The sequence below is a fragment of the Microcaecilia unicolor genome, chromosome 1 (genome assembly GCF_901765095.1).
Source record: "Microcaecilia unicolor chromosome 1, aMicUni1.1, whole genome shotgun sequence".
Taxonomy (NCBI): Eukaryota; Metazoa; Chordata; class Amphibia; order Gymnophiona; family Siphonopidae; genus Microcaecilia; species Microcaecilia unicolor.
In genome coordinates, this window is record NC_044031.1 from 229780993 (window position 1) to 229853081 (window position 72089).

Genomic DNA, 72089 nt, shown 5'->3' on the forward strand with positions numbered 1-72089 from the left:
GAATACAATTCCTGTATTTAATCTGATTTTTAAAGTATAAAATATGGAGAATGCTACATAATGTAGTTTGCTATTTCCTCTCTTCAATAAACCCTCTGTAAACAGTCATGAACTTGCATGTCAGTAATCACCACAAAATGGATAATCTTTAGTCCAAGAAGCATAATATATTGGCTCTAGTGTTTCAAAACATGTCCAGAACCAAGTAAATGTAGCAATTTGAATACAACATACAACAGAACAAGATGCAGTAATTAGGGACCAAACTAGCTTCTACAGACCTCAGAACAAACAGACAAGAACTACACATGCCCAGAAACAGTACAGGCAGAGCTTGAAAACAAAGTTAACTGAAAAGTAGTCCATTCAGGTACAAACAAGAACCCCCACACACAGGGAAACAAAACAGGGCTTTGCTAAAGAGCATAGCTGACTGGAAAGAATTCATTCAGGTTCAAACCAGAAGCACACACACACAGGGAAACAGACCAGGGCTTTGCTTGAGAGCAAAGCTAACAGGAATGTAATCCATTCAGGTTCAAACCAGAACCACACATAGAGCTCAAGGCTGTGCCCTGAGGAACAGCTAACAAAACGACCAGTTCCCTCAGAATCAAACACAGTTACAACTATAACAAGAAAAGGGAAAATAGACCTGTTGCAAAAGCAACCCAGGAAAGTTTCCCTGGTCCTTATAAAGGGGATGGCTGATGATGTCACACTTGGCAATGAGGCTTGGAAGCAGAGAGACCAAAGCAAGGCTTGGCTTCAGAGACACCAAAGCGACGCTTGGCTAGCAGGAACATCAACAGCAGGGAAAGAGTCTGGAGGGGTCACAAAGCCAGATACAGAGAATCAGAAGTCTGGACATAAAGGCACGGCCACAGCTGTGACACTGGCAAGATCTCAAAACAGTACAATATATTTTATACTGCTTATCCTAGAAATAAGAAGTGGATTTTCCCAAGTCAATTTTAATAATGTATGTGCTCAACATAAGCTGCCCCACTTTCATCCACAGGGAATCCTTTGATCCCTTCCAGTACCAAAGGCTCCTTGGATCCATATTGCCATGGATTTCGTTACTGATTACCACTATCTGTGATCTGTGTGGTGGTGAATCATTTTTCTAAAATGGCCCACTTCATTCCCCTATCAGGATTACCGTCTGTGCACGCGTTGGCTCAACATTTCTTCAAGGAGATCTTCCACCTGCATGGGTTACCTGAAATGATTGTCTTGGATCGTGGAGTCCAATTCACCTGCAGGTTCTGGCAGAGTCTGTGCAAGTCACTATGGGTTAAATTGGAGTATTCCTCAGGTTATCACCAGCAGAATGATGGGCAAATGGAAAGAGTCAACTAAATTTTAAAAACATTTTTATGAAGTCATGTATCCATTCAACAAGATGATTGATCTCAATTACTACCTTGGGCAGAGGTCAGCTACAATAATCATGTAAGCGAAGCCTCGAGTATTTCACCTTTCCAGAATGAGTTTGGGCAACACACTTGGGTACCACTACCCATGTCACCATCCACTGATGTTCCTGCAGTTGAGACCACAACTGCTTCCCTGTATAACTTATGGAAGAGTACCAAAGCAGCAGAGAAGTATAAATGACAAGCAGCCAAGAAATGTCATCCAGCTCCTCAACTCCAACCTGGAGATCTAGTCAGGTTATCTACCCAGAACCTTCATCTGAAGACCCCATCTACAAAGTTTGTCCCACAATACATTGGGCCTTACCGAGTTATCCGCTGAAATGGGCCTGTCTTCTACCGAATAAAATTACTCTCCATCGTGCAGATCCATCCTACATTTCATGTATCCCTTTTGAAACCTGTAATCCTGAAGTAGAAAGGAAACTGTACTCCCATACCTTCCACTGCAGCCACAGATTCAGACTCCGAATATGAGGTCCAAGACATCCTGGACTCTAGATGGACACGAGGCCGACGCCAATACCTTATTGCTTGTAAAGGTTACAGTCCAGAAGAGAACTCCCCTGTCTGTTTCCCCATAAACCCAAACTTGGACTGAGAGGAAAACGGCCTTTGGGGAGGAGGTACTGTCACAAACATGGGCGTGTCCTGCTCCCCGACTCACCTTCAGGCATTAGGAGGAGGCATCAGGGAAGGTTTGCGGCCCTTTCTGAGGTTTTAGGGTGCCTTGGGGATGTCACTGACCCCTCTTATGCTGTACAGTGCACAGGGACCCCCTTCAGGAGGGCCACACCACTCCTGTATCAGGCCACTGGCGTTCCAGCTGTAAGGTTAGGAGGAGATCACTTCTTGCCCTGCTATATTTCATGGAATTCATACTGACTATTCAGTGCCTTAGCAACAGGTCTCCTGCCATGTTTTGCTTCAGCCTCATCCTCTTCTCCAGCTTCAGCATCCTCACCTCTCGCCTTGTTCCAGTTCTGAGTCTTTAGCTCCTGCCTTGTTTCAGTTCACACCTTGTTCCAATTCAGTGTCTTTAGTTTCTGCCTTGTTCCAGTCTCAGTGTCTTCAGCCCCGGCCTTTTTCCAGCCTCAGCGACTTCAGTTCCTGACTTATTCTAGTCTGCAGTTCTGTTCCTGCTCCAGTTTCTGCATTCCAGCAGTTCATGTCTTCCCGATGCTCCAGTGCCTCTCTCAGTTGGCCTTCTTCCTAGTCTGTTCTGGCTCTCCCACCACCAGCTGGGGCCTGGCCAGACTCCGGGTTGGCCAGGCAATATCAATCCAGCTGTGGCCTAAGGACTCACCTCCTACTGGTAGTGTTTCTAGTGACAGAAGTGACACTGGGTTGATGTTCTATTGTGACTATACAATTTGTATTTCAAATTTCATGTTTATTGAGCATTGTATTGTTACCTTTTTTGGATATTATGAGGTGAATCATATTTTCTACTATATAACTTTGGTGAGTTCAGCTTGTTTCCAATGCCACATGCCTGAGCCTCTGGTTAGTCATATATTTTTTTGCTTAGTCCTTTGGGAGTTTATTTGCTTTTATGTTCAGCAATGTGTGCTCTGTTTGCATTTTTCAACTTCTATTCTTTTCACAAATGATTTATTGTGTTTAATCATTGCATCCTTGCTATGTAATTTGTATTGCAGCTTTTTGCTCTCATACAATATTATGTCTCAGTTTTTTCTCTTTAAACATATATGCCTATGTTGCATCCTGGAATGATAACGGTCTCAACCACCCAATTAAGACACATAAAATATTAAACTATGCTCAGATGGAAAACATATGCTCTTCCTTCAGAAGACTCATTTGAATATTGAAGATTGCAACAAAACCATTTTTTCTTGGGTTGCTACTCACACTCTCCTGCAAACTCTAAGGATAGAGGTGTTTCAATTTTTATTAAGAAATCACTAAACACCAGTGTTGTGCAGCAAACTATGGATTTAGAAGGGAGATGGGTCATTGTTAAAGTAGAACAATGACAGTTGTAAATATTTATGCCCCTAATGTTGACTCTGTCTCTTTTATAACATCTGCAAAGGACATTCTTAGGAAATATAGTTCATCCCTAATAAAATTTGGTTTTGATTTTAATTTACCATTGGATGGCTCTTTAGATCGTCAATCAACATGTTCCTTCCAACCTTCAAAGATATGGCATGATTTACACCTTATTATCAAAGACTTTGGTTTGTGTGATCCATGGAGAATTTATTACCCTATACAAAAAGAATTTACATTCAATTTTTCTCCACACATATACTCCTGTATTGACTTTTTTCTTATTTCCAAATCTCTACTTCTCATGTCTTTAGCTGCTCATTATTATATCAGATCACACTATGATATCTATTCAATTGGACTTGCGCATACATAAATCATTTGCTTGCTGGAGATATGTATTTAATACATCTCTACTATCTGAACAGACTTTTATTGACAGAGTTAACCTTTTTATCAAGGACTTTTTTCAGATCAATACCGCATCAGTTTCGTCCTCTAATACTGTAAGGGAAGCCTTCAAAGCAAGCCTAAGAGGAGAAATTCTCAGCTTCTCTGCATGGAAAAAAAAACAAGACCAAACATGGATTGATTCACTAGAGGCTGAAATCACCTCAATTGAGAAAGTGCATATCACATCTGGTCTTAATGCTACACCAGCAAAGCTAATATCACTTAAATATGAATATAATAAGCTTCTGAGTCATAAAGCTCAAACAGACATTTTAATACAACGCTCTGGTCAATATATGGCAGCCAACAAGGCTGGTCATTATCTAGCCAGATGCTAAGCTAATCAAAAGGAGAGATCCAGAATTGTGAATATCATTTCTATGGATGGCCTTTCTCTTATTGAAGATGAGGTGATCATTACAAAATTTGAAAAAATGTATCAACAATTGTATTCATTTTCACTCCAAAATCTTCCACAACTACAATTGCTGAATCTTTTCTTCAACATCTCTCTCATCCAACCTTATCATCTGCACAAAATGCCACATTGGATGCTCCTATATCTATGGAAGAAATTAAATCAGCTATTAAATCTCTTGCAGCTCATAATAATCCAGGCCCCAATGGCTATCCTGTGGAATATTATAAAGTATTTTCTTCCAGTATATAACCTCTACTTGGTAAACTTTATGCTTATCTTCAGGTACATCATATGGACCAGGGTAATTTTGCTGAAGCACAAATTTCAGTTCTACCCAAACCTGGTAGGGACATTACTAAAGTTTCAAACTATAGACCCATCCTCTCCTGAACCTGGACTGTAAGATACTGGCTAAGGTCCTTTCTTCTCATTTAGAGAAGATACATGGTCATCTCATCCATCCAGACCAAGTGGTCTTTATGAAAGGTCACTTCATGGGAGATAATGCCTGTACTTTTCATCCCATCATTGACTTGGATCAAAAACTCATCTATCTGCCATTGCTATTTCATCAGATGCAGAGAAGGCTTTTGATACGGTGGAATGGCCTCATCTTGTTAATACTCTTAAATGGTTTGTGTACAATGAGAGTTTTAGTCACTGGGTACAATTACTTTATACTAACCAATACTCTAGATTAAAAATTAATGATTCTTTGTCTAATCCTATCAAGTTCTACAGAGGTATGAGTAGGGCTGCCCTCTTTCGTCCCCCTTGTTTAATATTGTGTTAAAACCCCTGCTTATTGCCATTAGATCCTCTCCTGATATTTATAGACTTACTTCGGGTACTAGACAATTTAAAACTTTAGCCTATGCTGATGACCTTCTCCTTTTCCTTTCCCGACTCTCTTACTCCATTCCAAAGTTACTACAAATAACATCACAATTCTCTGATTTTGCAAGTTACGGCATCAACTGGGACAAATCTGAAACTATGCCCCTCAATGATGTCACTACTCAAACAGATATTGGTTCTATTAATCTAAGATGGTCTGCATCCTGTTTGAAATACCTTGGGGTTTTATTTTATGAAGACCAAGACCGTCTTATTTATTTGTTACATTTGTATCCCACATTTTCCCACCTATTTGCAGGCTCAATGTGGCTTACATAGTACCGTTACGGCGTTCACCAATTCCGGTAAGAACAAATACAGTAATGTTGTGGTACAATAAGGTTCGTGTGTACAGACACATTAGGGAATCATAGAGAGGAAGGGAATACTATTAACCTCCAGGCCATCTCATCAAAAGTTGAGAAAATCATTAATCAGTGGACACTGATGTCTCTTTCCTAGTGGGGTTGTATGGAGGGAATAAAAAATGTCTACTATGTCTATGGTTAACTACTGTCTTAGTATGCTACCTAAACTAGCTTCACTCTTTTTATAAAAGTACTGAGAGTAAGATCTCTAAGTAGCTTTGGGCTCATAAGCCAGCTCGAATCGCTCGAAATACTTTAAAAGTTGCTAAATGTGATGGAGGTGTGGGATTTCATGAACCTGGTCTTCTATTACTCCTGATAGTCCTGCTTGGTTGTCCATTGAGTCTAACTTGGCCCAACCTGTACCCCTACAATGACTCCCTTATGCCTCTAAATCCATTAATCGTTCTCTTCCTGATGTTATTTCTTCTATCTTTCAGGTGATCCATCTATTAGATCTGACCTTCCCCAAAAGTAGATGGTTCTTTCTTGACTCTCCTTTATGGTACAACTCAGAAATACTGATTGGTAATAAATCTATTCACTGGCCTTCCTGGATTTCTCAAGGAATTAAGACACTTGAAAATGTTGTTGAAGATAATTTGCTTCTCTCTTTTTCTCAACTGATGGGTAAGTATCATCCGCCTTGCTCTGAATTCTTTCATTGGTTACAGCTTTGGCACTGCCTTTTATCAGAATATAAGTCCTTTTTAACTTGTGTGCCAAGATCAGAATTAAATTCATTCACATTGGTAATTTTCAAGGTCACACCACTTCTTTATTTTATAAAACATTACAATCTAAGAAGTTTGCTCTTAAAAATAGTATCAAAACAATATGGTCTAATGAAACCTCTCGGATGGGTGTTGACAATGATTGGGGCAACTTTTTTCAATTTGTTCTGACGCTCACTGCCTCTACTAATCTGAAGCAACCCCTCTTTTCTTTTTCATAAAGCTGTATGGACGCCTAGCAAACTTTATCATGTTTTGATAATACGGGGTTCCCCGCCCCTTTGCCGTAACGTTCTTAGAGATGGACGCCCTTAGAGATGGTCGTCCCTGTTCGATTATGCTCCTCCACATGTTTTTGCCTCCAACACAATCTTCTTTTCGACCTCCCTCTTTGCCTTCCTTATCAGCGCTTTGCATTTGACTTGCCATTCCTTATGCTGCTTCTTATTATTTTCAGTTGGTTTCTTCCATTTTCTGAAGGATTTTCTTTTAGCTCTAATAGCTTCCTTCACCTCACTTTTTAACCATGCCGGCTCTCATCTGGACTTGCTCCCTCCTTTTTTCATACATGGAATATATTTGGCCCGGGCTGCCAGTATTTTTAAACAGCATCCACGCCTGATGTAAATTTTTGACCCTGACAGTTCTTCTCATTTTATTTTAGTCTCCTTTTTGAAAGTTAAACGCTAACGTATTGGATTTCCTGTTTATACTTACTCCAAAGCTAATATCAAATCTGATCATATTATGATCACCGTTATCAAGCAGCCCCATCACCATTATGTCCTGCACCAGATCATGTGCTTTGCAAAGGACTTGGTCTAGAATTTTTCCTTCTCTTGTCGGCTCCTGTACCAGCTGCTCCATAAAGCAGTCCTTGAGTTTGTCAAGGAATTTTACCTCCCTAGCATGCCCTGATATTACATTTAGCCAGTCAATATCGGAGTAATTGAAATCACCCATTATCATGTTGCCCAGTTTGTTAGCCTCCCTAATTTCCAATAACATTTCTACATCCGTCTGTTCATCCTGGCCAAATGGACGGTAGTACACTCCTATCACTATCCTTTTCCCCTTTACACATGGAATTTCAATCCATAGTGATTCCAAGATGTGTTTTGTTTCCTACAGAATTTTCAATCTATTTGATTCAATGCCCTCCTTAACATACAATGTTACCCCTCCACCAATTCGATCCACCCTATCACTACGATATAATGTATACCCCGGTATGACAGTGTCCCACTGATTATCCTCCTTCCACCAGGTCTCAGAGATGCCTGTTATATCTGCTTTTTCATTTAGTGCAATATATTCTAACTCTCCCATCTTATTTCTTAGTCTTCTGGCATTCGCATATAGACATTTCAAACTATGTTTGTTGTTTATATTTGCATCATGCTCAGTACTTGAAGGTATTAATTTGCAATCTTTTGTCTGATTTTTATTTTTATTTAAGGACACCTGATCTATGGTCTCTTTTGCAACCTCACTATCGGGATACCCTATCTTCCCTGTTTTGGTGATATCTTTAAAAGATACCTTATTCCGAACCATTAGGAGCATAAATTTAGGAGCAATACCTTTATAGAATAAGGCTCGTGGTGTTTTCTTGTCCATGCCTCACATCTTTTTGGAATGCGGTGTGGGATATCCCAAATGTATTCTACCGATTTCCTCTCCTTTGTCATCTGATATTATTATATTTCGCTCCTTGACAATTATTGATCCTGTAGATAAATGGCAAACTAAGGGCCCTTTTAACACAGCTGGGGTAAACCCAACGCGAGCTTACCATTCACTTAAAAGGAAGTATCGCTGGGCTACTGCAGCAGCCCGACTGTACTTCCCACCCCCAGCACACCATCATATCCAGCGCTACAAAAATTAAAATATATTTATTTTTGTAGCGGTGTGTACCTGGCGGTGATCCAGCAGTGCCATGCACTGCCCGGTTAGCACCGGGTCAGCGCGGGAGCACTTACCACCACCTCAATGGGTGGTGGTAAGGGCTTCCCCCTGAAATGGTTGCGTAGCAAGTGCTTTACTTGCCGCACAGCCATTTCCTGCAGAACAGCAAGACCTACCTTTTACCTGCTGCGGTAAAATGGGGCCTTGGTGTACATCAAAAACATGTGCCAACACCAGAGCAGGCCCCCTTTTGCCGCAACTTGGTAAAAGGGGCCCTAAATTATTAAATATCTTGATAGCTGTTACTTTATAGATGTTTATACATAATTGGAAATCCTCCTCATTTTTTAATATTTCCTTTTGGTGGTGAACTATCCTTATGGTGCATAAATGTGAGTGTAAAGCTGCTGAGGTTTCCAATAGACATAGATTCATTGAAAAAAATGTGGTCCCCCATTGCTGCCTATGACAATGGATAAATTATGCACTCTTGGGAACTGTCTTGACTTTCTTTACTACTGGTTTCATTTACTCTTTGCTAGTAAACACCATGGATGCTTCTTTTTATCTCATATTTTTATATTGTTTATTTTTATGATTCCTTATTTGTTTGTATATTGCTGAATACTTATTTGTATTATGCTGTACTCCCTGGATTGTATTTTACCTAATTTTGACAGTATTGGTTTTATACTGTTCTCCATATTGTTCTGGTTTTATTTTAAAATAAAAATAACATTTTTGTGAACTTAAGTTTTGTTCTACAGCTTATTGGTAGCCAGTGCAGTGTTTGCAAGCATGACATCGTGGAGATAATCCCATAAGTGAGTGGCTCCTTTTAGGCATCCCAATGGCAAGCAGTGAGGTGCAGATGATCAAAAACCCTGCGCTGTTCCAAACAGCGCTCTAAAATTAGTGCCAGAACAGCGCGGGGCAATAATGCCCCAATGATCAAAGCTAATAGCATGCAAAGTCATGCACGCTATTACCTCTGATTATAGGGGTACTTCTGCCGAAGGATTGTGCCTGGGAATGCTAGTCCCTCTCTCCTCCAGCTTCAAAGTAGGCCACAGAAGGAGGGGGTGAGGGTGAGGAGGGCTAGTGGTCCCACTAGACCACCAGGGTCTTTTTAGTGTTTGGGGGTGGGGAGCCTGGAGGTCCACCGGACTTCCAGGCCTTGTGTATGGTGGGGGCAGGCTTAGGTTTGATAGGTCCAGGAGAAAATCCCGGACCTGTCAAACCTCTTCTGCTGGTCTCCCCCATTCCTCCCTTGCTCATCAAACCCTAACGCCAGTTCCGAGCTGACTTAGGCACAGATTCACTAAACTTTAACGACCCATTAATGACCCTTTAACGAAGACATTTTCAACCGTAGCATGCATTAAAGGCCATTTTCCGATGATGCTAGCAGCTAACGAAAACGGAATGCAAACGAGTCACTTACAATTGCAATGTGGACAATTCGGGATGCACTAACCATACCGACGATTGCACCGAATCATTTACCATGAAATATTTAACGTGAGGTCAGAGCTGTCGTTAAGGCCTGAGCTGTCATACAGACACTGCTCCCCGCTTCTCCCTGCAGCATAAAAATCCAAGCTGGCACGTTTGAAAATATAAATAACCCACACAAACACGTGGCTCCCCGCTTCCCCCTGCATAAAAAAGAAAATCAAACCAAAAAGCAAAAAAGGATCGGGAAGGGGCAAAGGCGGTCGTCAGGAGCGTCCTGTATGGACAGCCTTGCCCCCCCTCCCGAGGTCGCCGCTGCTCCCCACTTCCCCCTGTATTAAATGAAAAATCAAAACAAAAATCAAAAGTTTAGCAGCCCCGGCCCCCCTCCCTTCCTCCCTCTCTCTCTCTCTCTCCTTCTCCCACAACTCCACCTCCCACCATCCTCCGCCCCCGTGCCCCGCCCCCCTGAGGTCGTCACCGCCGCTCCCCCCTCCACCTACTTACGTAGACGGGGGCGGGCCCAGGTCAGGGAAGGAGAGACGTCCTGAAGACTCGCGGCGATCAGATGTTCTTCTTGCCCGTGCAGCACCTTCACACAGAGGTGAGAGGTGCTGCCCGGGCCCGGTAAGGCGGAGGGGGGTCCGGTGGAGAGGGGGAGCAGCAGCGACAACCTCAGGGAAGCGGAGCACGGGGGCAGAGGATGGCGGGAGGCGGAGCTGTGGGAGGAGAAAGAGAGAGAGTAAGGGAGGGGGGCCGGGGCTGCTTAACTTTTGATTTTTGTTTTGATTTTTTATTTAATACAGGGGGAAGCGGGGAGCAGCAGCGACCTCGGGCTGGGGGGGGGGGCATCCATACAGGATGCTCCTGACGAACGCCTTTGCCCCTTTTATTTTCAACATGTTTGTGGTTTTTTTTTGTTTGTTTGTTTTGATGTTTGTGGCATGCGCAGAGCAGCCAGCATAATGCTTGGCTGCTCTGCGCATGCTTTAGGGGCTGCTTAATGACGGGGATTACACCAGTTTTATGCATTGTACTTTACAATACCGCACCAAACATTTGCGGCTTGTTTTTTTAGAGCATTCTTCGTTTTTAAAATTCGTTAAGGACTTTTACGTTTAAGATTTTTTTACGTTTGGTTGATGCATCTGGGCCTTAGGGTTTACAGCGGGAGTAGTGCCCTTGTTTAGCATGCTGCCTACTGATCATAAGGGAGGAATGTGGGAGAGCCTTGTTTGCATGAATTTGCATGCAATTAGCAGTCAGAGCCGGTGAGCGTATTGTTACACTCGCTCGCCAGCGCTGATCATCATGTAGGAGCAAACGCAGGCACTAGTACGGCGCGATCGGTCATCTGCCTACAAGAACCTATTCTATATTGGCACCTGAGTGCCCAGATACCATTATAGAATACTAGTGTATTACAGAATTAGGTTGCCTAAAATCTGCCTGTGGTTACTCCACCCATGATGTAACCTTGGGTGCCTAAATGCGGCAAGGGTGCATATAACAGTATTCTATAAGCTGCATGTATACGGGGCAGCACTGCCCATGCCCCTCCCATTCTCCACCCATGTGAATGCTCCTTTGCATTTACACGCTATGCCACTTATGCATGCCCTTACGGAATAAAGTTTAATGGGTTTGCTGCCATTTAGATGCATAAGAATGCGCTTACCTGTCAATGTGCTCGTATTCTGTACATTCACATACACAAGTGGTGCTGAAAAATGGATGCTCAGTTACAGAATTACCTCTAGTATCTCTAAATAGAGGAACAACTAATAACAGCTGTGCAGCTGAGTTTTATACCAAGCAAGGTGATTCTGTCCTGCTTTTGCCTCACTGTGTGTCTGGATTTGTAGTTCAGATTATCAAAGGGAATGCAAAAGGCAGTGCTTTTTTTGTGCCAGTATGGCGTACTGGCACCTTTTTTCTGAGGGCCGGCTCACCTGCCCGCCTTCAGCTCTCCAACTTTCCATTCATGCCCCCTGTGTTGAAATCTTCTATTTACCCGCATTCCTCTGATGTAATTTCCTTTCCGCGAGGGTGGGACACTGAGAGGGAAGGAACGCGACAAGGAGGCGAGCCTGCCTCCATGCGGCTTTCACTGCCAGTTCACCGCTGCCACTTCAGGTAAATAGAAGATTTCAACGCAGGGGGCTCGAATGGAAAGTCAGGGAGCTGAAGGCGGGCAGGTGGAGGCTGGGGCGAGTCACTGGACATGGAAGGGAGCGGGAGGGCAGGGGAGAGAGGAGAGTTGCTGGACATGGATGGATGGAGGAGAGGGCAGGAGAAATGCTGGACATGGATGAAGGAGGGGGAAGATAGGAAGGAGATGTACATGGATGGAGAGGAGGGGAGAGAGGAGGAATGCTGAACATGGATGGAGTGGAGGGCAGGGAAGAGAAATGGAGGGAAGGAAAGAGGAAGGAGATGCACACGGATGGAGGGGAAGGGAGAGAGGAGAAATTCTGGAAATGGAGAGAGGAGAGGGAAGACAGAGGAAGGAGATGCACATGGAGGGGAGGGGAGAGAGTTGAAATGCTGGACATGGATGGAGAGGAGGAAAGAGAGAGGAAGTGAGATGAACATGGATGGAGGGGAGGGGGAGAGGAGAAATGCTGTACATGGATGGAGGGGAGGGAAGACAGTGGAGGAGATGCATATGGATTTAGGGGAGACAAGACATTCTGGACATGGATGGAGGGAGGGGAGAGAGTTGAAATGCTGGACATGGATGGAGGGGAGGAAAGAGAGAGGAAGTGAGATGAACATGGATGGAGGGGAGGAGAGAGGAGAAATGCTGGACATGGATGGATGAGAGGGAAGAGGGAGGAAGGAGATGCATACTGACAGAGATGAGGGAAAGGGAAAAGAGGAGAAAAACTGCACATGGATGTAAAAAATAGGCAAAAACTGGATCCACTCTATACCTCCTCCAGTCAAGTTTGCAGAGGACCTAGCTTTTACCTATGGATGTAGAGCAAGAAATGAAGAAGAAAGGAGGAAAGTAAAGAAATAAATGGAAAGGAAGCCCTCAAAACAGAGTTAAGGGAACAGATAGAGAGGAGGAGCAGAATCAGAGACTGGGACCATCATAATCAGAAAAACAAAGTCACCAGACAACAAAGGTAGAAAAATCATTTTCATTTTAGTGTTTGGAATATGTCCAATTTGAGAATTTAAATCTGGCTTTTTTTTTTTTTTTGCACTGGGTATACTGGAGCTGTAATAGCTTACAGAAATTATTTATAATGAAAAAAAATCACAAGTTATTTTTTTCTCCTATATTGGTATAGTATTTTCAATGATACCTGTTTATATGCGCCATGGATGGTATAAGGGGTGTGGCTACTGTGGGTATGGCTACCATATGGGCGGAGCTATTGATAGTGAACCCACCCACAATGAGTACCGGTACCTTTTTTCCTACAAAAAAAGCACTGGCAAAAGGGCAATCAGAACTTCAATTCCATGCATGCAATGGGATTGAACCAGTACTGGATCATCCTGTTAGGCAGATCTAAGGCAGAGGTTCTCAACCCAGTCCTCGGGACACACTGAGCCAGTCTGGTTTTCAAGACACCCACAATGAATAAGCATGATAGAGATTTGCATACAATGCAGAGAGAGCATGCAAATCTCATCATATTCATTGTGGGTATCTTGAAAACCTGACTAGTTAGGTGTGCCTGAGGACTGAGTTGAGAACCCCTGATCTAAGGTAAGCTGGCAACCCTAGCTTATGATATTGTGCAGATGTGAAATAATTAGACACTGGAACTGGAACTCTTCTCGACAGTGAAACAGTGAATGTGATTTGCACTTTTATGTGCAAATTGGTGTTTGCTTTAGGTATTCTACTGTATCCATCATAATTCATGTTGTGTATCTTTTAGATTATTCATTACTTTTCAAAATGACAGGGAATGCATTTGTGAGTGCCAGTGTGATTACAGTTAATGAGCTACAAGGCAGGTGGAGAGTTTGTGCTGAACATCTGAGTTCAAGGAGGAATAAGAATAATTAAGCTCTGTAAGGAAGGAAAATATCAAATTATGAAATGTAAAAAAAAAAAGCACAGCTGGCTAAAGAGAGGAGAGGAGAAACCCAGTTAGAACATAGAAGCTGTCTTACTCATACTTTTAGTATTCACTTTCTACACTGTGATGAGCCAGTGTAGCCTAAGGTTAAGCAATTTCTATTAATTTATTATTGGTGGCCTTGGAACACCCTGGCCCTTTAAGAGGCCTACAAAAGCCATCTCCTGTCTGGCAGTAATCAGTTGTTTGGCTCAACAAGAGAAGATGGGCCAATCAGGCTCACAGGGGACATCTATTAGGGTAAAGGAGAAAGGGCAGTGCAGTGCGATCACTGAGTAATGGTCAGAGGAAAAGAAGGAGCCAATGCTGTGAGGATCCCTAGGGCCAAGAGTGGGAGTGAACCTGGAAGCGGTGGCTGTGTCGTAGTGCTATGGCCAGTGATGGCATCAGCAGTTCCTGCTATAAGTTCTGCCAGAGAGATAAACGAAACATTAAGTTTTGCCAGAGAGATAAAGGAAACATTAAAGTAAAAAACAAAACAAAACATCTTTTAGACTCAGGTGTCCTGTGGTTTCCCTTTAATGACTCCCTTGTCTCTGTGGTAAACCTCAGAGTAGTATGCTTTGACATGATGGTGTGTGTACTTTGCTGGTAGTTATGCACATGGGTGGAGTTTGGGATAAACATGGATGGAGCATGCAAGTACATGCGTAAATGATAAAACATTCTAATTTTCACATGTATTGTAAAATTATAGGTGCGTATATGTACACCACCTCCAACAAGTGGAGGAGTAGTCTATCCTCAGGAACTGGGTTCAATTCCCACTGCAGCTCCTTGTAACTCTGGGCAAGTCACTTAAACCTCCATTGCCCCAGGTGCAAATAAGTACCTGTATATACAATCCTGCTTATAATCGAAAGAGAAAAACGCCTATATTGCGACCCAAATCGGGAGATGGGCGTCTTTCTCCTGTGGGCGCCCAATTCGGTATAATCAAAAGCCGATTTTGGGCGTTTCCAACTGCAATCCGTTGCAGAAATGGGTAAAGTTGACGGGGGCGTGTTGGAGGCATGGTGTAGGTGGAACTGGGGCATGGTTATCGGCCAAGGAGAGATGGGTGTCTTTAGCTGATAATCGAAAAAAAAGGCGTTTTTACCGCGATTTTGGGTCACTTTTTTTGGACCCTTGTTTTCACGAACAGGTCCCAAAAAAGTGCCCCAACTGACCAGATGACCAATGGAGGGAATCGGGGATTACCTCCCTGGACTCCCCCAGTGGTCACTAACCCCCTCCCACCAAAAAAAAAAACACTTTAAAAACTTTTTTTCCAGCCTCTATGCCAGCCTCAAATGCCGTACCCACCTCCATGACAGCAGAATGTGTTCTATCCTGTGACAGCCTTTCCCTGGTTCTGATGTGGCTCTCCGGTGAGTGTGACACCTTTTCTGTTATGCGCACTGCAGAGTCACATCAGCAATGCATTGTGGTGGGTGTAGGGTATTGGGCTCCGTGATTCCACTAGCTTGTGGCAAATGCTCACGATGTTGGTAGTTGGTAGGCTCTACTCCCATGGTGCTTTTCCCCCTGCTTACTGGGTCAGAGTGTGCCCTGTTTTGTTTCCGGTAGTCCATGAGGTAGTGGCCATTTTTAGATCCCTTTCACGTGTTAGCCACGTTACAGAACTTAGTTCTTCCCTTGAATGTGGCTGAAAGAGGGCATTGTACAGCATTCTGCCAGCTCGGACCTACTGCTAATCTCAGTACCAGGGAGACTCTTTGCCAGTGGGGCACAACCTCTGATCTGCAGTTAACTGTAAGCGCGCTTATTCCAATAAAGGACGTTTTCGGAGAGATTAGTCTTCAGGTGTCAACTGGTGTGCCAATGTTATATAGCAGCAGCAAGTCCTAGAGGCCTGTGTGTATGCAGGTCCCTGGAGCACTTTTAGTGGGTACCGCAGTGCACTTCAGCCAGGTGGACCCAGGCCCATCCCCCCTACCTGTAACACTTGTGCTGGTAAATGGGAGGTCTCCAAAACCCACTGTACCCACATGTAGGTGCCCCCTTCACCCCTAAGAGCTATGGTAGTGTTGTACATTTGTGGGCAGTGGGTTTTGGGGGAGGGGGATTGGGTGCTCAGAACCCGTGGTAAGGGAGCTATGCATGTGGGAGCGTTGTCTGAAGTCCACCGCACTTACCTCTAGGGTGCCCAGTTGGTGTCCTGGCATGTCAGGGGGGGCGAGTGTAATATGAATCGTGGCCCCTCCCACGACCAAATGGCTCGGATTAGGACGTTTTTGAGCTGGGCGTTTTTAGTTTCCATTATCGCTAAAAAAAACAAACGTCCAGCTGAAAAACGTCCAGTTTTTCGAAAATACGGTCTGTCCCGCCTCTTCACGTACCTGTTTTCGGAGATAGGCGTTCGTGTTCGATTATGCCCCTCTATGTAAACCACTTTGAATGTAGTTGCATAAACCACAGATAGGCAGTATATCAAGTCTCATTTACCTTTCCCTAGTTGTTGTGCCTATATACCAGCTGATATTTAAAACCATTTAACAGGCCAGAAATGGCACCTGGCCAGTTAAATGGTACTTAACCAGCAATATTCAGCGTGAGATCTCCTGCTGAATATTGCCAGTTAATGTTTAGCGGATAGTCCCGTATATCACACGATATAACTGGCTATCTGCTGATATGTGATTTGGACATTCTGCAGATGAAATGCATAGAAAGACGTCTGCAAAACAGGTTTCGAAAATACCGATTTGGACGTTCTGAGAAGAAATCCGTCTAAACGGTACTTTATGACTGTTTTTGGACATTTTTCTGTTTTGAAAATGAGCTTTTATAAAATTGCACCTAAATAGGCATCTACATTCTTGCTTAAAGTACACACCCTCTTACAAAATTTCCCTCACGGGAGGGGGGGGGGGGGTCATTTACTAACACTGTTATCAGGCTTTATCAGCCAAGAGTAAACACAAAATAATGACATTAATGTTGGAATGTAATTGTATTTTACATGCATTGCCTGTCACCTATTATTTCTCTGTGATTACTCTGTGACCTCTGATGTGAATTACTTAGAGAGGTCACACAGCTATGCAACTTCCTGTGGGGGTTAGACACAGCAGATGCAGCACATGGAGCACATGGAGCTCATGATCTCTCCTAACCTGAGAGGATCTATGGTGGTGTGAGCATCCATTACCATCTAAGCACATGGAAGGAGCTGATAATACAAATGTATAGTAATATGTATATATAAGCCTGTCTGATTATAATCTAACTACAAACTGTGAGTAAACAGATGTTTTGTTACTTCAACTTTAAAGTGACTCAGCAGTGAATTATTCAGGGGTGAATGAGAGAGAGATGAAGAAAGAAATTAACATTTCTAAAGCTGAAGCTGTGTGTACTAAAATCTGCTAATTATTTACTACAAATAATCCAACAAAAGGGTTATGGGCCCAGGGCTAAGGAATTGAAAAAGAAGAGAAATATTACCAGGCAGAAAAAAAGGCCACATTTTTCTCTTAAGTTTTAAAGGAAAGATTCAGTCTGTCTCTCTCTCCCCCCACACAGCAGACAGAAGGCTAAGAAAATGGCTGAGGGAAGAAATTCACCATTTTTCTATTCTCTCAAGGTGCCTAAATTAACTGAGTTTAATTATCGGCAGTGGGAACTAAGATTCATATGTCTCCTTCGAGCAAAAGGATTAAATATATGCTTAGACCAAGACAGAACAGCTGAAAATATGGCTGAATGGGACAATGCAAACTATTATGTGAAGTGCATGCTTTTGGAAGCTCTCTCAGAGAAACAAGCCATATTAGTGGAGGGAAAAGATACACCAAAGGACATTTTATATAAACTGAGAACTATGTATGCAACTACATATGCAAAGCAGCAACCAATTTGGCTGGCAGAGTTGAATGAAACCAAATTAAGGGATAAAAGTAAATGTAATGATCACATTATGCATCTTATGTCTTCATTTCAAAAGTTAGAACTTTCTGGAATTCCCATGTGTGATGCATTGAAAAGAGCATTTCTTTTTACCTCACTATCAAAGAAGTTTGATGTTTTTAGGTCTGTAAATGAGGCCATTGAAGGGCAATCTTTTGAACAGACAACATCAAAACTAAGGCAGGAATGCATAATAAATGATTCTGAGGAGATGTGTTCTCAAAGCAAGTCAGAGAGAAATGAAACAAATTTCTTGGCAAAGAACAGAGGAAGGTGGAGCTATGGGAAAACTCCACCCAAGGGCAAGCTGATTTGCTACTCATGTGGAAAGGAGGGACATGTATCTAAATGGTGTAAGGAAACACAAAACACTCCCTCTAGCTCACCTAAGCCAATGGAACTAAAGAATTTTCAAACCAGGAAATGTACGAAGGACAAAGATAAACACAAGGGCTTTCTAATGGCAGAAAAATCTTTGACTATGGTAAATAATAATTCAAATGAAAGTACTTGGATTTTGGATTCAGGGAGCACATGCCATTTAACCAATTGTAAGGATTTCTTTCAGGAAATGTGTCCAGAGGAAGGTATTCTTAAAACTGCAAACGCAGGGACTGCTAAGATCCAAGCAAAAGGGATTGGATTCTTAAAATGCAAAGTGTCTAATGAAGTTAAAGAAATTCCTGTAAGTGATGTCTTGTATATTCCCCAAGCAGTTTGCAATATGCTTAGTGTATCTACATTAGATAAGAAGGGATTTGTGATTCATTTTGAAAACAGTAAGTGCACAATCTCTAAAAATGATGAAGTGTATGCTGAAGCTTTTATGCATAATGATGTTTATAAGCTGAACATTTCAGGTGAAGCCTCACATATGGCGCAAGTAAGGAAGAATGATGGTAAATGTAGTCTGGAAATCTGGCACCGCCGCCTGGGACATCGTGATTCTAAGGTGATCCAGGATCTTTACAGTAAGCAACTGGCCACCGGCATTCAGATAAGTGCAGATGCTGGTAAAATGGAGAAATGCATAGACTGTGTTACTCAAAAAGGTGTGAGACCCTCATTTCCTGCATACACAGGAAATAGGAGTAATAAAGTACTGGACTTAATACACAGTGACTTATGTGGACCGTTTAATATCCCATCATTGGGAAATAACAGATTTGTGCTAATATTCTTGGATGATTTCTCTAGATATTGTGTGGCCTATTTGCTGAAAGAAAAAAGTCAAGTCACAGACATGCTGAAGAAATACGTAGCCATGGTGAGCAATAAATTTGAAAGAAAACCAAAGGTTCTTCAGACCGACAATGGTGGTGAGTTCACTTCACAAAGCATGCGCACATTTCTAGAACAAGAAGGCATTCAACATATCACAACAGTAGCTTATACACCAGAGCAAAATTCTGTTGCAGAGAGAAAATTTAGGTCACTTGTGGAAATGACCAGATGTATGCTGTCAGATAGCAATCTCCCTAAAAGACTATGGGGGGAAGCCATTCTCACAGCAGTGTACCTACAAAACAGAATGCCAACTAAAGGCGCTGAGCGCACACCACATGAGACATGGCATGGTAGGAAGCCAAACCTGTCACACATAAGAACATTTGGAAGTACAGCATATGCTCATGTACCAAAGCAAAGAAGGCATAAGCTGGATTCCACAACAGAAAGGGGCATTTTAGTTGGCTATGCTCCAGGACACAAAGGATATAGAATTTTGAATCTGAAAACTGGCATTGTTGGCATAAGACATGTTACATATTTTGATGAAAACAAAAGGGTTGATAAAGGCTGGATTATCCCAGATGAGCCTTATCATCCAGAATATGAAACTAGAACCATAATAGACATGCCAGTGTATATAAATGCCATACCAAGGCAGATGTCTGAAAGCAACTCATCTGTATCTAACGAGGAACAGGCAGAGGAAGCAGACACAGAAAGGATCATTGAAGAAGACAGTACAGTTGGAGAAGGGGAATCAATTGGAGAAGGACTCTCAGATTTTGAGGATGCGGAAAGGTCAGACCAACCTGTTGTCAGACGCTCATCCAGGGAAAACAAAGGTGTTCCACCCCCAAGACTGTCTTACCTAACAAAGTCAGCAGAAGCTCAAGAGCCCTTAACATGGGATGAGATTGAGAAAATGCCAGCAGAAGAAGCTGCTGAATGGCATAAAGCTGCACAAGAAGAAATTGATGCATTGGATAAAAATAATACTTGGATTCTTACAAAATTACCTCCTGGCAAGAAAGCTATAGGATGCAAATGGGTATTCAAGTTAAAAAGGAATGCACAAGGAAAAGTGGAAAGGTATAAAGCCAGATTAGTCGCAAAGGGATATCTTCAAAAATATGGAGAAGATTTTGATGAAGTGTTTGCACCTGTAGTGAAACACACGACAATCAGAACACTTCTGAGCATTGCAGTCTCAAAAGGCATGCAAGTCAAACACATTGATGTGAAAACAGCGTTTCTTCACGGAGAAATAACTGAAGACTTGTACATGGAACAGCCAACAGGTTTCATAAATACAAAACAAAGACAGCTAGTGTGTAAATTAAACAAAGGTCTTTATGGATTAAAGCAAAGTGCAAAATGTTGGAATGAAAAATTGCATGAAATATTGACAAATTTAGGATTTAAGCAAGGTGAAGCAGATAAATGTTTGTACACTAGGTGCACAAATGGACAATATGCATACATTTTAGCTTTTGTTGATGATCTGCTCATTGCAAGCAAAAGTGAGCAAGAGTACAAGGACATTGTAAAGTGTTTAAACCTCAATGTTGAGATAAAAGAACTTGGTAATGTGTCATACTATCTTGGTATAGAAATTGAGAAACAAAATGATGGTTCTTATCTTCTAAGCCAGAAGCAGAAAATAAATGAGCTTATTGAAAGTTTAGGTATGCAAGATGCCCAAGTTGTAAGCACTCCCATGATCACTGATTTTCTGAAGGATGAAACAGTAAGAGAACCTTTACCAGATAACATCCAATATAGATCAGCCATAGGTAAGCTTTTATATCTAGCTACCACATACAGGGCTGATATAGCAAATGCAGTAGGAATTTTGAGCAGAAGAGTCAGCTCACCTACCAAATCAGATTGGACTGCAGTTAAAAGGATGGTAAGGTATTTAAAGGGTACCATTGATTGTAAATTAAAGATTTCAGCCAATAGTAATCCAAAACTAATATGTTACTGTGATTCAGATTGGGCAGGGGATCATTCTAATTATAAATCCACAAGTGGATATGTGTTTATGTATGGAAATGTACAAATTTCATGGGCCAGTCATAAACAAAGTATTGTGAGTTTGTCTTCTACAGAAGCTGAATATGTGGCCGTATCGGAAGCGTGCAGAGAACTGATGTGGATTGAAAAACTTTTGCTGGATTTCGGAATAGCTGAACAGAGACCAATCCAGATAATGGAAGATAATCAGAGCTGCATCCGACTGTCACAGAATGACAAGGTTCAGTCACGCACCAAGCACATCGCAACGAAATACCACAACGTGCGAGAGTTGGCGAAAGAAGGGGTCATCAGTCTACACTATTGTCACACCAGTGAGATGACAGCTGACATCATGACCAAACCGTTACCCAGAGAACATTTTGTGAATCTGCGTATAAAGCTTGGACTTTGTATGAATAAATAATTGCATGACAGTTATGCATGAGAAGGGGTTTGTTGGAATGTAATTGTATTTTACATGCATTGCCTGTCACCTATTATTTCTCTGTGATTACTCTGTGACCTCTGATGTGAATTACTTAGAGAGGTCACACAGCTATGCAACTTCCTGTGGGGGTTAGACACAGCAGATGCAGCACATGGAGCACATGGAGCTCATGATCTCTCCTAACCTGAGAGGATCTATGGTGGTGTGAGCATCCATTACCATCTAAGCACATGGAAGGAGCTGATAATACAAATGTATAGTAATATGTATATATAAGCCTGTCTGATTATAATCTAACTACAAACTGTGAGTAAACAGATGTTTTGTTACTTCAACTTTAAAGTGACTCAGCAGTGAATTATTCAGGGGTGAATGAGAGAGAGATGAAGAAAGAAATTAACATTTCTAAAGCTGAAGCTGTGTGTACTAAAATCTGCTAATTATTTACTACAAATAATCCAACAATTAACACATACCAGCCATTAGTATATGATCTGTATAAGTTGCTACATGTCCAAAGCTATATTCTTAAAACATAGGAGTAGTTTGGAGTAGAGCAAGGCCCTCTAAAACTTAGCAGATCTATATTCAATCACCTTGATCAGAAGTGTTTTTTTTTTAACAGCTGGAGAACACTGGGCTGGGGAGAGATCCAAGATGGCCGTCATATGCTAGGAGCATTTGTACGCTTTTTATCTGATGCCTTTTTTCTTTGATCATGAGGGAAACCAAAGGGGGGACAGAAGTGACATCCCTCCCAATCTCCTGTTTCCCCTGTCATGGGACTGATTGATTCCTTTGTAAGTCATTCACGGGGAGCAAGAAATGATCTGGTGCAGAGCCCGCTGGAGTCAGTTGTTGCAGAAGGAGGGCAGGAGTGGCTCCCAGGACCAGAGGTGATGCTAAGCCTAGATGGATGGATCCCATCCCTGCAACCAAGAGTGGTGAGCTCTCCAGCTGTCACAATGGTGACTGTTTCCTTGTCTGTGCGCACCTCACCCTCTGGTGGCCAGAACCGGTGGCTGCTATGAACTGTCACACATTCCAGACTTCAGCCTAGTCCGGTCCGGATCTTCCAGGCTGCCAGACTTGCTTTTCTTGTTTGTGTCTGAACAGCACCTGTAGCTGCCTTGTGATTCCTGCAGCTGAACTTCAGTTACTAATGGGCTTTATTAAACCACCTGGAAACTCCTGTGTTTGCCTTTGCATTGTCTAAGGTCCCTGGTTTGTTGGTGCTTTGTTGCACTTCTGCCTAGTTTCTTGTTTGAGTTTCTTGTCCGGGTCTAGTTAGTCTTTGTGTAGTTTAGCTTAGGTTTATTGCTTATTTCCTAGTCTTGTTTCTGGTCTGTATTCCTGGTCTAGTTTCTGTTTGTCTGTGTCTCTGTCTTAGTGGCTGCGTGGCAGCTTTCAGTTCCTGTCCTTTAGCTTGCCCTTTGCCTGCCTTGTGTAGTATTGTCTGTCTGAGTCCTAGCCCAGTTTCCTGCCTTGCTGCACATGTATATTCCTTTCCCCTCTGACCCTCAGTCCTTGTTCAGCCTAGTTGGTATCCAGTTCCTGCCCTGTCTGGTAAGTCCTGCTGGCCGCCTGCACCCAGGGGCTCAACTCCTGGGGAAGGGCGGTCAAGTGCAGGTGAAGTCTAGCTGTTTCTGTCAGAGTTCTGCCTTGTCTCTGGTGTGGGGTGGTTTTGCCTGGCACTGCCGCTCCACGGCAGTGGTCCAAAGGCTCACGAACCTAGTTTCTGCCTTGTGAACCTAACATCAGCCCTGGAAGTGCAGCCCTCACAGGGAGGATGGCAATTTGCTGAGGGGCTGGAGCAGAGTAGGTTTCTGCCCTTTCTGATTCCACCTCAGGACTTCTACCTGGTGCAGTGGGAAAGCAACTTACAAATGGAGGTACTGTTGGCCAAACACTATCCAGAAATGAGAATATATTGCAAAAGAAGGGGCTCCTAGAGTTGAGAGTGTTGCTCAAGCTTTTCCAGACTCTTAAATAATCCAGTAGAAATTTAGATTCTATTTGGTTTCAATATCAGATTTGGCTATAACTCTACTCACAGTGGTAGTTAATTTAAGTACTCAGATTTGTTATGGTTCAGAATAAGGTGAAATCTATGGAAATTTCTAATATTAAAACCTCTGTAGAAGGAATTCGCAATACACAACAAACCATTGCTCAGACACAAACAGAACAATCTTCCTGTATCAGATTTATCAGCTACTTGTTTTAAATTGCAGAAAATCGAAAATGTACTTTGTGTGAATTTGAGAGTGTTGAATTTTCGTTATGTTTCTAAGATCTCAGCTAAAGAACCTTTTAAGAAGTATTTAATGGATGTGCTCTGAATATCCCTGAGTTTATTCCATCTATTTTGTAGATATATTACCTTTCTATTCAGAAACACGGTGAACAAATTGAAGGTGGTGATAGAACATTAGATTGCCTGGAAGTTAGAGAAACTGAACAACTACCTGGAAAATATTTATGAGAGAGAAGATTTTGGTATTTCTAGATGTCATGAGAAAACTCAGAAATGAGATAAGCAATTTAAACCAGGTGGGATTCAGTTGGAAGCATCTTTTTATCTGAAATGTCCCTGCAGTATCAGTCACATAATTTTATATTTTGGGAACCCTCACATTTTACTACATTTTTTGGTATCTAGGAGGGTATCTGTGTTAACGCCATCTGGTGTGGTTCTTCAGGGTGTATAATAATGTACTCTCTTTGTACCTTCTATCACGTGGAGGGGCATAATCAAACGGTGCCAGCCAAATAGATGGCCGGCCATCTATTTGACCGGCGCCGCAAAGAGCAGTCCCGAACCGTATTATCGAAAAAGATGGCCGGCCATCTTTCATTTTGATAATACGGTTGGGGCCGGCAAAATGTCAGAGATGGCCGGGTTTGAGATGGCCGGCATCGATTTTCGCCGATAATGGAAACTAATGCCCCCTAGGGGGCACTGCAGTGGACTTCAAAAATAGCTCCCAGGTGCATAGCTCCCTTACCTTGGATGCTGAGCCCCCCAAATCCCACTCCCCACAACTGTCCTGGCATGTCAGGGGGACCAGTGCACTACAAATGCTGGCTCCTCCCACGACCAAATGCCTCGGTTTTGGCAGGTTTTAGGATTGCCGCCATTAGTTTCCATTATCGGCGAAAACCGATGCTGGTCATCTCTGACATTTGGCCGGCCCCAACCATATTATCGAAATGAAAGATGGCCGGCCATCTTTTTCGATAATACGGTTCAGGACTGCTCTTTGCGGCACCGGTCAAATAGATAGCCAGCCATCTATTTTGCCAGCGCCGTTCGATTATGCTCCTCCAAGTGAAGCCAGCGAAATGCTCGTCAGGGCTGGCTTTCTTTTTTCCATTATCGGGTGAAGGCGGCCATCTCGTGAGCATGCCCCCATCCCACCCCCGTCCTGCCTTCACTACCCTACCGACACCCCCCTTGAAGTTCGGCCAGCTCCTCGACGGAAAGCAGTTGGTGCCGGCCAAAATCAGCTTTTGATTATACCGATTTGGCCGGGTTCAGGAGATCACCGGCCATCTCCTTCAAAAATAGGCTGGATAGTAATTTATTACCTTTAAATTTTTTTTAGTTTCTCTTTTCATCTTAAACATCTTTGAAATATAGGATCTCTCATTATGGCAGGGTTTTGCTGATACTTACCTTGTATTGAGAAAAAAGGTATGTATTTTTCTCTGTTACTCTGGGGCTCTTTTAAGGCCCCTTTGACCAAGCTGCCGCAAAAGGGGGCTGGCGCTTGTGTTGGTTCATGTTTTACATGAGTGCCAAGGCCCCCTTTTACTGCACCTGGTAAAAGGGAAGTCTCGCCTTCCTGCAGGAAATGGCCATGCAGCGAGTAAAGTACTTGCAGCGCAGCCATTTCGGGCCATTTCGTTAATCAGGCAGCACGCAGCACTGCCCGATTACCGCCAGGTGCACTCCAGCGCTACAAAAATAAATACATTTTGTAGCACCGGAAATGACGGCACGCTAGGGGTGGGAAGTACCACTGGGCTGCTGCGGTAGCCCAGTGCTACTTCCTGTATAGCTAACATTGGGCTTACCGCCACTTAGTAAAAGGAACCTTTAATAAGCTGCTTTAAGCACTAATGCAGCAAAAATGTCCTAACACGGATCATGCTTAAGCATTCCACGTTAGTTTTGCCATCAGAATGCATTACACACACAGTATTTATTTATATTTGGTGGGTGGGGAGGACGTGTCAGGGGCGGAGAATGGGCACGGATGCTGACATTACTACCATGCTAACTGGTTCATGTATACAGAATGCGGGAGGGAGCCCTTAGCGCCTCCTAAATAGGAGGCAGTAAGTGATCCTGTGGTAGTTTTTTTTTCTCAATAGCCACATGCTAATGCTAAAATTAGCACACAGCCATCTATTCAACAAATAGAAAAAAAGCCCTTTTGACGACCAAGTTAAAATGGCCTTAGCACATGGAAAAGTTCCTTGTAAGGATGTTCTAAGCTCATTTCTTAGCACAGCATAGTAAAAGGTCCCTTTTTTACTATCATTATTATTGTCTTCAGCTTTCTGTGCAAGTGAATTTATTTGATTGTATTGCTGAATCTGATAAAAATAAAAAATAAAAATAAGAATACTATCCACAGCATTTAGAACATAAGAATAGCCATACTGGGTCAGACCAATGGTCCATCTAAGCCAGTATCCTGTTTCCAACAGTGGCCAATCCAAGTCGGTCACAAGTAACTGTCAGAAACCTAGATAGTAGCAAAATTCCATGTTACCAATCCCAGGGTAAGCAGTAGCTTGCCCCATGTCTATCTCAATAGCAGACTACGGACTTTTCCTCCAGGAACATGTCCAAACCTTTTTTTTAAACTGAGATATGCTAACTGCTGTCACCACGTCTTCCAGCAGCGAGTTCCAGAGCTTAACTATTCATTGAGTGAAAAAATATTTCCCCAACTTGGAAGCCATCAGTTTTGCCCTAATGTCTCTTTGGGCTTCTTCAGGGAATTATCCGCAATACAGGGAACAAAACGCTTCAAACATCAATTTAAAAAAACAAAAACAATAAAAGATCTTGCAAAACATTTTTTAAAAATGGGCTTACTCATTATCAGAGTTCCATTGATATGATGATTGCACATCTCTCAAAACACTAGCACATTCTTACTTCCACTTTTATGGATTGTTGCTAGCTTAACTCCTCCCCTCACTTATCAATATAATTCAACATTTTTACAGAAATTTGTAACCAACCATATATCAATCAAAAATACAGTCCATTCTATCTTCTGATTTAACCCTAGAGTTTGCCACCGATACATATATTCCTGTTCACTTTGAATTAAACAATGGGATACATTTCCACCCTGGTTTAATGTCAGTGGGTCGATTACTATGCATTTTCCCCCGGAATATAACATGTCTAGTGTTCCATGCCAAAATCCAAACTTATTCTATAAGTATATTCTCACTAGTGGAGGATTGGCCAAGTGGTTAGGGTGGTGGATTTTGGTCCTGAGGAACTGAGTTCAATTCCCACTTCAGGCACAGACTGCTCCTTGTGACTCTGGGCAAGTCATTTAACCCTCCTCCATTGCCCCATGTAAGCTGCATTGAGCCTGCCATGAGTGGGAAAGTGTGGGGTACAACTGTAACAAAAAAAAAGTGTGTGTAACTTAATTGGCTTAACAAGCTAATCAGCATTGATAACAGCACTGAATAATGAGCTCTAATTGCTAATAATTAGAATTTGCACACACAACTCAAATAGTATTCTGCAACACAGAGCGCCTAAATTCTAAGGCGTGCAGATAAAAATGGTCATGATTATGGGCGGGGAAATTGGCATTTTGTGGGCATTCCAAAATGTATGCACACTGTTATAGAATATGCCCCTCTGAGACTTAATCTATGCGCTTGTATTTACACCACGTTTTCCTTGGTGTAAATGGTTGCGAATATTTCTAGGCACTGGGATATCAACTAAGCATATTCTATATACTGTGCCTAAATCTAGGCGCCTCTAATAGAATATGCTTAGGCGGAAATTTGTTCCGTGTGGATTTTTTATGCACCATTTATAGAATCTGGGCCTTTATGTCTTAAATTGTGTGCTCCTCCTGAGCCCAATGTATCACCAAAGGAGCATTGGCTTTGCCTGTACATAAAGCTGAACGATGTTCAATTATTCTTTGCCTAATAGATCATATAGTTTTTCCTATATACAATTTCTGGCAGGGGCATATGATGATATGACTATACCTCTAGTGGGGTTATTTACATTTTCATTCTCAGTCTATGTATAAATCCCAATTGAGGACGTAATAATTGATTGGATTCCATGGTATGCTGGCCTACTATACATGCCACATTTGAAAAGTCCATTCTCATTATTTACCTTTTGAACCTTCTCTTGATAATAAGAGTGGACCAAATAATCCTTTAGATTTTTCTCTTCTCTGAACTGCAAAGTGAGGTGGATCTTGAAATTCCAGATACATTTTTTAACACAATGCTTTATTAATCACTTGAAGATATGTCTTTTGATCAAATTGTTTTTTCATCTTCCTAGCCTTGTTTTTAAAATCGATATCATTGGAGCATATGTGACACAAACAAAGGAATTGTCCCGTTGGAATGTTATCTCTAAACTTTCTCAGATGGTAGCTATCATAATGTAACAGACTGCTTCAATGCATTGTTTTATGATATATGGTAGTTTCAAAAAACCCTCAATGTTTAAATACCTTTACATCCAAAAAAGCAATTGATTTCTGATCTAAGTCGGATGCAAATTGAAGTGAAAACATCACAAGTGTTAATCCATATAAGAAATTGATCTAAAAGTTATTTGCTTCCTGACCAAACAAAAAATACATCATCAATGAAGCAGACCAATATAACCCTATGGTGCCAATACTATGATGTATATATAAATTTTTCTTCAAAAAATCTCAAATATAGACATGCCACTGAGGGAGCTACCATTGCTCGCACAACTGTATCCTGTGTCTGTAAATTATATTTATTCTTACAATGAAAAAAATGTGTTAATGCAACTATCACAAAGTGCACTCTGATGAATTATTTGACAATAATAGTTATTCCTGGACAATAATTCCTAATTGTGATATATATATATATATATATATATATATATATATATATATATATATATATATATATATATATATATATATATTGTTACTAGAAACCAAGATTTATCTGCATTTTCTATGTCAGTAGCTTCAAAAAATGTCATTGTATCCTGTACATATGACTTACCCTCAGATACCAAAAGGCATAAGACTTGATCCACAAAAATAGATGATGATTCCCACAGTGAACCAATGTCTGCAACAAGGGGTTGACCTGGAGGATTTTCTTCTGATTTATATAATTTTGATACTGCATAAAAGCAGGGTATCACCAGATGTTGATTATATAAAAACCTGTATTTCTTCAATGAAATAATGCTATGCTCCAATGTCATTTTCAAAACATCTTCTATTTGCAGTTAAGAACATAAGAAAAGCCAAACTGGGTCAGACCAATGTTCTATCTAGCCCAGTATCCCATTTCCAACAGTGGCCAAGCCAGGTCACAAGTGCCTGGCAGAAACCCAAATAGTTTCAACATTCCATGCTACCAATCCCAGGGCAAGCGGTGGCTTCCCTATGTCTGTCTAAATAGCAGACTATGGACTTTTCCTCAAGGAACTTGCCCGAACCTTTTTTCAACCCAGATATGCTAACAGCTGTTAGTACATCTTCCGGCAAAGAGTTCTAGAGCTTAACTATTGGTTGAGTGAAATGTCCTCCTATTTGTTTTAAAAGTATTTCCATGTAACTTCCTTGAGTGTCCCCTAGTCTTTGTACTTTTGGAAGTAGTAAGAAATCAATTCACTTCTACTCGTTCTACACCACTCAGGATTTTATAGTCCTCAATCATATCTCCCCTCATCCGTCTCTTTCCCAAGCTGAAAAGCCCTAACCTCTTTAGTCTTTCCTCATATGAGAGGAGTTCCATCCCCTTTATCATTTTGGTTGCACTTTTTTGAACCTTTTCTAATTCTGCTGTGTCTTTTTTGAGATACAGTAACCAGAACTGAACGCAATACTTAAAGTGAGGTTTCACCATGGAGCGATACAGAGGCATTAATTGGCTTGTTATCCAATTTCATTGCATGCACATCGCATAATAGCACCCAATTTTAAGCACGCAAATTCAGGCCCCATTTATAGAAGCTGGGGCTTTGGGGCCCTGTTTACAAAGGTGTGTTGGCATTTTTAACCTGCCTACAATTAGCGTGTGTGTTAACTGTATAGGCACGTATAGGGATATTATAGGCACGTACACATGGTTAATGCGTGTTAAAAATGTTAATGCGCCTATAACGTGGCTTAGTAAACAGGGCCCTTAGTGTCTTATCCCATACAATGACTCCCCCTCCCTTGTCAGCAGGTTTTATCATCAAAAAAGGGTTATGGGCTGAAGCAGTGATTCCCAAATCTGGTCCTGGAGGCACCCCTGCCAGTCAGGTTTTCAGTGTATCAGATGGATTTGCGTGCAGTGGAGGCAGTGAATGCAAATCTCTCTCATGAATATTTTTTCAGGCTGCTACTTTTCCTCTTGCCAGCACTCTTCTATTCAAACAGCTTATACCAACCACTACCGTGTTTATACTTAGTCTACCTCCCTGATGTTTATAATTTAGCAAGACAACAAAAACAACATTTCAGTTTCTGGCTGCCTTTTACCTGTTTAAAGCCAAGGCAGCTTCTAACACCAGAACTCTCTGCTTTTTTCCTTTAGCTGCCTCATTTCTGTGGGCCATCTCCCAGCCCCATAGGATTTTACTCCATTTCAGGTTTTCCTAGCCAGACAATTTCTCCCTTCTCACCACCCAGTCAGAAAGCAATCAACCCTCAGCACAAACTTGCCTTGCAATCTTGGCAGGATCTTTAAGGTCCTCAACTCTGGAATTTTCACCTATTCTTCCTGCCCCTTTCTCTCTGTTCTTCTGACAAACAAGTCCTTTTAAATGCTTTTGTGGTCAATGTCAGAGGACTACTAATTTACTGCACCTGGGAGCTTCTGCCCACTAGCAACAAGACTCTTGGAGGCAGATGCAGCAACCAAACGTAAAAAAATCTAAATCGTTAAAGTCCCTAATGATTTTAAAATAACGAAGAATGCTCCAAAAAAAAAAGTCACACATGCTGAGATCAGTATTGAAACGTACAATGTATCAAAGAATCACAATACACATCGTTAATCGGCCCCCAAATCATGCGCAGAGCAGCCAAGCGTTATGTTAGCTGCTCTGTGCATGCCACAAACAGTCAAAACACAGTCAAAACACAAGCACATGGCTCCCAAATCAAAACAAAAATAAAAAAAAAGGGTCGGGAGGGGGCAAAGGCGCTCGTCAGGAGCGTCCTGTATGGCCGTCCTTGCCCCCCCCCCACCCTTGGTCGCCGTTCCCCCCTGCCCCACTTCCCCCTGCATTCTAAATTAAAAAGCAAGAAGAAAAGCAAACGTACCTTTAGCAGCCCCGGCCCCCCTCCCTTCCTCACTACTCTGTCTCCCCTCAGCTCCACCTCCCGACATCCTCCGCCCTGTGCCCCGCCCCCTCTTGGGGTTGTCGCCGCCATTCCCCTCCTCCATCGGGCCCCCCTCCCTCTTACCGGGCCCGTGCAGCGCCTCTCTCCTCTGTCCAAAGGTGCTGCACGGGCAAGAAGAAAGCTGATGCCTGCCTTCACCCAGCTTCGGTCGCGCGTCTCTCTCCTCCTGGGCCCACCCGTCTGACGTCGGTAACCTACGTAGGTTACCAACGTCAGACAGGGGCGGGCGCAGGAGGAGAGAGACGCGCGACTGAAGCTGGGTGAAGGCAGGCATCAGCTTTCTTCTTGCCCGTGCAGCGCCTTCGGATAGAGGAGAGAGGCGCTGCACGGGCCCGGTAAGAGGGAGGGGGGCCCGATGGAGGAGGGTAATGGCGGCGACGACCCCAAGAGGGGGCGGGGCACAGGGCGGAGGATGTCGGGAGGCGGAGCTGAGGGGAGACACTTCTGTGTTAGATCCGCATCAGGCTCTAGTGACCCGTTTGGGCTGGGCAAAATGTAAAAAAATCACAACACAGAACAGTTCAGAATTGCTCTAAGCTTCGGTTTTCTTGGGACAGAGTAGTGAGGAAGGGAGGGGGGCCGGGGCTGCTAAAGGTACGTTTGCTTTTCTTCTTGCCCGTGCAGTCTGAGGACGGGGATGCATGCCTAGAAAAAAAATATTTTTGAACTCCTTGGGGCTTGTAGAGGCTTCTGTTTATGGATTGTGCCTTTCAGTTTCCTTTTGACCAATCACAGCGCTATTAGCTCTGCTAATGCGCTGGGATTGGCTCACAGTTTGTTTGTTTTTTCACTTTACTATTTTTCCTGGCACAGAGCTGTCCTAACGAGAGGTCCAGACCTCTCGTTAGATTTCCTGCCTTTTTCCTGCGTAAAGGCAATCGGAAAAGGTTAGTGCATGTCGTTTCAATGGGGTTTTCACACTAATTGCTCATCTCCATTCCGTTTTCGTTAGCTGCTGGCTTCCTCGGTAAAAGCCCTTTGATGCATGCAACGGATCATATTTTCCTCGTTGGAGGGTCATTAAAGGCTCATTAAGCTTTAGTGCATCTGCCTCTTGATTCTTACACCTAAGCTTTCTTTAAGACTGATTCTGCTCACCTCTTTCCCCCTGCTTTCTGGAAATGGTAGTTCCTACCTGTTCCTTGTCACACATGTCAGGACCAACGTAGCTGCGGTGCACATTTGGAGCAGAATCTGCATGCATGTGAAGAGCAGCATGGTTAAAAAGTGAGGTGAAGGAACCGATTAGAGCTAAAAGAAAATCCTTCAGAAAATGGAAGAAGGATCCGACTAAAAATAAGAAACAGCAAAAGGATTGACAAGTCAAATGCAAAGTGCTGATAAGGAAGGCAAAGAGAGACTTTGAAAAAAAGATTATGCTGGAGACAAAACACAAAGTAAAAAAATTTTAAAAGCAAGAAGCTGGCAAAAGAATCAGTTGGACCGCTAGATAAATAAGGGGTAAAAGGGGGTACTCAGGGAAGACAAAGCCATAGCAGAGAGATTAAACTAATTCTTTGCATCAGTCTTCACCAAGGCAGATTTGACAGAGATACTGGTGCCAGAAATGGTATTCAAAGCTGACATGTCAGAGAAACTGAATGAAATCTCTATAAATCTGGAGGATGTAATGGCGCAATTTGATAAACTGAAGAGTAGAAAATCGCCTGGACTGGATGGTATTCATCCCAGAGTACTGATAGAATTGAAAAATGAACTTGCAGAAATATTGTTAGTAATATGTAATTTATCTTTAAAATCAAGCATAGTACCAGAAGATTGGAGGGTGACCAATGTAACACCAATTTTTAAAAAAAGGTTCCAGAGGTGATCTGGGAAATTGTAGACCAGTGAGCCTGACATTGGTGCCGGGCAAAATGGTACAGACAATTATAGAGAACAAAATTACAGAGCATATTCAAAAGCATGGATTAATGAGACAAAGCCAACATGGATTTAGTGAAGGGGAATCTTGCCTCACCAATCTATTACATTTCTTTGAAGGGGTGAACAAACATTTGGATAAAGGTGACCCGGTCAATATTGTGTATCTGGATTTTCAAAAGGCATTTAACAAGGTACCTCATGAAAGACTCCAGAGAAAATTGAAGAGTCATGAGATAGGAGGTAGTGTTCTATTGTGGATTAAAAACTGGTTAAAAGATAGAAAACAGAGAGTAGGAAATGGTCAATATTATCAATGGAGAAGGGTAGATAGTGGGGGTTCCCCAGAAGTCTGTGCTGGGACCGCTGCTTTTTAACATATTTATAAATGATCTAGAGATGGGAGTAACTAGTGAGGTCATTAAATTTCCTGATGACATAAAGTTATTCAAAGTTGTTAAATCACAAGAGGATTGTGAAAAATTACAAGCAGACCTTACGAGATTGGGTATCCAAATGGCAGATGACGTTTAATGTGAGCACATGCAAAGCGATGCATGTGGGAAAGAGAAATCCAAACTATAGCTACATAATCCAAACTATAGCTACATGCAAGGTTCTACATTAGGAGTCTCCGATCAGGAAAGGGATCTAGGCATCACCGTTGATGATAGGTTGAAACCCTCTGCTCAGTGTGTGGTGGCGGCTGAGAAAGCAAATAGAATGTTAGGTATTAGGAAAGGAAAGGAAAACAAAAATAAGGATGTTATATTGCCTTTGTATCACTGCATGGTGCGACTGCACCTTGAGTATTGTGTACAATTCTGGTCAATGCATCTCAAAAAAGATATAGTGGAGTTAGAAAAGATACAGAGAAAGGCGGTGAAAATGAACCTTATGGGTTCATGGAGTCCCCTGTTATAGCTTGTGAAAAGGTTAGAACCTCCCTTTCTGACCTTATTCCATAGAACTCTCCCATGCCTGTAGAGTTCTCAATTAAAGCAACATCAACCATATACCTACTAGACCTGGGTCATACTTGATCCTCAAGTACATTTTCAGCTTATCCTTCTATTTCACCATTTCAAAAATAAACATAGAAAATTATAGAAGGAAATTATGAATGCAGGCTACCATTAAGACGTGGTATTTTACCACTAACTTGTGTTATTTAGCAGAGGTCCCATTTTATGCAATAAAACCTAATTACTAATGACTGGGATTAACAGTAAAATAACACATGCTAACAGTAGCCCCGAATCAGAAGTGGAAGAACAGAGTTTCAGGGTGATAAAAAAATTATTTGTCTTCAGGATTCATTTGTTTGACATGTAAGAAATGAAGCTAGAACTTGAAGTGTCTAAACTGAAGCTCTTATATTTGAGAAGACATGTCTGTTGTGACTGCTTTTTCTTAAAGCGGTTGAAAGGCTTGGTATACTATGCAATTTTATTTCCCCCCCCCCCCCCTTTGAATGTTTTATTTGAATCAGAGAAAGAAGCATAGGGACTGGAAAAGAGCAAAAAGACTTTTTGAAATTATACTACATAGGTTTGGGAAAATCACGATGGTCAATAGTTAGAAGTATAACATATGAAACTATTTTAAAATATTATTGAGATATCAAAAAATCTATTGGGATTTAGCAGTTTATAAATTCTAGAGAACAAAATAGAATAGTTTAGATTAGGGAGTGAGACCCCGGGCAAGGGTTATGGTGGTGGCCCTGGGAATAACTCAGCCAGACAAGGTATATAAATGTGAAAATAAATATTTTATTCACCCGAGCCCTGGGACCTGTTACCTCACAGGCCAGGAACCTCAGTTGCAACAGTTAATCCCACATTAGTAGGGATGAGCTGTGTTTGCAATGACATAGGAAATACCAATGGCATTATCATGTGTTGTTTCATCTTGTTACCAACCCAAAACAAGCAGTTTTCACTTACTGATAATAATGCACATTATTTGAAAATAGTGTGCATTATGTGGAAATAGTGAGCACTATTTCAGAAATAGTATGTACTATTTCCCAATAGTAGAACCACAATGTGTGTGCAAACCATTGTCCATGCGTAAATAGTGTGCATGTACAAACTCAGTAAAATAGTGTGCCCTCTTTCTGACATAGTGCTCTTTTTTTCTACATAGTGTGCACTTTTTCCAGAGTGCACACTATTATCAGAAACTGACAAAATGATAAAATGGCCAAACAAAAATAAATACAATGAAAATTCCTGTAAAATGACATGAGAAATGACACAATTGGGCTCATTTTCAAAAGAGAAGGACGTCCATCTTTCGACATAAATCGGAAGATGGACGTCCTTCTCCCAGGGTCGTCCAAATCTGTATAATTGAAAGCCGATTTTGGATGTCCCCAACTGCTTTCTGTCGCAGGGACGGCCAAAGTTCAAGGGGGCGTGTCGGAGGCATAGCGAAGGTGGGACTTGGGCGTGCCTAACACTAGGACATCCTCGACCCATAATCAAAAGAATCAATGACGTCCCTGACGAACACTTGGATGACTTTACCTGGTCGTGTTTTTCTTACAACCAAGGCACAAAAAGGTGCCTGAAATGACCAGATGACCACCGAAGAGAATCGGGGATGACCTCCCCTTACTCCCCCAGTGGTCACTAACCCCCTCCCACCCTCGAAAAATCTTTCAAAATATTGATTGCCAGCCTCTATGCCAGCCTCAGATGTCATACTCAGGTCCATCACAGCAGTAATCAGGTCCCTGGAGCAGTTTTAGTGGGTGCAGTGCACTTCAGGCAGGCAGACCCAGGCCCACACCTGCCCTACCTGTTACGTTTGTGGAGGAAACAGCGAGCCCTCCAAAACCCACCACAAACCCACTGTACCCACACCTAGGTGTCCCCCTCTACCCGTAAGGGCTATGGTAGTGGTGTACAGTTGTGGGTAGTGGGGGTTGGGGGGGGGCTCAGCACACAAGGTAAGCAATTTATGAAGTCCACTGTAGTGCCCCCTAGGTTGCCCGGATGGTGTCCTGGCATGTCAGGGGGACCAGTGCACTACAAATGCTGGATCGTCCCACGACCAAATGGCTTGCATTTGGTCATTTCTGAGATGGACGTCCTTGGTTTCCCTACCCCTAGATTGGGACATTTTGCGAGGATGTCCAAATCAAAACATGGACGTCCCTTTCGAGAATGCCCCTCAATATGTAAAATTTTTGGATGCCCATCCCTAGTTGTTAGTAACTAGGACTCATTGCCCCATTGCCCCATGTAAGCCGCATTGAGCCTGCCATGAGTGGGAAAGCGCGGGGTACAAATGTAGCAAAAAAAAAAATAATAATAAAATAAAATGAGATCAGTGCTACAATAGCATGAGTTAGTGGTGAAATAACACGTCTTAACGGTAGCTCAAGTTGATAACTTGCCTCCTTAGTGTGAAGAGTTTCAGTATCTGGTAACCAGAGCTAATATTGTGATGTCATAATGCTTCATTCCACCAATGCCTAGAACCAACCTCATCAGTGATGTCACAATAGCTCGACTACCCTATACTTGGCTACATATAGCAGAATTTCGACTTCTAGAGACGTTTCTTTTTTCTTCAATTGAAGGGAGAGGAGTTATCAACAAGGGTTACTATTAAGATGTGTTATTTTATTATTAACCCCAGCAGTAGTAACTAGGTCTCATTGCATAAAATGGGACCTCTGCTAAAATAGCATGAATTAGTGGTAAAATAACACGTCTTAATGGTAGCCACGTTGATAACTACACCCCTAAAAGGGTTTCAGAGATAACCAAACTATTCTGTGTGAACTGCCTTGGTTTAAATGTACAGGCAGTAAATTAGAAGCTATGGATGTATTTAGAGCTCTTCACTGTTAATGAAGGAAATATACATAAAACTGAACACACCGACATCATTTTATCCAAAATAGATCAGGGTAAGTCATTTGTCTCTCTTGAGATATCTGTTTGTGAAGAGCAGGCATAACGAGATAATTGCTATTAGCATCTTAGTAAATCTTATGTAGATGTCAACCTCTTTGTAAATAATGATGGAAAACTGTACACGCGCCAGCTTTATAAGGTACAGTAATTATCTAATTATATTTTAGACTGAAGCATTTGGGAGATGAGCAGCAAGTGCAGAGCTCGCAAACAACCTGCAGGGATTCAGTGTAGAGTTACCCAACCAGGAAAATTAATGTTTTATTATCTCTAAAGCTAATCCATTGAATATTATTTTTTTAACAGCAAAGCCACGCTAGTGATTCTGGTGCGACAAATGCGACAAAGCCCATAGGGATTGAATGGGCTTCATCATATTTGCTGTGCCGGAATCGCTAATGCAGTTTTGTAAACGAAGTCCTAAGAACTTCAGTAAATATCCTGCAGAACCTTTCTAGCTCTCCTGCCCCTGCTGTTTTATTTGTGTTTTTTAAAATGGCAGGCCTAAATTTATTCTAGGCTGGGATTTTTTTTTATGAAAGCAAAATCAGTTGTTTCATCATTAGCAAAACATCGCCCTCTTTTATCTACATTTTCCTTTACTGCACATCTCCTACTTTGGTATTCATTTTCGTAAACTGACATCTGCAGCGATTTGCTTCGCACTGGATGTTGCATAACATGGAAAGGCGTTGGTGATGCCATCAAATATCGGAGGAATCGGTTGCTGAGATTTTGAAACTTGCAAACCAAAACTGTGTTCTGCTCTAGAACTTCTTCCTGGGTCCCCTATTCTGGACCCAAATTTTCCTTTAATCTCCATTGTATACAATAGAGGTTCATCAGAATTGCCAACTAAAATACAATCTAAGTGCTGAAGGTATGTTTCCTAAAACCATTTCTGAAATACTTGCGAATGAGGCAGGTAATATAAGAGGTTAATTGGCATAGGGGCACTAAGCTGCGTAAGCGTCTACACGTGCCCAACATGTGCCAAAATGGAGTTACCACACGGCTACTGCGTGGCTCTTGTGGTAACTTCATTTTTGCTGCGCATCCAATACACACAGTGGAAAAATAATTTTTATTTTCTGCCGCTGTGACAAGGCTACAGCCCAGAGGTACAAAATGAAACAACAAAATCCTGAACTACGTCTCCCAGAATGCATTGCCCGTCCCAGCAAGGGGAGCCCCAGGGATAGACAAGATGGGTATATACCAACTCTGACAACAAGAGAGATGGAGAAGGAAGAAGCCCAGTTCCCCTGGCTCCCTAATCAATACATCATGCCTCCCACCTGTAAGAGGAAAGGGTGGGGTGAGAAGCAGGAGGAGGAGGAGGGGATGGATTGGGTGGAGGAGGGGGTTAAAGAGGCTGAGCAAGAAGCAGAAAGCAGGATGGAATGGGAGCTGGAGAGCCCTGAGGAAGGTAGCACCTGAAGGTGGAAACAGTGGCGTAGCCAGAAGTCAATTTTTGGGTGGGCCAACAGGTTGGATGGGTGGGCACTAGACAGTGGTGTGCTGGTAAATGTTTAACAACAGGCTCTCTCCCCAGTCCACCTCTGCACCCCCCCATCCACCTGTGCACCTCCCCTCAAAATTGGCTATAGCTGGGGAGAGAGCCTGGGGGGGGGGGGGGCAATGCATTACTGTCTCCAGGAAAAAAAAATCAAATGATCCCAGGTTCCAATTTAATTCATGTTTAATGTGGGATAAAATGCCATAAATAAGTAAATAAATATAAACTTTTAATGTTGAGCACCTGATTCTCAAAGTGGACATATTCCAAACACTATAATGAAAATAAAATGATTTTTTTTCTACCTTTGTTGTCTGGTGACTGTTTTTCTATCATGCTGGCCCAGTATCCGATTCTGCTGCTATCTGTCCTCTTAACTCCGTTTCCAGGGCTTCCTTTCCATTTATTTGTTTACTTTCCGCCTTTCTTCTTCATTTCTTGTCCTACATCCGTAAGTAAAAGCTGGGTCCTCCTCAAACTTGACTGTCCAGTGGATCCAGCTTTTACCTATTTTCTTCATCCATGTGCAGTTTTTCTACTCTCTTCCTTTTCTGTCATCTCATCTCCTTCCTCACTCCTCCCTCCCCCTCCATGTCCAGCAACCCTCCTCTCCCCCCCTACCCTCCCCTCCATCCACCCATATCCAGCAACTCTCCTCTCTCCTTCTTCCACCATGTTCAGCAACCCTCCTCTCCCCTTCTTCCACCATGTCCAGCAACCCTCCTCTCCCCTTCCCTCCACCCAGCAACCCTCCTCTCCCCTTCTTCCACCATGTCCAGCAACCCTCCTCTCCCCTTCCCTCCACCCAGCAACCCTCCTCTCCCCTTCTTCCACCATGTCCAGCAACCCTCCTCTCCCCTTCCCTCCATCCAGCAACCTTCCTCTCCCCTTCGCTCCATCCAGCAACCTTCCTCTCCCCTTCTTCCACCATGTCCAGCAACCCTCCTCTCCCCTTCCCTCCATCCAGCAACCCTCCTCTCCCCTTCTTCCACCATGTCCAGCAACCCTCCTCTCCCCTTCTTCCACCATATCCAGCAACCCTCCTCTCCCCTTCCCTCCATCCAGCAACCCTCCTCTCCCCTTCTTCCACCATGTCCAGCAACCCTCCTCTCCCCTTCCCTCCATCCAGCAACCCTCCTCTCCCCTTCTTCCACCGTCCAGCAACCCTCCTCTCCCCTTCTTCCACCATATCCAGCAACCCTCCTCTCCCCTTCTTCCACCATGTCCAGCAAACCCTCCTCTCCCCTTCTTCCACCATGTCCAGCAACCCTCCTCTCCCCTTCCCTCCATTCAGCAACCCTCCTCTCCCCTTCTTCCACCATGTCCAGCAACCCTCCTCTCCCCTTCCCTCCATCCAGCAACCCTCCTCTCCCCTTCCTCCACCATATCCAGCAACCCTCCTCTCCCCTTCTTCCACCATATCCAGCAACCCTCCTCTCCCCTTCTTCCACCATGTCCAGCAACCCTCCTCTCCCCTTCCCTCCATCCAGCAACCCTCCTCTCCCCTTCTTCCACCATGTCCAGCAACCCTCCTCTCCCCTTCTTCCACCATATCCAGCAACCCTCCTCTCCCCTTCTTCCACCATGTCCAGCAACCCTCCTCTCCCCTTCCCTCCATTCAGCAACCCTCCTCTCCCCTTCTTCCACCATGTCCAGCAACCCTCCTCTCCCCTTCCCTCCATCCAGCAACCCTCCTCTCCCCTTCTTCCACCATATCCAGCAACCCTCCTCTCCCCTTCTTCCACCATGTCCAGCAACCCTCCTCTCCCCTTCCCTCCACCCAGCAACCCTCCTCTCCCCTTCTTCCACCATGTCCAGCAACCCTTCTCTCCCCTTCCCTCCATCCAGCAACCCTCCTCTCCCCTTCTTCCACCATTTCCAGCAACCCTCCTCTCCCCTTCTTCCACCATGTCCAGCAACCCTCCTCTCCCCTTCCCTCCATCCAGCAACCCTCCTCTCCCCTTCTTCCACCATGTCCAGCAACCCTCCTCTCCCCTTCCCTCCATCCAGCAACCCTCCTCTCCCCTTCCCTCCATCCAGCAATCCTCCTCTCCCCTTCTTCCACCATGTCTAGCAACCCTCCTCTCCCCTTCCCTCCATCCAGCTACCCTCCTCTCCCCTTCTTCCACCATGTCCAGCAACCCTCCTCTCCCCTTCCCTCCATCCAGCAACCCTCCTCTCCCCTTCCCTCCATCCAGCAATCCTCCTCTCCCCTTCTTCCACCATGTCTAGCAACCCTCCTCTTCCCTTCCCTCCATCCAGCTACCCTCCTCTCCCCTTCTTCCACCATGTCCAGCAACCCTCCTCTCCCCTTCCCTCCATCCAGCAACCCTCCTCTCCCCTTCTTCCACCATGTCCAGCAACTCTCCTCTCCCCTTCCCTCCATCCAGCAACCCTCCTCTCCCCTTCTTCCACCATATCCAGCAACCCTCCTCTCCCCTTCTTCCACCATGTCCAGCAACCCTCCTCTCCCCTTCCCTCCATCCAGCAACCCTCCTCTCCCCTTCTTCCACCATGTCCAGCAACCCTCCTCTCCCCTTCCCTCCATCCAGCAACCCTCCTCTCCCCTTCTTCCACCATGTCCAGCAACCCTTCTCTCCCCTTCCCTCCATCCAGCAACCCTCCTCTCCCCTTCTTCCACCATATCCAGCAACCCTCCTCTCCCCTTCTTCCACCATGTCCAGCAACCCTCCTCTCCCCTTCCCTCCATCCAGCAACCCTCCTCTCCCCTTCTTCCACCATGTCCAGCAACCCTCCTCTCCCCTTCCCTCCATCCAGCAATCCTCCTCTCCCCTTCTTCCACCATATCCAGCAACCCTCCTCTCCCCTTCTTCCACCATGTCCAGCAACCCTCCTCTCCCCTTCCCTCCACCCAGCAACCCTCCTCTCCCCTTCTTCCACCATGTCCAGCAACCCTCCTCTCCCCTTCCCTCCATCCAGCAACCCTCCTCTCCCCTTCTTCCACCATGTCCAGCAACCCTTCTCTCCCCTTCCCTCCATCCAGCAACCCTCCTCTCCCCTTCTTCCACCATTTCCAGCAACCCTCCTCTCCCCTTCTTCCACCATGTCCAGCAACCCTCCTCTCCCCTTCCCTCCATCCAGCAACCCTCCTCTCCCCTTCTTCCACCATGTCCAGCAACCCTCCTCTCCCCTTCCCTCCATCCAGCAATCCTCCTCTCCCCTTCTTCCACCATGTCTAGCAACCCTCCTCTCCCCTTCCCTCCATCCAGCTACCCTCCTCTCCCCTTCTTCCACCATGTCCAGCAACCCTCCTCTCCCCTTCCCTCCATCCAGCAACCCTCCTCTCCCCTTCTTCCACCATGTCCAGCAACTCTCCTCTCCCCTTCCCTCCATCCAGCAACCCTCCTCTCCCCTTCTTCCACCATATCCAGCAACCCTCCTCTCCCCTTCTTCCACCATGTCCAGCAACCCTTCTCTCCCCTTCCCTCCACCCAGCAACCCTCCTCTCCCCTTCTTCCACCATGTCCAGCAACCCTCCTCTCCCCTTCCCTCCATCCAGCAACCCTCCTCCCCCCTTCTTCCACCATATCCAGCAACCCTCCTCTCCCCTTCTTTCACCATGTCCAGCAACCCTCCTCTCCCCTTCTTCCACCATATCCAGCAACCCTCCTCTCCCCTTCCCTCCATCCAGCAACCCTCCTCTCCCCTTCTTCCACCATGTCCAGCAACCCTCCTCTCCCCTTCCCTCCATCCAGCAACCCTTCTCTCCCCTTCTTCCACATGTCCAGCAACCCTCCTCTCCCCTTCTTCTACCATATCCAGCAACCCTCCTCTCCCCTTCCCTCCATCCAGCAACCCTCCTCTCCCCTTCTTCCACCATGTCCAGCAACCCTCCTCTCCCCTTCTTCCACCATATCCAGCAACCCTCCTCTCCCCTTCTTCCACCATATCCAGCAACCCTCCTCTCCCCTTCTTCCACCATGTGCAGCAACCCTCCTCTCCCCTTCCCTCCATCCAGCAACCCTCCTCTCCTTCCATCATGTGCAGCAACCCTCCTCTCCCGTCTGCCCTGTTTCCTTCCTCCCCCCCCCCCCCCCCGTACCTTTAACTATTATAGTTTTGCTGGAGTCGCGGGCAGCCGGCATTGAAGACATCGGCAGGCTTACGCCAGTTCCAGCAGCCTTCCCTCTTCCCTCGTTGCAAGTCGGATGATGGCTCTGCCCTCATAGATACAGGAAATACGTCAGAAGAGGGCGGAGCCATCATCCGACTTGCAACGAGGGAAGAGGGAAGGCTGCTGGAATCGGCGTAAGCCTGCCGATGTCTTCAATGCCGGCTGCCCGCGACTCCAGCAAAACTGTAATATTTAAAGGTACAGCGGGCGGTGGCGGCGGGGGGCGGGGCAGTGGTGGGCTGGTACGTGGCGCCTATGCTGCCGTGAGAGAGAGGGAGGCAGATGCGGGATCGGAGCTCAGCCTGCTCCCTCCGCTCCGCTGCCTCCACTGCTGGGTGGGCCTGAACCAAAACTGGGTGGGCCTGGGCCCACCTAGGCCCACCCGTGGCTACGCCCCTGGGTGGAAAGCTATGTGTGTAAAAGTTTTGATTTAAAACCTGTTGTAAGGAAGAAGCCTGTTTTGATTAGAACTGTTGCTGTGGGGGAAGGGCAGAGGGCTGGAAGAGTTATAAGCCTGGTTCCCCAGCTGCTCCTGTTTGTTGTGTAAGAACTGTGGGAGCTGGAAACCCTGGTTGGACAGGAGGGAACAATCCTGCTGAAAGGCCAGCACTGCCTGTGATACGTACTTTGAAAAGGAAGTAATTTCAAAGGGGACTATTGCAGCCCTCAAGAAAGGGCAGAGACTTTGGATTGCTGGGTGAGGGGCAGCACAACCCTGCCTGGCCCGGGGCAGCCCTAACCCAGGGCTGGACTGAAGCTTTTGTTTGTAACTTGGAAACAAAATAAAAAGAAAAGAATATTTGAAGGTATCTGCTGGTGGAAATTTGTGGGGCTCGGATTAATCCTGGGGAGGAGACTTCCTTCCTCCCCCTACTGGCGCAGCGGTCCCGTTTACACCGCGCATATTGGACACGCACCAAGTGGTATTTGGCGCGTGTAGGTCATTACCGCCCAGTTACTTAGGTGAGACTTTATCGCTAGGTCAATGGCTGGTGGTAAGGTCTCAGACACAAAATGGACGCGTGCCAATTTTCATTTTGCCGTACATCCATTTTCAGGAAAAATTTTAAAAGACCTTTATTACAGGTGCGCTGAAAAATGATTCTGCGTGCGTCCAAAACCCGTGCCTACACTACCACAGTCCATTTTTCAATGCACCTTAGTAAAAGGACCCCATAGTATGTTAACCAATTATCTGGTGTCCTTGATATCAGTAGTAGTAGTGGACCAGATTGCAGTGGGTGGCGAGATAAATAAATAAATAAATAAATAGAAATACAACAATGTTTCTCTAACAGCAAGAAGGCTCATTAGTCACCACATTACATTTCTGTACTTTGAATCTTATTTACAGCATTCAGAACAGTGCAAGAATATCCTTGCCATGATAGAACAGGGGGGAGGGGGAAGCGGGTTCCATTTAATTTCTAAAAAATGACAATATCTCAGTATGATCCAAAATCCATGGTATTTACAAAACTGTAATTTCTGCTGCATAGAGTAATTAAGTTCTTTTTTATTTTTTTTTAAACTTCCTTTTCTTATTGATTCCTCTGGAACTGGTCAATTAAAACTTCTTTTAGAGGTCCTTTTACCAAATGGCGATAAAAGGGGCCCTGCAGTGGCGTCAGCACCCCCTGTACCAGTATACTTTTAAAGAGTGTTAAGCCCTAATGCTCTTTTAATATGCAAGAAAATGCTTACTGCAAAATGTGTTAAAGTGTTTTCTGGTAAGTTTCCCTTTTCCATGCGCAAAGCATTTGTGAGAGGGGATGTGCCATGGAAGCATTATTTATTTATTTATTTATTTATTTGTTACATTTGTATCCCACATTTTCCCACCTATTTGCAGGCTCAATGTGGCTTACATAGCACCGTGAAGGCGTTTGCCAACTCCGGTAGAGAAACAAATACAGAGTGATGTTATGGTATAGTACTTTCATAGTTACAGACACAATTAGGAATAGTCGAGATTTCATTTATCTGAAATGGATTAAGTGGTCTGTTTATGTCATTTTTAAATAAGTACATAAGTAATGCCATACTGGGAGAAGACCAAGGGTCCATCGAGCCCAGCATCCTGTCCCCGACAGCGGCCAATCCAGGTCAAGGGCACCTGGCAAGCTACCCAAACGTACAAACATTTTATACAAGTTATTCCCGAAATTGTGGATTTTTCCCCAAGTCCATTTAGTAGCGGTCTATGGACTTGTCCTTTAGGAAACCGTCCAACCCCCTTTTAAACTCTGCCAAGCTAACCGCCTTCACTACGTTCTCCGGCAACGAATTCCAGAGTTTAGTTATGCGTCCAGCTAGTACATACTAATTAGCGTGTGCTATCTGGATAACACTGATGTAATGCTGCATTATTTGCAGTTGCGGTGCGCTAATGACAACATCAGCATATGATCTGCATATAAAAAAAAAATAAAAAGCCTGATTTAAATATGGGCTTAGTGCCAGGGAAAGTCTCGCTTTAACACGCACTAAGGGCCAAATTCTATAAATGGCACTTTAAAAATCAGTGCCGAAAAACTACACGGTTAGCATGATTCTATAAACTATGCCTAAAGTTACTCATAGTTTACAGAATATGCTCATGTGCCGCTCTTGTGGCTAAAATTTAGCACACCCATTTAGGCTACCTAAAACCAGGCCTAGGCGTAAATCGGGTGTATTCATAATAGTTTGCATAGGGGTCCTTTTACTAAGGTGCGCTGAAAAGTGACCTGCGGTAGTGTAGGCACATGTTTTGGCCATGCACAGAACGATTTTTCAGTGCACCATTAAAAAATGCCTTTTGGGGGGGGGGGGGGGGGGTGCCGAAAATGGACATGTGGCAAAATGAAAATTGGCACGCGTCCATTTTGGGTCTGAAATCTTACCGCCAGCCATTGACTTAGTGGTAAGGTCTCACACATTAACCAGGCGGTAATGGTCAACGAGCGTCCAAATGCTGATTACCGCCCGTGCACCAGAAAATAAAAATATTTTCTGGCATGTGTATTGGACGCGCATCAAAAATGAAATTACCACCCGGCCATGCGGTAGCCAGGTGGTAACTCAGAATTGGCATGTGTTGAGCATGCGTAGGCGCTTACGCGACTTAGTAAAAGGGCCCCATAGTTTTTTGAAATGCCCATAACTTGCCCATGACCATGCCCCCTTTTCAACTGCATGCATGAGAATTCATGCGCACCACGTTATAGAATATGCCTAGAAAGTTGTGTGCGTAAATTCTAATTAAAGCCAATGTGCTCATCAATCTCTCACCTCCTATTTCGTACATCTCCTTTGGATTTCTGCACCCCAAGTGCATCACTCTACACTTCTCCACATTTAATTTTAACTACCAGACCTTAGACCATTCTAATTTTTGGAGATCTCTTCTCATGTTTTTTACTCCCCCCGCCCCCCCCCTCCCCCCGGTGTGTCTACTCTGTTGCAGTGGCATAGCTACATGGGGCGTAGATTTGGCCCTGGACCCCCCTGCCGCCACCCCTCTCAACCCCCCTCCCGCCGCCAACCCGCCATCGCCTTCGCCTACCTTTGCTGGCGGGGGACCCCAACCCCCGCCAGCTGAAGTCCTCTTCTTCCGGCGCAAGGCTTCGTTCTGTTTCTGTGAGTCTGATGTCTTGCGATGGGGGAGGGTTGGCGGTGGGAGGGGGGTCGAAAGGGTCGGCGGCAGGGGGGTCAAAGTTGTTGTTGGTGGTGGCGGTGGTGGTGGGGGTTGGCAATGGGGGGGGGGCTAAAATGTGCCCCCTCACCTCGGGCTCTGGACCCCCCTCCGGCCGAAGTCTGGCTACGCCCCTGATCTGTTGGCATTCATCTTTCAACCTCTTATTTAGCTAGATGATGCTTAATTTTGGGGAGGGAGTGGGGGTTACTGATAGTGCCACTGCTACCAGTGCTACCTAATAACAGTTGTTAGTTTCCTTTCCTTCTGTTACCCTCTGCCACTTGCCATATTTTCTCCCTCTGGAAAAGGGCTTGAAACAGACACTAATGGATATGTACAGTCAGTTTATATCCAAATATGTGATGTTCAGTCAGTCAGTCACAGAATTCTACTCTTGAAAGGAAAAAGTCAAATTTCTATGTACATGGAAGATTTTCCTCTCTCTTTTTCTTTAACAGTTTTATTGTCCTGTAATTTACTAAATGCAGTAAAAAAAATTCTACTATTCTCCTTGTCTTCTTGACTACAGCAGGAGGTATCTGTCTGTCCTTTTATACCACTAATAATGTAATATTTGTCTCTCCACTCCTGTAGTAGTAGTTTGCCTCTTATATTTCCCTGAGCTCAGTGTGTGCATCCCACTGACACAGTCATATCAGTCACCACACTGAGGCTTGACAAGTACAGAAAAAGAGTGGGTCTCTAGTGAAAGACACACCCACTGCCACTCCTCCCAAAAGACACACTCAGAAGAACTCTAGTTTTGAAAAGAAGAAAAATCTACTTTCCCTATTTACATCTGCCTCCAGAGTGCCTACAATCAGACTCTGCCCTTTCTTCCCCCTAAAAAAGTGAGGGGTCCTTTTACTAAGCTGTGGTAAAAGGGGGCTTTGTGTTTTTGACACCCGCTGAGGTCCCCTTTTACCGCAGTGGGTAAAAGGCTGACTCTTTTTTAAAAAAAAGAAATGGCTGTGCGGTAAGTGAACCACTTGCCACGTGGCCGTTTCAGGGGGGAGCACTAACACCCACCTATTGAGGTGGTGGTAAAGACTCCCTTGCCAACCTGGCGGTAACCAGGCAGTGCACAACGCTGCCTGATTAACGTCGGGTAAGCACCAGCACTACAAAAATAGAAAATATTGTTGTAACACCGGAAATGGCTCGCACTGGGGGTGGGAACTACCACAGGCTCCTGCGGTAGTTCCGGATTGGCACATGGCAAGCCCATTGCTGCACGCCAACCCTTTAGTAAAAGGATCCCTGAGTGCAGCAATCAGAGCCCCCTTTTATGTTTTTTTTTAGTCTCAGATAAAAATAAAATGCCTACACATATATTAGCAGATTCAGTTTCAAACTATACACTACCAAACACCTCCCTTAAAAAGAAAACTCATCACAGCACAGAACCAGCAGATTCATTTTCAACCCATGCATGGCCAAACTCCTCCCTCAGAAATAAAATCCATCAGAGTACAGCAATGGCAAATTCAAACTATGACATCCTCTTTCCTCACCCCACCCCACACTTTTGCTCACTTTTTGTGATGAAATAATAGAAAGTGGAATGTCATCACAGCAACAACATAAACACATAGCACTAGGAAACCAACGGGGATTCGGAAGCAAGCAAAGTGCTACATCAAATGACTATTCTTCTCTGCTATGTAATACTGTACACTATTTTTCAGTAGTGCATATTTCCAAAAAGTGTACACTATTAACTAAGAAGAAATGTGACAAAACTTTGAGAGTCCTTTTTTTTACTGCCTTTTCAGGGGAGTGGGGGGTTGCATGGCAGGGCCCTGGGGAGAGTTGGAGGGAAGGAAGGGGGATAAAGTGGGCGGATTTAGCTATGTGAGTGCTAGCATTATTGCTGGTACCTGTGTAACCCTTAGCTTCTCCTCAGTGCTGCCCCCTGTACCCAGGGCTTTTTTTGAGGGGGTACTGAGTACCGGCACCTTTTCCATTGGCTGCTAAAATTGACCCATGGTCCCCAAGTTTTAATGAAAGAGCTCAGGCTCTACACACCAATTCTGCCTTGTCATAGATTCTGTGACTGGTTGCAGGGGGCCTGGCTATTGTGCGGAGGGTCCCTCAGTGATTACCCCCACCCCTGAAGGGTGGCCTAGCATTTGAGTACCAGCACCTTTTTCACTAGAAAAAGTGCACTGCCTGTACCACTCCTGACCTGCCCACTTTTTCTGGAGCCAGTAGAGGTGATTTTCAATGTCACTGCCCGGTTTTGTGCTGCTGAATATCAGGAGTTAGGCTGCAACTGGCAATTTAAGCGGGCAAGAGCCTCTCCTGCCTGCTTAAATTGCTTCAAATATCAGTGGATATATGTTCAGTGTCAATTAGTTGTCCTTAATTTGAAAGAGAAGTGTGGAGAAGGTCTCATAAATTTCCCACTCATGAACTCATTGCTTGAAATCCAATAACCAATACTGTAATCTCTGTGTTACACAATCTTGGCACAAGGTCACCACATATAAATAAATTGCTGCTTATTGCTTAGATACTTGGACAAGAATATAATAAAACTAGGAACTATTTACAAGTTTAGTTTAACAAAACTAATGTTCATGAGGCCCTAGTGAGATTTGAACTCACGCCCCCTGGTTTACAAGACCAGTGCTCTAACCCCTGAGCTATAGAGCCACATGGTCAACCCTCTGCAAACTCGTTAGTACAGTCTGTTTGTGTGTATACTATAAACCTGTTTGACTAGTAATGTCATTCAGCTTTTATTTAAATTGCATATATTACCTAGGAAAATTAGAAATAGGTTTCAAAAAGTGCCTGCATATAATATATGTAAACCTCTTTGGTTGTACCATAGAAAGGCCCTTTACCCCAAATTTATGACAGTTTTCAGAAACTTCTGAAGACTATTCTTTTTAACAGAATTGTTAGTTAATTCTCCTTTCTTTCTTTCTCTTTATATTTTATTGTAAACTGCCTTGAACTTATGGGTCAGGTGGTCTAGAAATGTAATGTAATATGGGTATAAGGCTCCTTGGCTTGGTATCCTTACAGAAGATGATCTAAAGTTAAATTGAGTGAGGTTCACTCTCATTCCTACTAGAGCACCACACTACTAGTGCAATAAAAGGACAGAGAGATAATTGGTTCTGCCACAGACAGGGAGATTAGTAACATTAGTAAAATCTGTGACTTACTGACTTTCAAATCCCCTTTATCTCTAACCCAGGAGCAACATCAGGATATCATTTTTCATGGAGGAAAGGAATGCCCTGAAGATGGTGGAGGTTAAAACGATGAAAGGCTTCATGAAGGAATGGGAGACACTCCAAGGATCCATAGATGCCAAAAGTGAAGAGATAGTGGAAACCCAGCCTAGGGCTACCACAAGACTTTACAAGTAAGAATGAAAAGATTAAAAACAGTAGCAGATCAGTCTAGCAGGCTACAAACTACTGCAGGAGTTGATAGTAACAAAACAGATTTAGATTGTGTAGAATCAACCAGGTTGAACCACGACAAATAACCCCTTTAAGAAGTTCCTAGGGCACAATTAGGAAATTATATATATATATAAATGTGATATAACATACTGTATATTATGGTGATTATTTTTGATAACAATCAGCTAAATCAGTGAAGCAGGCTACTTATAGTAAGGTACTTTCCTGGAAGCTCATCAGGCCTCGGAGATCATGTGGTCAAGCAATGACCATTCTAATATTAGAAGCTATTTAGATTATTACAAAGCTTGTGATTAACATGGGAAGTAGGATCCTCAAGTAGTTTGTTAATCCACCCATTTACTTTAACCATAAATACTTGGCATAAATAATCATTTTCACAACATGCTGTTACAATTATTGTAGCTACTTTTCTGTTTTACATGCTGTTTGTTTTTTGTAGCCAGTATTCTCTTTCAGCTATCATGGCTGTGTTTGGCCATGTTTACTAACATGAGTGGATCTAAGGCAAATGATGCCCATTGCAAAAATGTTCATGGTGCCACCATTCTCCCTTTTTCTTCCATTGTGATAAAATCACCTCCAGGATAGTTGGGTTAAGGCAGTTCCAGTCTGAAATACAAGTCCCAGAAGGCATTGCAGGCAAAGAGCCAGAGGGGGGGGGGGAGTGAAGATCCCAGACTGGACTCCTAGCTGCAATCAGGGAAGACATGGGTGTAGGCTGGCAGGTTGTGTAGTGGCTGCCACTAGGCGGAAAGAGAGTTAGGAAACCCTGTGTGCAGGATCTCATCATTGGTCTCATTAGTTTAATTCTCAACTCGGCTGGTATGGGTGTGGGGAATCTAATGGAAGGAGAATGATTGGTGGTGGTAGCTGAAGCCAGGGATTGATTAGGCAGGTGGGAAGGAGTCCCAGGGGGGAGTTCAGTTCAGGAGAGAGAAGCAGAAGGAGAGAAGGAGTTGCAGGCTGAAAACCCTTGGGCAAGGAGGTCCCTAAAGTACTGGCAGTTACAGGCTGAAATTCCTTGGGTGAGAGGAAGTCCCAAAAATATTGAATTCACTGTGAAGCTGATGCAGGGGAAAACCCTTGGGTAGAAGGAGTCCCTAAAATATTGAACTCTCCTGAAGATAAAGAGCCCAGACTGGAGCCTGTAAGCCTGCATTGAATCCTGGTATGTGGGAACTGTGTACTAGAATCCTGCATGGAATAAAAGTCCTTAAGATTGAAGTTACTGGTGGACATCTGTTTTTTCATTGTACCGGGAGCCTGTGGCTGGAGGAGATTGTTCTATCCTTAGCTGCACAAGAGAGGTACCTGGTTACACCATCTATTTACCCCCTTTCTCCATCTTTCTTTGAACTTTTTCTGTGGTAGTGTACGTGATCTTTTCTGTCAGGAAGCATCAGTTTTAATGTCACAGTAATTTGTATGCGATTATTGCATCAGGAGTAAAACGTTTCCTAATTCATGGCTTATTACATCAGCCCCTGAGACTTTCATAGGCTTGTTTGGCTGCTTGTCAAAAAGTTTCAACATGATTGATCAAGTGGCTTTTGCTTTACTGTTTTCCATTCTCAAGGCTGTGTCTGGTCAAGCAATCAAAAAAGCTGTTTACCTGACCCCACGGACTATAATGGCACTGGAGATGAATTGAGAAATTATTTTTGGCTCCTTCTGCTAAATATGGCCATTCAGACCATTTAAAGGAACACAAGCAAAATGCCCTCATTCTTCACATTTTACCATTCATTTTCAAATGAATGCACCTCCCTAATTCCAAGATATTATTGCTTTGTTACTTCATATGCATTACCTCTTCGATGTAGCCCTCTTTCTGTTCTTATTCTAATAAAAGAATGCAGTCATGAATAACAAGATATGAAAATACCAAAAACCATTCACTAAGCATACACAGTGCATACCTTGCAATGGGTGTGTGTGTGTGGGTGTACATATGCGTCTGTTTAGTTTCTGATTGCCCTATCTAATGACTTATAGTCATCAACTGGGACTCTTTTCTTTGGCAGAAGGAGGGTGGAGCGTTTTCAGGTCATGCTTTAAAGCAGGGGTTCTCAACCCAGTCCTCAGGACACAAGTGGAGGGGCATTTTCAAAAGGGACGTCCAAGTTTTATTTGGACATCCTCACAAAACGTTCTGATCTAGGGGTGGGGAAGCCTGTATTTTTGAAACAAGATGGACGTCCATCTTTCGTTTCGAAAATACTATCATGGACATCCAAATCCTTAAATTTGGTCTTCCCTAGATTTGGTTGTCCCTAGACATGGACGTTTCTGATTTTCTGTAATAATCGAAACCAAGGACGTCCATCTCAGAAATGACCAAATGCAAGCCATCTGGTCGTGGGAGGAGCCAGCATTTGTAGCGCTCTGGTCCCCCTGACATGCCAGGATGCCAACCGGGCACCCTAAGGGGCACTGCAGTGGACTTCATAAATTGCTCCCAGGTACATAGCTCCCTTACCTTGTGTGCTGAGCCCCCCAAAACCCACTAGCCACAATTCTACACCACTACCATAGCCCTTACAGGTGAAGGGAGGCACCTAGATGTGGGTACAGTGGGTTTGTTGTGGGTTTTAGAAGGCTCGCTGTTTCCTCCACAAACGTAACAGGTAGGAGGGGGTATGGGGCTGAGTTTGCCTGTATGAAGTGCACTGCACCCACTAAAACTGCTCCAGGGACCTGCATACTGCAGTCACAGACCTCAGTATGACATTGAGGCTGGCACAGAAGCTGGCACAAAATATTTTGAAAGATGTTTTTTTGAGGGTGGGAGGGGGTTAGTGACCACTGGGGGAGTAAGGGGAGGTCATCCCCGATTCCCTCCAGTGGTCATCTGGTCAGTTCGGGCAGCTTTTTGTGCCTTGGTTGTAAGAAAAACAGGTCCAGGTGAAAACGTTCAAGTGCTCATCAGGGACGTTCTTCTTTTTTTTCGATTATGGGTCAAGGACGTCCAAGTGTTAGGCATGCCCAAGTCCCGCCTTCGCTATTCCTTCGACACATCCCCTTGAACTTTGGCCGTCCCTGCGACGGAGTGCAGTTCGGGACGTCCTAAATCGGCTTTCGATTATACCGATTTGGATGTCCCTGGGAGAAGGACGTCCCTTTTCCGATTTGTGTCGAAAGATGGACGTCCTTTTCCAGTGGAGTACCAAGGGCGGGGCGATGGGAGCGGTCTGCCCCGGGTGCACGCTGCTGGAGGGGTGCAGTGAGCAGCTGCGTGCCTGTTGGCACCGCTGGTTCCCTGCTCCCTCTGTCCCGGAACAGGTTACTTCCTGTTCAGGGGCAGAGAGAGCAGGGAGCCAGCGGAGCCGAGAGCCCCGTGGCTGTTCCCAGCAGCTAAGTATGCACCCAGGGGGGGGGGGGTTTGATGTGCCAGTGGGGGTGTCATTGCGCCCGGGGGGTGTCGTGCTACACCCGGGGGGGATGCGCATCAGCTATCCGCCCCAGGTCGCAGCCGACCTAGGATCGTCACTGTCCTTCTCTTTTGAAAATGAACCCGATAGCCAGTCAGGTTTTCAGGATATCCACAGTGAATATACATTAGATAGATCTGCATATAATGTAGGCAAATCTCCAACAGGGTGAAGTAAATAACAAACAAACCCAAAATAATTCCACCAGTTCAGTGTACAAAGTTCTTGAGAAATCACCCAATAAAGTTCTTGAAAAAGGAGGAAAAAAGCCTCAGAAGCAGACAGGTGTTACTTTCAAACACACCTCTATCTTTCAATCACTGGCTTTAAAAACCTCCCCTAAGTTTAATTCAAATATTCAAATGTTTTAAATTTTAGTTTTCATAAAAATCACTTAACTTCTGTGTGGTGAAACAAGACCTCCCGAACGCTGGCCACCATTTTGCGGTGCCAAATCCTGCTGCTTCATACATATGTTTCAAGGTTCAATATCGATCTCCACACTGATTCATTATTTATGAAAACTAAAATTTAAACAATCTGAATATTTGAATTAAAAGAGGGGAAGTTTTTTTAAACCAGTGATTGAAAGATTGAGGTGTGTTAAAAAATAACACCTGTCTACTTCAGAGGCTTTTTTCCTCCTTTTTCAAGAACTGTATGAGATGATTTCTCCTGAACCTTGTACACTGAATTGGTGGAGTTATTTTGGATTTGTTTTTTACAATGGAGGCAATGCTTTCTGATGTTCAGACTCACAGAAACAGAACGAAGCCTGGCTGATCTGCAAGGCTTCGTTCTGTTTCTGTGAGTCTGACGTCCTGCACTTACAACGTGCATGACGTCAGAAACAGAACAAAGCCTTCGCAGGAAGAAGAGGACCTCCTCAGCTGTTGGGGATTGGGGTTCCCCGCCAGCAAAGGTAGCCCACGGCGACAGCGGGGGAGGATTGGCGGTGGGAGGGGGGTCGAGAGGGTCATCGGCAGGGGGGTCCAGGGCCAAATCTACGGGGGCCAGGCCCCCCTGGCCCCACATAGCTACGCCACTGGATTTGACTGGCAGGGGTGCCTCCAGGGCCAGGATTATTTGCACGTGCATTTCTGATGCGCACACAGAGTTTGGTGTGGAAATTTGGGAATGATATAGAGAATCCGGGGATCTATCTGTGGTTAGTGTACAGTAAGAGATGTTACTGAATGCTTCTAATTTTTCATTCAGGAGGCATGGCATAGGTAGAGAGTGGGCATAGAAGCATTAGCCAGCTAGCACATTATATTTACTGTACATTAACAGGCTAACACAGCGTTAACGCAAAAGAACTTAGTGCCTACTAAATAGGAAGGGTAAGTAGTCCCGCATTAACTTCTTGCAGGTATTACATGCTAATGGTTATATTAACACATGGCCTGCAATAAAAAATACAGAGCATTCCCCCAAAGGGAATGCCGCATTAAATCTTAGTGCACAGTAATATCCTGCGTTACAATGCATTAGGCCCAGATTTTAATCCACTGAGGGGTCCTTTTATTAAGCTGTGGTAAAAAGTGGCCTGCGTTAGTTTGGACGCGTGAAATTGGTGCACACCGGACCATTTTTTTTACAATGGCTGGGAAAAAAGGTCTTTGCTAATGGGGCAGTAAATGGCCATGCGCTAATATGAAAAGTAGTGCGCAGCTATTTACTTCCTGAGCCCTTAATGCCACCTGTTTACTTGGCGGAAAGGGCTCATGCGCTAATCGTGCAGTAATCAGGCAGTATGCGCCAATGTGGCTGCGCTGCCGATTACCACCAGGAATGCCCCCACGGTAGAAAATAGAAAATTATTTTCTACCGCAGGAAACAGCGCACACCAATTTCAAAATTACTGCCAGGTGCCCAAGCTACCCCGGCGGTAGTGTCAATTCGGCACATGATACCCACGTGTTAGCCCTACTGCAGCTTAGTAAAGGGCCCCTAAAGCAACAGAGCACAAAGGTAAAAATATACCCTGGTGAACTTGAAACTGATAAAGGCTAAAACCTCTGGTAGCTGCTGACATAATTTCAAGAAGCAGTGAATGATTAACCAGGAGGTCCTTTTACTAAATTGCGCTAGAATCTGGGCTTACCATATTTTAACGGTTATTGGAAAAGTAATGGAAGCCATGCTGAAGGAAAGGATAGTGAATTTCCTAGAAGCCAACAAGTTGCAAGATCTGAGACAACTTGGTTTTACCAGAGGGAAATCGTGCCAAACGAATCTCATTGAATTCTTTGATTGGGTAACTGGAGAATTGAATCATCGACGTGCTATAGACGTAATCTACTTAGATTTTAGCAAAGCTTTTGACACAGTTCCCCACAGGAGGCTCTTAAATAAACTAGATGGGCTGAAGATAGGTCCCGAAGTGGTGAACTGGATTAGGAACTGGTTGACGGACAGACGACAGAGGGTGGTGGTAAATGGAGTTTGCTCGGAGGAGGGAAAGGTGAGTAGTGGAGTGCCTCAAGGATCGGTGCTGGGGCCGATTCTGTTCAATATATTTGTGAGTGACATTGCCGAAGGGTTAGAAGGTAAGGTTTGCCAATTTGCGGATGATACTAAGATTTGCAACAGAGTGGACACCCGGGAGGGAGTGGAAAGCATGAAAAGGGATCTGAGGAAGCTAGAAGAATGGTCTAAGGTTTGGCAATTAAAATTCAATGCGAAGAAATGCAAAGTGATGCATTTAGGGAGTAGAAACCCACGAGAGACTTATGTGTTAGGCGGTGAGAGTCTGATAGGTACTGAGGGGGAGAGGGATCTTGGGGTGATAGTATCCGAGGATCTGAAGGCGACGAAACAGTGTGACAAGGCGGTGGCCGTAGCGAGAAGGTTGCTAGGCTGTATAGAGAGAGGTGTGATCAGCAGAAGAAAGGAAGTGTTGATGCCCCTGTACAAGTCATTGGTGAGGCCCCACCTGGAGTATTGTGTTCACTTTTGGAGGCCGTACCTTGCGAAGGATGTTAAAAAAATGGAAGCGGTGCAAAGAAAAGCTACGAGAATGGTATGGGATTTGCGTTCCAAGACGTATGAGTAAAGACTTGCTGACCTGAACATGTATACCCTGGAGGAAAGGAGGAACAGGGGTGATATGATACAGACGTTCAAATACTTGAAAGGTATTAATCCGCAAAAAAATCTTTTCCGGAGATGGGAAGGCGGTAGAACGAGAGGACATGAAATGAGATTGAAGGGGGGCAGATTCAAAAAAGATGTCAGGAAGTATTTTTTCACGGAGAGGGTGGTGGATGCTTGGAATGCCCTCCCGCGGGAGGTGGTGGAGATGAAAACGGTAACGGAATTCAAACATGCATGGGATATGCATAAAGGAATCCTGTGCAGTAGGAATGGATCCTCAGAAGCTTAGCCGAAATTGGGTGGCGGAGCAGGTGGGGGAAGAGAGGTTGGTGGTTGGGAGGTGAGGATAGTGGAGGGCAGACTTATACGGTCTGTGCCAGAGCCGGAGATGGGAGGCGGGACTGGTGGTTGGGCGGCGGGAAATACTGCTGGGCAGACTTGTACGGTCTGTGCCCTGAAAAAGGCAGGTACAAATCAAGGTAAGGTATACACATATGAGTTTATCTTGTTGGGCAGACTGGATGGACCATGCAGGTCTTTTTCTGCCGTCATCATCTACTATGATTTTCCCAAAGCCCAGATTTGGGGGGTCTTTTACTAAAGCTTAGCTCGAGTTACCTGCAGCAGGGCCCATAGGAATAAAATGGGCCCTGCTGCAGATAACTCGAACTAAGCTTTGGTAAAAGACCCCCTCAATGCAGCAGATTTATAGGCTTTTTTCTTCTTTTTTGTTTTTTTTGCAGGTCCCACACTAATGGCTCCTTTTACAAAGCTGCGTTACCCAGTTACAGCTTGTGAATGTAAAGAAGCCAATTCTATTCCTTCTTCACATTCAGCGCATCCTAATTGGTAGCACAGTTTTGTAAAAGGAGCCCCAAATTTTCCTTTAAGGTGAGGAACTTGCAAACAGTTAATGCAGGAGCACTTAAAATCTCCTATTTAGGAGGTGCTAAGTGCTCCTGCATTAAATCCATATTATCTAATTAGCATGTGCTAATCAGAAGGTGCTAGCTGGATCACTCTCCCATGCCCATTCCCTGTCCATGCCACACCTCCTCCCCAAAATAAATAATGAGCAATTAGCAAGCTCAAAGAGGCAATATGCAGAAAACACTCTGAAATTCTTTGCAGAGAATGTGGTAAAAGCAGTTAACTTAGCAGGGTTTAAAAAAAGGTTTGGATCATTTCCTAAAAGAAAAGTCCATAAACCATTATTAAGATGGACTTGGGAAAATCCACTGCATATTCTAGGATAAGCAACATAAAATCTGTTTTATTGTTCTGGGATCTTGCCAGGTACTTGTGACCTGGATTGGCCACTGTTGGAAACAGGATACTGGGCTTGATGGACTTCAGTCTGTCCCAGTATGGCAAAGTTTATGTTCTTATGTCCTTATGTGTTTTGTAGTAGCCTTATTTTTCACATGATAATTGTACGTTAAGGATTAACACCCTTTAACAAAAGGGCCCTCATATTTGGAAGAAATGCCCTATAATTATAATTTACTGAGCAGAGGTCATCTTATGGATACATGAGGTAGCCAGCTTCCTGCTTTTGGTTGATTGATTTTGTGTATGGTCAACAAATAAAAAAATCAGTGACAATAATATAGCTAAAAGCCCATTTTAAATACGTAATATAGAGGGAAATTGGGATATGCTCAATTCCCCTGTATTTTACAAAAGATTCTGCTGAACATGGAATCTTTTGCAAAATAAAAAAAAAAAGCCTAGAAGGATGCCAGCAAACACATGTCTGTTGTGAAGAGGGATTTTTCCTGAGAAAAGTGTCAGAAGATTTTCACTGAGTGTTGGTGAAGACATGGCTTCCTGGCTGCAGCAATGCAAATAGCAGGGCCTCAACTCCGGTCTCTTATCTCTAAAATGGGCCATACCCTTTACTTGGTAGTTTCACCCCTTGCAGTAGCATCACAAGACTACAACTGAGAGTGGATCAATTCCATTTCAAAATCTCTAGGAATTGCTCCTGCCCCACTCAATAACTGAGAGCCAGAGCCGGGCCCAGGGCAGGGCCACCGCAGCTACGGCTCCACACCATTTGGGCCACAGCCCCCGCCCCCTTTACCTTCCTGAGTCTGCTTCTCCTTGGTCTGTCACTCTCCTGCTCCTGTGTGCTGGGAACTGGGCTATTGTTTTAATGCAAACACCGGGGTCCCAACACACAGGAGCAGGAGAGAGACAGACCGAAGGAGCAGAAACTTCTGCCTGCTTCCAGAAGCCTTGCTGGCACCAGACACACTTGGAGGCCATGCCCGGAGAATCTTGCCCCCCGGCCCCCCCACCCCCACCCATCGGTGGCCCTGCACAATGGATACCAAAGAAACCTTGGTAGATACTTGAGAATTGGAGGTGGGGTGGGAAGAGAAAATGGATGTTATGGGTGTTCTTGGGGAGCTTGGGGGGAGTCCAGGTGGGAGAAGGATTCTGGGAGGATGGGCATGAGGTTTATTTTTTTCTAGACTATGACCTCCTTAAGAGGCTCCCTGCCTGGGATCATCAGGTCAAGCATTTGTAACTTGAAGCTCCCAGGCAGAAAAGGTAACACCAGATCAATAAAAAGCACAGCTTGCAAAGTTAAATATAAGCTGTGTTAGTCTATTTGCATAATAATTAGGTACTTTGAATGCATTTCCATGCTTTGTATCTCATTATTATGTTGCTCACATTGTGCTTCCAAAACATGCATTAAGGGCAAGTAACACATACTTTCACTGTTTGACAAATGTTAAATGGCAAAAATTATGCATGATTTCCTTAAACACTTTAATAACCTCCCTACAACATCAAAGCTAGGACAGCTCTATATAAATTATTTTAATTAAACATACATAAAAACAGATACAATCATATGTTGAATATTGAAATTGCATTAACACTAAACAACACATGAACAGTTAAACATAAGTTAGTTCACAGGCCAACACATTTCACTGATTGCTTTCTTCAGGAACCTTGAATTGAGCAATGTTGATGCACTTGAAGAGATACCAGAGAATGTTAACAGATATGATGGAAGGATTCAGAGCCTGAAAAGGAAAAAAAGGAGAAATTAACAAAGAAAAGAAAAATAATAAAGGGGAGGAAGTAAAAAAGGGAGAAGGATTAAAATCAGAATCAAAAACTAAACGAAAGACTATCCCTACAAATGAACAGATCACCATAACCGAATGTATTATCTGATCTCTCTGCAATACTGAATGTACTCTTTACCCTGATATAGCGCTGCCATAACAGGTCTTTGTAAGCCACATTGAGCCTGCAAATAGGTGGGAAAATGTGGGATACAACTGCAATAAATAATAATCTGGGTTTAAGGGAGTTTCACCCATCTATCCATACACATACAGTACAGTCTCGATTATTCGACCTTCAGTAATCTGACCATCTGGCATATCTGACAGACCCCTCCCCCTTTGCGGTGATGTCACTGTTCTGTATTTGTGTTCAAATTGTCTGCTCCACAATTTTATTCTTTTTTTTTTCATTGCTCATTAGTGTTAGAATATATTTTTAAATAAAATACTTAGTCAACAGGGTCAGGTCCAGGTGGTCCAGGTCAGGAGGTAGGACTGGCAGTGTCATTTCCACAGCTAAAAGTTGCCGCAAGAGCATGAAGGTCCAGTGGACCGAGCCCGGGCATGATCTGGGCTGAAGAGGCTCACAGTTGAGGTTTGCTGCAGGTGGTGAAATACTATTGTAAATTGTCCCATCTCTGTTCAGGCCCGATTCCTAACTTCCTCAGGGCATGTTGGGGAGGGGGGAGAGAAAGACACTAGCATATAGGCAGAGGAAAGCGGCTGCTGTTTGGGGGTGGCTCTCAGGCAAATGTAGTGAGCCCCAGATTATCTGATTTTTTGGTTATCCGACGATCTGTCAGTTCCATTCAAGGGGTCCTTTTACTAAGGTGCGCCAAAAAATGACCTGTGGTGGTGTAGATGCGTGTATTGGATGCACGCAGGTCCATTTTTCAGTGCGCCTGCAAAAAAGGCCTTTTTTGGGCCGAAAATGGACGTGTGGCAAAATAAAAATTGGTGCGCATCCATTTTGGGCCTGAGACCTTACCGCCACCCATTGACCTAGCAGTAAGGTGTCACACGTTAACCGGGCAGTAATGGTCTGCGTGCATACAATGCCGATTACTGCTCGGTTAGCGCCAATAATCCTTTTCCCACCTTGACTCTTCCCAAACTTAGTGGACGTATGTAAAAAATGAAATTACTGCCTGGACTACACGGTAGCCGGGCGATAGTTCAAAACTGAAGCGTGTAGGATGCGCATACTTGCCTACGTGGCTTAGTAAAGGGATCCCTAAGTTAGTTAATCGAGACTCTACTGTATTTAAGTATATAAGTAAGTGTTGAACACTCTTAAAAAGCCAAAAAAGTAGAAATAAAAACAAACAGCTCTTTTACTAAAGCTTACTACGGCTTTGCACTTACCATGCATTAATTGCAAAAAGTACTGTACAGTAAGTGCAAAGCCAGTGTGGAAATGCCGAGGGTGAGCCCAGCATCTGCCCTGCATTTACCACACACTGCAGACCCCTATTACAAAGCACTACATTACCTGCAGTGGCAAAATTGTGAGCAATTGAAAGAGAATCTTATGAGACTGGACATCTTTGGCAGATGAAATGAAATGTAAGCAAGTGCAAAAATGATGCACATAGGGAACAGCAATCCAAACAATAGCTCTAGGAATCAAGGCCCCACATTAAGTGCCCCACCCAAAAAAAGGATTTAGGGATCCTCTTTGATGGTATGTTGAAATTCTCTACTCAGTGTGCAGCTGTGGCCAAGAAAGCAATTATTAAGAAAGGAATGGAGAATAAAAGAGAGAATATTATAATACCTTGGTATTGCTCCATTGTGTGGCTGCACCTCAAATATTGTGTGCAATCTGGTCACTGCATCTCAAAAAAGATATAGCTGAATTTCAGAAAGGTTTTGCGCAACACAACCTTACCCCCCTGCGTGGCTCTTGCGGTAATTTCATTTTTGGCATGCATCCGATACGTGCGTCTGAAAAATATTTTTTATTTTTGGGCGCACGTAACGGACGTGCATCAAGTGGCATTTGGCGTGTGTAGGTCATTACTGACCAGTTACCACGTGAGTCTTTACCACTAGGTCAATGGCTGTCGGTAAGGTCTCATACCCAAAATGAACAAGCGGCAATTTTCATTATGACGCACGTCCATTTTCGGCAAAAAAGGGCCATTTTTACAGGCACGCTAAAAAATGGATCAGCACACGCCAAAAATCCACGAATACACTATCGCAAGCCATTTTTCAGCCCGCCTTTGTAAAAGGAGCCCTTTGAATGGGCTGTGTCAACATTGCCACATGGCTTAGTAAACAGAGGGGTTAATGAGAAGTGAACTATTTATAATGGTATGACTGATTCATGTTTTTTTTAATTGTATATATATATTGTAAACTGCTTTGTTTGATCAAAGATAAGCGGTATATTACATTTTTAAATAAACATTAAGACAAACTAAGGGCCCTGTTTACTAAGCCACTCTGTAGGCATACTAACTTTTTAATGTGCGCTAACGATAGAGACACCCATTATTCCTATGGGTTTCTCTATTGTTAGTGCGTACTAATTTTTAGCACATGATAAAAGTTAGCGAGCCTACAGCGCGGCTTAGTAAACAAGGCCCTAAATAGGCATTTGCAGACTGCAAAAAAATGCAAAGAATTTCCAGAAGACTTGCCAGTAGGGATCACAGTAAGCATGTATCTGCAAATTAAAAGTTAAATTTTTCCTCTGAGCCATGGGTTGTCTCTTAATATTGGCTTTCCTGGCAGACACGTACAGATGATAGTATTTAAAAAAAACAAACTTTATTAAATACCTGAAACCACTAAAAACTCCTTAAACTTTAAAGAAAGGGAGGAAAGCAACAAAACCATTTAGCACCTTATCGCTTGTTTGTCCTGTTTGTCTGTCCTAATTAGATTGTAAGCTCTGTTGAGCAGGGACTGTCTCTTCATGTTCAAATGTACAGCGCTGCGTACGTCTAGTAGCACTTTAGAAATGATAAGTAGTAGTAGTAGTAGCACCTCTAAAATATAAATAATAAATTGTAACAAGAAGTAAAAATGTAAAAAATAAATAATTGAAATAGGAAATATATAAAGTGTATCAATATAAAACCTGTAAATGATTAAAAATACTCTATAAATATATTAAAATAATTATAAAAATGGAGACAGGAAGGGAGGGAGTGGGAAAGAAGGAGAAAAAAAACTATTTAGCACTTCTGAAAATTTTTGATGCATCTTCAAAACATTCCAGGGGTCTTTTACTAAGCAGCAGTAAGCCCAACATGCTCACTAAACCAGAAGTACCGCTGGGCTACCTCAGCAGCCCACTGGTAGTTCCCACCCCCAGCACACACCATTTCCGGTACTACAAAAATATTTTTACTTTTGTAGTGCCATTGTTTACCCGGTGGTAATTGGGCAGTGCTGCGTGCTGCCCAGTTACCACCGGGTTAACACAGGAGCCCTTACCACCACCTAAATGGGTGGCGGTAAGTGCTCCCCCCCAAGTGCCGCACGGCCATTTCTTTTCTTTTTTTTTTAAACAGCCTTTTACCCGCTGCAATAAAAGGGGGTCTCAGCACACATCAAAAACACGCACTGATACCAGCACAGGCCCTCTTTTGCCGCAGCTTAGTAAAAGGACCCCTCAAATGTTTTCTAATTATTTAAACCACTTAAGGGCAATTCTATAGAGGACACTTAAATTTAGACACAGATTGTATGCACTGGTTTATAGAATAGGTGCACTTACACACATGAATGTCATCACAACTTGGCCTTCATGTGCATATATGCTAGGCAATTTTCTATAAAATTGCCATGCTATTCGCACGGGGCTAGATTCAATAAATGCACCTAAAGAAATCAGCGCTGAAAAAAAATCTGCTTTAGCTGTTGCATCTTAAGTGGGTTTTTAAAGATTTTTTTTTCAGTGCTGATTTTGTTATGTGCCATTTATGGAATCTAGCCTCATACAACTAGAGTGTTTTGAAGATGCATCAAAAATTTTCAGAGGTGCTAAATAGTTTTTTGGTTTTTCTCCTTTTCTGTTTTTCTTCTCCTCTTTCCCCTTTTCGCCCTCTCCTTCCCTTCCTGTCTCCAGTTTTATAATTATTTTAATATTTATAGAGTATTTTTAATCATTTCCAAGTTTTATATTGATAGACTTTTATATATTTTCTATTTCAATTATTTATTTTTTACATTTCCACTACCTGTTACAATTTATTATTTCTATTTTAGGGGTGCTAAATGGTTTTAAATGAACAATAGCACTTAAGCGCAGAGGTCACATGTAAATGTAGGGGTGTCCATTTACAACAAAGAAAATATAGTGCATATGCATAAACATAAAACATTTTTGTGTGGAGACTCCTTATTCTATAATTGCACTTGTAACTGGAATCCACGCTCATACTCTGGCCTGAAACACCCATGACACTCCCGTTTCTGCTCCCCATTTTCTGGGCCGCAAGTAAATTTTAGGTTCAGATCACGTGTTTAAATTTACAAACGTACATGTTAATTATTTCAATTAATGCCAATAATTGTTTGTTTAAAAGCTAGTTATCGGTGCTAATTGGCTCTTCATTCAATTAAGATGCACGCACAATTTGGGTGCTCATCTCAATCCATATGGGTCAGACCAATGGTCGATATCCTGCTTCCAACAGTGGCCAATCCAGGTCACACGTACCTGGCAGAAACTCAAATAGAAGCAATCCATGGGCTGTACCAGTGGGCAGAGCACATGCATAGCATAGCAATAGTTCTTATATACCGCATGTGTGTCCTGAGTGTTCCACCTAGCAATGTGCACATCTTATAATAGATGTGTGCTTGCCATCGACCTGGCGTAAGCTGTTGTGTATCTGGATTGTCAAAAGGCATTTGACAAAGTACCTCATGAAAGGCTCATGAGGAAATTAGAAAGTCATCAGATAGGAGGTAATGTCCTACTGTGGATTGTGTATTACAACAGATAGTAGGATTAAGTGGTCTGTGTTCTCAATGGAGAACGGTAGATAGTGGGGTTTCCCAGGGGTCTGTGCATATTTATAAATGATCTGGAGATGGGATTAACTAGTGAGGTAATTAAATTTGCCCAAATTTTTTGACACGCGCCAGCTTGGAGAAGAGCTGGGTAAGGGAAGATATGATAGAGATCTATAAAATACTGAGCGGATTGGAACAGGTAGATGTGATTTACTTGTTTGCTCTTTCCAAAAATACTAGAACTAGGGAGCACACAATGAAGCTACTAAGTAGTAAATTTAAAACAAATAAGAGAAAATATTTCTTCATTCAATGTGTAATTAAACTCTGCCAGAGAATGTGATAAAAGCAGTTAGCTTAGCAGGGTTTCAAAAAGGTTTGGCTAATTTCCCAAAAGAAAAGTCCATAAACCATTAGTCAAATGGACTTGAGAAAATCCACTCCTTATTTCTAGGATAAGCAGCATAAATCTGTTTTACTGTTCTGTGATCTTGCCAGGTATTAATGGACCTTCGGTCTATTTCAGTATGGCAACACTTATGTTCTTATGTAAGTTTTGGCATGCTAAAGTGGCTTTGCATTACTGTTCTATAAAGGGTTAGGTGTGCCTTAATGCTGTTATAGAATTAGCAGTAAGCATGCTTCTTTGTTGAGCCTACATTTAGGTGTCACTGTATAGAATTACCTCCTATGAAAATGAAAGAATATATTCTTTTAGGGGCTAATTGTACAAACTTTTTTTCTGTGGGTAAATGCTGTTGTACCCATGGAAAAGGACTTTTAACAAATGTCCCCAGGGGTTGCATTCATATAAACTATGTGCAGAGGATGTTCAAGCCTATTTTTATGCAATCTAAGTATAGGTGTATTGGAGGGGAGGGAAGTTTGGGCAGAGTGTTGTTGGGTTTGCAATAAACACTCACATTAAAAAAAAAACATGCACATACACACACCTATGTGTATAAGAACATAGGAATAGCCATACTATGAACCCGGCGGTAGAGCCAAAACGCTGTCTCTCAGATTCTATATAGCATGCCTAGTGATCTGCGCTGAAATCCAAGCTATTCTATAACAAAGCGTGGAACTTAATTGGCTTAATAAGCCAATCAGTGTTGATAATGGCACGTCAAGCAATAATGAGCACTAATTGGCAATAATTACAATTTACACACACAAGTCGCTAAGCTTATTCTATAAAACAGTGAGCCTAATTTCTAACGTGCACAGGCAAAAAGGGGCATGGTTATGGGTGGGGAATTAGGTGTTTTGTGGGCATTCTGATAGCTCAGTAGCTCTGCCTAAAGCTGGCAGGCAGAGCAGGGAAAATTCCCCCCCCCCCCCCCCCCCCCCCCCGTTTTACCCTTGACCACAACCTAGGTTTTGAAGGAGGTAGAAAACCTGGCCTGGCAAGAGAAAGGGAAGGTACTCGGTTTCCATGCCTTTTGAGGGACAACCTTCAAAGACAGACCAGGATCCCTATTTAACTCAAGCTCCCTGGCAAACCAAGCAGTTTAACATGGTCACCGGCTGTAGCTGGGAGGGAGAGGGGTTCCCAGGGGCTAATAAGAAGGAGGAGGTAGAAAGTGAGGAGATGGACAAGGTTGCCAGGTGGGCGATTTTCCTGCCCAATTGGGCGGTTTTCCGCGACCCGCTGCGGGAAATTTTTGCCCTCTGTGGGTCGCGTTTTTTTGGGCTTGTTTTTTGTGCGGTTTTTCGGGCCGCTGGGGGCGAGGCTAGTGACGTTTTGGGCGGGGTTAGATGACATTTTGGGCAGGGCTAGATGACGGAGGAGGCGGGCCGATGACATACATAGTAACATAGTAACATAGTAGATGACGGCAGAAAAAGACCTGCACGGTCCATCCAGTCTGCCCAACAAGATAAACTCACATGTGCTACTTTTTGTGTATACCTTACCTTGATTTGTACCTGTCCTTTTCAGGGCACAGACCGTATAAGTCTGCCCAGCACTATCCCCGCCTTCCAACCACCAGCCCCGCCTCCCACCACCGGTTCTGGCACAGACCGTATAAGTCTGCCCAGCACCATCTCCACCTCCCGCCAACGGTTCTGCCACCCATTCTTGGCTAAGTTCCTTAGGCTCCATTCCTTCTGAACAGGATTCCTTTATGTTTATCCCACGCATTTTTGAATTCCGTTACCGTTTTCGTTTCCACCACCTCCCAGACGGAGGAGGCGGGGCCGATGACAGAAGAGGCGGGGTCGGTGACGGAGGAGGCATGGTCGATGGCAGCGGGGGCGGGGTTGATGATGGCGGGGGTGGGGGTGTGAACCTTTTGGGCGGGTTTGGGGAACAGGTACCTGGCAACCCTGGAGATGGAGTGGGTTGATCAGGATGAGTACCAAACTGCTCCAGAGATCACAGTTCCTGAAAAGGAGGAAAGGATGGAGGTAGATACAGAGAATGATTGAAGATAGCTGCTGGAAGTTTCAAGGATTCAATGCACTGTACATTCTGCTTTCAGACAGGCCCTGTGGGGAGGACCAGGTCAGTTATAATCAGTAAGGTTGGAGGTGGGAACTAACCCAGTATCAGCTATCTTGGGCTGTCAGCAAGAGGTGTGAAAAGCAGTTAACTATTTCTAAAGGGTTTTGAACTTAGAAATGAACTTTAACTGATAAGCAGTAGCAGTGCTCTGAGTTTTCATTTTGTGCTTATTTTTGAGATAAGGCTGTGCTTACAAGTGGAAGACATTTGAGTTCCCTGATAGTTTTCAAGCCTGCAAAAATACTGTGCTTAAATGGGGAGACAGAAATTGCCTGGAAGTTTTCAAGCCTGCAGAAAGACAGGCCCTTAACAAACTGTTTTGTCCGGGAGATTTTCTAATCTGGAGAGGAACAGTGAAGTGTGCCATCCTTTTTTGGACTTAAACCATAGGAGGACTAACATTACAAAGGGCTGCGCAATAAGAAAAAACTATCTATGCTAAGGAGCACTGGGTGCTACTTTGTTCTTGGGCAAGCCAGACTGAAAACCTAGACTGGAATTAAAATTGGGATTGCAGTAGGTTTTGTTGTTATTTGTTTTGTATTTTGGGGGCTTGCTTTGTAGCAGCCTCACATTCCAACACTGGAAAGAAATCCATCCCAGCTTCTACAAACATCACAGCCAAGGGGGGCGTACTACAGCATTCAGAAATTTACACGTGTAGTTATAGAATATGGCCCAGTGTGCCTAAATCTATGCGCCGGGATTTACGCCACATTTTCTTTGGTGTAAATGGAGGTGTGTAGTTTTAGGTGCTGGGATATCAACTAAGTGTATTCTATATACCGCACCTAAATCAACGCACCGCTTATAGAATACACTTAGGTGGAAATGTTTTCTTTTTTTATTATTTTATTTATCATTTTACTTAATTACATTCACATATCTCTCTATATAAAACGCACCTCCAACGTTCGAATGAAGCCTCTGTTAGCCAAAAGTGAAGGGGGTGAGATCGCATTGTGTCTGCCCCGCCCACGCGTCAAACGTGATGACGTCGAGGGCGGAGCAATGACACTCATCCAATCGCAACGCTCGGCAGCGAAGCGTCAGGGAAGGAGGCGGCGCTCTCAACGTCTAGCCTTCCCTTTGCTGTGTTCCGCCTTCTTCTGACGTCAAGGATGACGTCAAAAGAAAGCGGAACATAGCGAAGGGAAACCTAGACGTCGGGAGCACCGCCTCCTTCCCTGACGCTTCGCTGCCGGAACCATGGAGGTACATTTAAAAACAAGAAAAAAAAATAAAAACCATGTTGGGGGGAGCAAAGAAGAAAAACAATGGGAGCGGGAGGGCAGGGGAGAAACGACACCATGGATGCGAAGGGGGGGAAGAAGAGGGCGGCCCAGGCTGGGACATGGGAGAGAGAGGAGCATGGATGCAAGGGGGGGTCATGGAAGGGAGACAGGGGACTTGCTGGAAAAGGATGAATGGAGGCGGCAGGGGACAGAGGAGCATGGATGGGCATGGATTGGGAGGGCAGGGCTCAGGGAGAGAGGGCAATTGCTGGATAGGGATGAATGGAGGGGGCAGGGGACAGAGGAGCATGGATGGGCATGGATTGGGAGGGCAGGGCTCAGGGAGAGAGGGCAATTGCTGGATAGGGATGAATGGAGGGGGCAGGGGACAGAGGAGCATGGATGGGCATGGATTGGGAGGGCAGGACTCAGGGAGAGAGGGAAATTGTTGGATAGGGATGAATAGAGGGGACAGATGGGCATGGATGGATATGGATTGCAGGGCAGGCCTCAGGGAGACAGGGCAATTGCTGGATAGGGAAAAATGGAGGGGCCAGGTGACAGATGAGCATGGATGGGCATGGATTGGAAGGGCAGGACTTAGGGAGAGGGGAATTGCTGGATAGGGATGAATGGAGGGCACAGATGGGCATGGATGCATATGGATTGCAGGGCAGGCCTCAGGCAGAGAGGGGAATTGCTGGATAGGGATGAATGGAGGGGCCAGGTGAAAGAGGAGCATGGATTGGAAGGGCAGGACTCAGGGAGAGGGGAATTGCTGGATAGGGATGAATGGAGGGGACAGATGGCCATGGATGGATATGGATTGCAGGGCAGGCCTCAGGCAGAGAGGGGAAATGCTGGATAGGGAAAAATGGAGGGGCCAGGTGACAAAGGAGCATGGATTGGAAGGGCAGGACTCATGGAGAGGGGAATTGCTGGATAGGGATGAATGGAAGGGACAGATGGCCATGGATGCATATGGATTGCAGGGCAGGCCTCAGGGAGACAGCGGAATTGCTGGATAGGGATGAATGGAGGGGCCAGGTGACAGAGGAGCATGGATTGGACTCACACTTTCACTCTGACTCTCAAACACTCACTCTCACATACACTCTCCCAAACACACACACTCCGAGGAAAACCTTGCTAGCGCCCGTTTCATTTGTGTCAGAAACGGGCCTTTTTTACTAGTATCACATAAATGTAAGGAAAAACAGAAATTAATATAAAGGAAAAAGAAAACATTTTCTCTCGTCAATATATATTATATAATTGTCCACAATTGGGAGATCCAAGATCAGGAAAACGATCTCAAAGAAAATAAGAAAAACTCAAAATGGTTAATCTTACAATTCACATTTTCTGAGGGAGGAAGGTTAATCGGTAAGTGCAGCCGGTACAGTGGTAACTAAAGGAAGTTGCTGCAGAGGGTTCTTCATCTGTTCTTTCAACTCCACAAACTCTTGTAATTTCTTAGGTTCAACAAATAAGTAATAAGGAAATAAAGGTGGAAATGTTTTCTGTGTGAATTTTTTTAGGTGCCATATAAAGAATCCCCCCTATGTGGCAAGCCAGCGGTAGGCCCACTGCTTTATTATCCAATAAAAATGAAATTTAAGGTTATTCCTAAAAGATACTATTTTTGCTGAAAACTCAAGCGCGTAAAACCTTTCTTCCCCAGGGAAATATTTCGCAACCTAATACAATCAATGGAACTAAGTCACGTAGACTACTGCAATGGAATCTATGCTGGATGCAAAGAACAACTCACCAAAAAACTTCAGACCGCCCAAAACACAGCAGCCAGAATTATATTTGGCAAATTGCGGTTCGACAGTGCCAAACCCCTCCGAGAAAAACTGCATTGGCTCCCAATCAAAGAACGTATTACTTTCAAAATCTGTACCCTGGTCCACAAAATCATTTACGGCCAAGTCCCAGGATACATGACAGGCCTTATAGACCTCCCACCCAGAAACACAACCAAATCATCTCGAACATACCTAAACTTCCATTACCCAAAATGCAAAGGACTTAAATACAAAGCAACCTATGCATCCAGCCTCTCCTATATAAGCACACAACTATGGAACGCACTACCAAAAGTTGTGAAAACAACCTACGATCATCTAAACTTCAGGAAATCATTGAAAATCTACCTGTTCAAAAAGGCATATGCTACCGACCCAGCATAAATACCCATACTCTGCAACACAGAAAAATCAAAGCTCGTAATGGACTCTTTATAACCTTCCCTCTCCTCAACCCCCTCTGTATCTGAAACACAGGACCTTGACCATAATATCAACATGTATTTTGTTTCTTTACTGGACCTGGCGCATGCCTTCACGGTATTATGTAAGCCACCTTGAGGCTGCAAATAGGTAGGAAAATGTGGGATACAAATGTAGCAAATAAATAAATAAATAAAAGGTTCCCTTAATTGTTTATCTGGTGTTACCAGCGTGAATGTATTTCCTTTCACAAGCTAGAGGTGGCACTAGTTGAGAGACTCATATTTCAGCAACAATGTTTATGCAGTAACATTTTTTTCTGGAACTTATAATATCCCTCTGGTTTAAAAAGTGACAAGGCAGATAAATAACATATAAGCAGTGAAAAGTATTTATACTGTGCTTACACTTTTTGGCTAGCTGGAGATATTTGCATCTCATAGTACTTGCACGTACTGTTTTCAAAACTTAGGTACTGCTTTATTATCCAATAAAAATGAAATTTAAGGTTATTCCTAAAAGATACTATTTTTTCTGGAGAGCTGTCACATCGCTCCTCCATATATCCTGATAAATCCAAAGCCTAACATTTTTAGAGTATAATTTATTACAAAGTGCTTCATTTTTGCCAACATGATTAATATTATCCCACATTAATGCAGAAAGTATTGATTTATCTGAGTTTGACTGAATACAAATAGTAGAAATACCCTCTGTTATTACCTTCACTTCAGATGAAATACCAGTTAGTTTAAACTTAGAGAATCAATTGTCTATAACAAAAAAAAAAATGGAAGTTTACAGAACTACTTGAAAGTAGTCTTCAACTGGGTTGAAAAAGTTTTCTGAACCATAAGGGTGAAAGACTCAGGAGTAATCTAAGGAAGTATTTCTTTATAGAAAGGGTGATGGATGCAAGGAACAGCCTGCCAGTGGAGGCAGTGGAAATGAAGATTGTATCTGATTTCAAGAAAGCATGGGTAAAGTGGTGTGGTAGCCTTGTTAGTTCACTTTTAAAGGTAATCAATAGAAATAGAAATACATCATTCAGTGAAAAAAAGTGTGATGAAGGGTGCTATATAGGAGAAACAAGCCAGATGCTAAAGAAGAGATTTAATTTACATAGACATCATATGAAAAATGCCAGTACCAACCAGGATGTCACTTCTGTGGGGCAGCACTTTACAAAACCAGAACATTGTACCAATTATTTTATTGTGAGAATAGTAAAAGGTAACTTTTAAACAACACAGGAATGTAAGACCTTTGAAGTCAGAATGATTAAAAATTTTGACTCCCACCAGACAGGATTTAACAAAGATCTGGGTTTTCTAGTCGATTATAAACCATAAAATTCTACTGCTATCACCATGCATATCTCCCTGTCCCTCATCCACCCCACCCTCATCCTGTTAGACTGTCACTGAAATGCTTTGATGTTTCATTTATATATACTGTTATTTATCAACATTTGCTTATTTCTGATCTGACGAAGAAGGGTTACCTTCGAAAGCTAATCAAAAAATGTATTAAGTTAGTCCAATAAAAAAAGGTATTATCTTATTTTCTTTTCTATGTTCTTTTATTCTATTTCTAAAACTGTTTCTAAAACTAATTTCTAGAACTAGAGTACATGAAATGAGATTGAAGGGGGGCAGACTCAAGAAAAATGTCAGGAAGTATTTTTTCACGGAGAGAGTGGTGGATGCTTGGAATGCCCTCCCGCGGGAGGTGGTGGAGATGAAAACGGTAACAGAATTCAAACATGCGTGGGATAAATATAAAGGAATCCTGTTCGGAAGGAAGGGATCCTCAGGAGCTTAGCGGAGATTGGATGGCAGAGGCGGGGCTG

The 72089-nt window shown here is 43.7% G+C and overlaps 1 non-coding gene across 1 annotated transcript; it reads right to left on the reverse strand.

The window, feature by feature from the left end:
• Positions 1 to 48787: 48787 nt before the first annotated feature.
• On the reverse strand, positions 48788 to 48860 carry TRNAT-UGU. Its single transcript has one exon. It is a non-coding gene; the product is annotated as a tRNA-Thr (tRNA).
• Between the last annotated feature and the right edge of the window lie 23229 nt (positions 48861 to 72089).